The sequence below is a fragment of the Medicago sativa genome, chromosome 6 (genome assembly GCF_051527215.1).
Source record: "Medicago sativa cultivar Bolivia chromosome 6, Bolivia_mono, whole genome shotgun sequence".
Lineage (NCBI taxonomy): Eukaryota > Viridiplantae > Streptophyta > Magnoliopsida > Fabales > Fabaceae > Medicago > Medicago sativa.
Window position 1 is genome coordinate 62,780,079 of NC_140754.1, and position 72,089 is coordinate 62,852,167.

General features: G+C 33.6%; 1 protein-coding gene, 2 long non-coding RNA genes and 1 other non-coding gene across 6 annotated transcripts; 2 read left to right on the plus strand and 2 right to left on the minus strand.

Moving 5' to 3' along the window:
• Positions 1-12,117: 12,117 nt before the first annotated feature.
• Positions 12,118-35,849, minus strand: LOC146916185 (uncharacterized). 2 transcript variants are annotated; one of them, XR_015013766.1, is made up of 3 exons: positions 35,563-35,849; positions 14,033-14,095; positions 12,118-12,488 (listed from the first exon to the last, which is right to left on the minus strand). It is a non-coding gene; the product is annotated as an uncharacterized LOC146916185 (long non-coding RNA). The 2 variants fall into 2 exon arrangements; XR_015013767.1 differs by lacking the exon at positions 14,033-14,095 and adding an exon at positions 34,247-34,309.
• Positions 35,850-37,041: 1,192 nt separating this feature from the next.
• On the plus strand, positions 37,042-37,148 carry LOC146916186 (small nucleolar RNA R71). Its single transcript, XR_015017122.1, has one exon. It is a non-coding gene; the product is annotated as a small nucleolar RNA R71 (small nucleolar RNA).
• A 1,971-nt stretch (positions 37,149-39,119) lies between these two features.
• Positions 39,120-40,509, minus strand: LOC146916187 (uncharacterized). The gene is made up of 2 exons (XM_085721566.1): positions 40,343-40,509; positions 39,120-40,239 (listed from the first exon to the last, which is right to left on the minus strand). Exons 1-2 carry the CDS (start codon positions 40,507-40,509, stop codon positions 39,120-39,122), a joined length of 1,287 nt encoding a protein of 428 aa, XP_085577692.1.
• A 24,793-nt stretch (positions 40,510-65,302) lies between these two features.
• Positions 65,303-71,192, plus strand: LOC146916188 (uncharacterized). Of its 2 annotated transcripts, XR_015014920.1 has the most exons (8): positions 65,303-65,635; positions 66,883-67,225; positions 67,307-67,369; positions 67,881-67,963; positions 68,511-68,588; positions 68,929-68,970; positions 69,438-69,605; positions 70,563-71,192. It is a non-coding gene; the product is annotated as an uncharacterized LOC146916188 (long non-coding RNA). The 2 variants fall into 2 exon arrangements; XR_015014919.1 differs by lacking the exon at positions 68,511-68,588.
• The last annotated feature ends 897 nt before the right edge of the window (positions 71,193-72,089 follow it).

Genomic DNA, 72,089 nt, shown 5'->3' on the forward strand with positions numbered 1-72,089 from the left:
CGATTCCTAAGCATACATCTAAAGCATACATTCCCTAAACATTCATCTAAAGTAACCATGTGATATGTGTGCATGTGTCGGTGCTTGTGTCGGTGTACATCATTAGAGTCCATTGTCCTTTACATATGCCCTAGTTTACATTCTATGGTCTTGCAAGAAATTAAAAACATAAAGAAAATTACAAAATTCCTAGGATCTTTACATTCTAAGTCTTGACATAGTGCAAGAAATGGAACTAAGATTGAGGGATGAAATATGCTTATGGAATGTATGAAACATATGATGGGAATGTTAGTAACACAAGATATAGAGCAAGTAAAGGCTATCATAACAAAAGTAAGAAAGTATCACAAAAACAAGTAAAAACAAATCAAAAGAATGCCTGAAATCATCACAAAAATACCAAGTTCACATGACTTATAATCCTCACAATCCAACACATTTTCTAAGGCATAAATTTAGGTTTTGCAAAGAGGATTAAAAGTATGTATCACAATGAGCATTTTTGGGAGACAATTAGACATATTCTTCATTTATTTATTCACAAACAAAGCTTGTAAAACAAGTAAACACACACAATATATCCACATGCAGTAAAAACACTTCAAAACAGCAAGAGATTCATTACAAATTCACACTTCACAAATCAATATCATGTATTATGATTGGAGATCAAGAACATGCACTTTTCACAAATTTTTAATATGAAATATCACAAAATAGCAAGAAAAATCATCACATTATTTTTATTAGCTTTTAATATGCAAAATTACCACAAAAATATCACAAAATGAATAAGAAACATGCATGAATTTCTTTTAGAATTTTGAAGGATTTTTTAGGCTCAAAAACATGCAAAACTTTACAAATTTTTAAAAAAATAGTAAACAATTAGCAAGAAATACCACACATATTTTCCCTCAAGTTTTAACATATAACAATATCACAAAAATGTCAAGAACATGTAGAAAACTTTTAGGAATTTTTTTATCAAAGTTTTGAACACATAGGGGTGCAAACAGCAAGAAGCAGTGTTGAAATAGCAAAACCAAAGCAAGAAAACAAAATCCAGTATAAAGAAGCCCAGGCCCAAGGTCTTTGATGGATCTGGACTATCCAAACGCATCAGGAGCATTGGATTGATCCAGCTCCATCAAACCCTAGATCTAGTGGTTGAAAACGAAGCAGAGGTGAACCAGGACTGAACCGGTCTGGTTCAGAGGTCTATAAAATGGCTAAGGGACCGGTTCAGCCCACTTCTCACTTCTCTTTCTCTCTCTAAGCTCTCTCATAGTGAGAGAAGCTCTGCAACTCTCTTCTTCTCCGATCACCTTCTCCGATGAACACAACGACGGAGGTAAGGTGGCGCCGCCGTACCTGAACACTTTTTCTGAAAATTTTTACATCGTTGTGTTCGTCTTTGACTCCTCTTCATGATTCTGAAACTAATTTTTTGAAATAAGGCCTAGATATGAACAGGTCTACGCTTGAATCTTTCAGTTTCTATGTTTTCAAAACTTTTCGAAACTTCTTGAAATGAAACCCTAATCTAAACTATTTTCTTCACTGATTATGAATATGAGCTTGGATTTACAAAATAAACGGTGAATCTTCGTAGATTTACATTTTAGGGTTTCGGTTTCAAGCTTTTCGAATCTTTTCAAAGTTCTTTGAAAGAACAGGTCTGAGAACTTGTTAATCCACTTCGATTCACCGTTTATTTGTGGTTGTGAACCTTCGATGAGCTTTTGCAATGAAAACGAAGAAATTTTGATGATTACCTGAACTTTGAATTGGAGATTCGAACAAAAAGATCCTTGAAAGCTTCTGGTAAGTTTGGACCGAAAATAAATCGGTGTTCTTCTCTCTTTCTTCTTCACTGGTTCAGAACTTGCTTCGATTCTCTCTTCTTCTCACTTCTCTCACTGTGATCGTACGAATTCTTTGAATTTGTGCTTGTATTGCAGTTTTTCTAGTTCGATGATGAAGATTCAAACGTGAATCTCTGAGAACTGCGAAGAAATTGCTTCAATTTGGCTTAATTTTGATTCTGGTAAAGTTAGGGTTTCGTGAATGTTCTTTGTATTCTTGGAAATTTCTGGAAACAGTTAGGATTTTGATCCTTGGGAGAAGAGAGAGAATGGGAAATTGTGTTTGTTGAGTTGGCACTTTGTGAATGGAATTATCCCTGTGCATTGATGAGTTGGCCCTTTATATAGGCTGCCATGTGTACTTGATAGCCAATGGGCTGTTGACACCTGTCTGGACTTGTAACTAACTCGGCCTTGCTGAGTTTAGGATCTAAGGACCTTTCTGCAATTATTGAAAATACATGGACCAAAATGCATTAATGGAAAAGGGACTAAAAATGAAATTAAAATATTTTGAGGACTAAAATGTAAACTGTCAAAGGACTAAAAAAAACAACTTGAATCACTCAGAGGACTTGAAATGAAAAATGGGGCTAAAGTGCAAATAATAAAACTTTGAGGACTGAAATGCAAATAATAAGACTTTGAGGATTAAAATGCAATTAAAATAAAATTGGGTAAAAAATGTAAATTGTAAACAACGTAAAGTGAAACTAATAAAAAACACAAAAAGGACTACAATGAACCAACTACTAAATGAGGTACTTCAAAGTAACCTCTCTCTATTTTAATTTCATGTGAAATGACCAAAATGCCCCTAGGGACTAAACTGACTCAAAATGACTCAGATGCAATTTTTGGAATGGATTTTGACATAGAATTAAGACAAGACTTTATTCAAACCAATTGAAAAGACTCAGAGACAATTTTCAGGGATTAAAATGAGTTTTAACACTGGAAATGACTAAAATGCCCCTAGGGGCTAAACTGACTCAAAATGACTCAAATGTAATTTTTGAAATGGACTTTAACTTGAGATTGAAACAAGGACTTATACAAACCAATTGAAAAGACACAACCAATCTTCAAGGACTAAAATGAATTTGAGTGCAGGAAATGACTAAAATACCCTTCTTCATGACTTTTGCAAATAACTTTGAAATAAGATGTAGAGAAAGATGCAATTGATCAGGGACAAATTCAAATGACTTGAAGTGCAAGGAAAATATTTTTGGATGTCGTGAAATGCAAAAAACATAGACAAATACACAGTTGAAAAGATTTTTAAAGCTAAATTGGGAGATGAAGCAGAGTAAAATATCAGTGTAAAACAATAGCAAATTGGCAATCTTTCAAGAGTAATAGACACATATCAAAGATAAAAAAACATTTTGAGCAAGTATTTTTAGGTCCAAAATTAGGGTATAACACTAATATGCTATAAAACTACTGCAAAAACTAACACAAAGAAAGTGCAAACATTGTACCATTTAATCTATTAACTTTATTTTTTTTTTATCAAACAATAACTTCAGGTTGTGTTCTTTAATTACCTTCATATTTTTTTTAAATTCTTGTTAAAAGAGCAACTAAAAGAAACAAATTGAAAATGGTAAACATGCTTCAAAAGTCAAAGTAAAAAAGAAAAATAATGTTATAACCTAGTCCAATGTTTTTTGCAAATAAAAAGACAGAATAAATAACTTGAAGTAATATAATATACGAGAAACAGAGAGGCAGACAAAATCACACAAAAAGTGAAGTTTCTAAGGATAAAATCACACAAAAAGTAAACATAGGGATTTTCCAACCCCTAGGCAGTTCCGTCTCGTACACAAATTCATACATTGTGAATTGATAACTCATTTCTCTCTAAATGCGAATAGTTTGAGTGTAAGTTTTCTGTATGATTGAATTATAAACCTTTTTTCCTATGAGAAACTGTTATTTATACTAAAAAATACCTACACATAGATATTTGAAACTATAATTGTCACGGCCGGCCTAAAACACCTCTTCAATTTGAATTTTAAAAGCATGCCTTAGTAGTATCCGTTATTTGACCTTTATATGAAACCAACCTTTCTTCGACATCTTCAAACTTGTGGAACTATAGTCCTTGTAATGCCCAACCTTGCAAAGTCCAACATGTATCCTGAAGTCGAACATATTAACTTCTTCACAAAACAACAAACAATCCTTCAGGTATCCTGAAGTCGAACATACTAACTTCTTCTCAGAACATAAAGTTAAAACTCCTTTGACTGCATTTAATTTTAGCTTGTAAAAAATGCAGGCTAACAGTAACATATCTAACTATGATCATTATTATTATAAATAAATTTACATGGATAAAAAGAAGCAATTAACGAAAAAGAAACAAACAATCAATTCACAAAGAATTTGGAGAGAAGGAAAAGAATTTAAAAATCATGACGGGTCTTCTGCTCACTTCGAATTATGCAACCAAAGTTCTAACAATAATTAATACACCAAAATAACTATTTAATTTCAATTCATAGAAATAATTGTTTGAACCAATATTTAAGAACAAAAATTATACATGTAATTGAGGGGAGTGAAAATGACAGTTTATGGGAAATGAAAAAGGTGGGATAAGAAGTGGGAGACGGTTTTAGTGTAGCTATGGGTTTTTGTCCAATTTCTCAAAATTGTTAGACTGAATGTCGTGACCGGAGTTCAAACTCCAATTATTATGTAATATTGGAACATATGAGACCAATTTTCCATGTTGCTAAGGTTATTTTCGATGACATAAAATAATATTATGTTGTTGGTCACATGTTTGTTAAGGTTATTTTCCAAACAAAGAAGTGTATTTCTAGTTTTACTATAGGCTACGACATAAGGCACCAATCTATGTTGTTTAAAGCATGCAAAGGCTTCATGTATATAAAAAACATGAGAAATGCTAGCAACACACATTTTAACACATTGGTTAAAATTCACATGGGACCCACAAAATTTATATGGGACTCGCATGATTTGGTGGGACCCAGGTGTGTTGGAAAGTATGTATTAAAATCTGTGTTGTTATCATTCCTCGAAAAACATTACTTAGTACAATACTACACTTGATAAGTTGAAGATTATAAGACAAGGCCCCTAAATGTAGGTTCAGACGTAGTGCAAAATTTCTTATCTTTGTACTATTTGGGACTTGCTCCCTCCTTTCATAGTTATATTAATATTTTTCCATTCAAAAAAAAACAAGACGTAGTACAAAATCTTTCAAGGTTTGGTTGTGAAATAATATTAAAATCTTTTCAAAACTAATTTGACAAAGATAGTTATTCAAAATGAAAAAACAAAACTTTTAAAATGATTTGTGAATTTTATTTATCTTCAACATAGGTTAATCCCTCTTTTTTTTTTGCGTTTTTCTTGCAGCTCTCATTCTATCGTTATTCAGGGCTCTAAATCATATACAAATAATTTGAGCTAGCTCATGCTAGGGCGTTTGGAGTATTGAGACAAACTTAGATTCTCTGGTTGCATTTTCCTTGATTTTGAAGAATTGTTATTCTAAACACATTTTCTGGTTTAGTTTCTCACATTGATACGCTGCTGGCAATTGGAGGAAAAAAGAAAGAATCGATTTGCAGTTAATTTAACAAAATAATAAAAAAAATCCCATCAAAGAATTGATGATCTATGGACGAGTAATTGTGTTTTTAGTACTATTGTATGATCATTACTTACATAAGAACATATCAATTTCCAACCAAAGAATCACAATTGGATCGAAAATCGATGAACATGGATATAAAATCCATTAAACGAATAATTGCGACTTTCGTGCAAAAAACTACTTACAAATTATTATTTTTCCTTTATCAACCAACAAAATACATCTTAAAACGTCCTTTATTTGTTTATATAATATTGCTTTAATGGAGTTCCCTCCATTAAAACAATATTATATAAACAAATTCCTTAATAGGAAACTCTGAACCAGTGATTTCACCCTCCACATTATTCTGCTACATGAAAGACAGTTCTTGGTTTCTTCCACACCTTACACTCAAAGGAGAATAAGATCACTCAAGGTACTCATTTATCATTGCAACACAAATGGATCTATTTCGTTAGGTAGTAATAACCCAGTCAAGATTCTTCAGATCATTCGCCACTAAAAAGAGATTTTAGAGATGAGATATTTGAGATTTTTAACACTTACATATTTTTGACACTTACCTGTCTAACTTATACTTTAATGTTTCCTCATACAATTACAGTTTCTCACATTTTTGTGTTTGAGGGAACATTAAATTTTAAGACTTTCTAACCCTTCAATTAGATATTGAACGGTTTGTCGATTTCTCCTTCAGAAACAGTCAAAGATGCGACATAGGGATTTAGGTGAGATATCCTGCAGTACTGAACCACATTGTGTGACGGAACCAACAGCTACTTCAACATTGTGTGATCTCGTGAGCATATTGCTGATTCACCAGATGAGCTATATATAAACTTAACAGCAACAGGTAATTGAGGCTCTGATAAAAAAATAATCAAACAAACACACACAATAAGAAGCAATCAAGGAGCAAGTAACTGAGGGTATGAAGTATGATAAATGTAAAACAGTGATATGATATCGTAAAAGAAATTCATTTATTTTGTCCAAATTTAAAGTGATGCATATTAGTTACGATGTACTGATAGTGAAAATATTTTTATTGATAATACATGAAAAATTAAACTAAAAATAATTTATCCTGTAGAGTCAATTTAATTTAATTAAATGGTTACAACATTTGAGTATCTATCTTCCAAACTCACGTCCATAGATATACTATATGATTTAAACACACCTAACCTTTTTTAGACAAACTTACTATTTAGCTAAATGCTGACGGTAGCATATTTAACATGGCCAAAAAATCAACAATCAAAGATGATGGAAATTTTCAACAGCTGATTTACCTAAAAGAGAGTGTGAAAACTACTGGATAGTTAAACCACTAAGGAGTGGAACTCAAAATGCTGATATGCCAAACATCATATTTTATTATCTACAAATCATAGTCTCGCTAATTTGGACCATCCAGTAAGAAATATAGAGTGGGATTGATTGAAGTACCTCAAGTTCAGTAAGAGGCTAAATTGATTTACCTTCTCGAGTTGTTTTTCTTGTGCATCTGTCAGCATGTTCCTTATTAGCTGTTGTAAATCCATTTTTTTTTCTGCCAACAAAAGAAAAATCCAATGTTCAATTATATCTCATGGTCACAAGGATTTATCATTGGCATCTATAAATTGAGAACAAAAATCATAAAAAAGGGGAGAAACAGAACCGAAAAACACAGAAGAAGAGAAAATGTAGAGATTCATAGACTCGTCCCCTCCATTCTTACCATTTTCTATAAACAGAACCGCCATCAAAATCCGCAACGCCAAGCTCTAATTCAAACAAAACCCACACCTACAACTTTCAAATATTTGTCTCTATTGTAGAAACAACCAGCACTATCAACAAAACAAAAATGAAAATAAAATGAGTAAAAGAGAAGAGAATAAACCTCTCTTCAAATCACTTTATGACTAACTCTGGCCAACCTGTCTTCATCTCTCTCGCCATCCCCTTCATCCCTCTCACACAAACCGCATCCTTTCCCTCTCACACTTCCTATGTCTCACTCTTCTCCGTGACAATCATTTTCAACATCCACACCACTATGAATGCTGTCGTTTCCGTCTTTCACCTACAGTTTTGAAGCACCATACTATTGCTGCTTTCCCTCTCTAATTCTCCCTCATATTTTATCATCGTTTCCAGTCGATACCAAATTCAATCGCCTTCTCCTAAACATTAGTAGTTGTGTTTGAGAATAAGATGAAAAGAAACAATAGAGAAAAGAGAAGAAGAATGGAGAGGAAGTGTACAAGGACCAACAGAGGGAAATGTTGCTTCGTTTTTGTACATTACTCTTTTTTAAATCCCTAATATTTTGGTGTTTTACCATCTGTTACTATATTGTTTTTAACTAACCTTCTGAGTCACTATATAATCTTAAAGTTGATGACTACATCGAACCCTCGAACCCTCTTTTGATTTGGTGATCGCAAAATATCAAAATCGAAGACTACTCCAGATCCTCTTTTGATTTGGTCAGTGAAAAATCTTAAAGTCAATGACCATTCTAAATACTTAAAGGTGTTGATGAATCAGGATTGCATGAAGAGGCACCAAAAGTTGTATTAGACGGGGGGTGAGACCAAGCCTTGGTCAGACTTCTGAAATGATCCATTCTTAGTTTATGAGTTATTTTATACGCATGTCATCATATTCAACAAAACATCCAAAATAACATGAAAATTTGCAGAATAACAAGAAAAGCATTATAACAATACTATGATAATAATTAAATTTAATTAAACTTGAAACTCAACACTCTTGATTTAAGAACATAAGATTTATAGAAAAAGAAAGAAAGCTATTGAGTAACCATTATTGCTTTGTCTCTGACAGCACACGTGGAAGCTTCAATTGAGTTCGGTACTCATTTGGACTTCAAAATTGGTCTATCCAACAAATGTATTACAAGATCCTCTTGATCAGTAACTGATGATCCAGTGTTCCAAGTATAATTTACTGAATCGATGTTGTTGGGAATCCTCACTTTTGCATAAAGCTGAAAAACATCACCAATTTTCTATGCTTTTGTGTCCCATACTTCAATAGTTAATTTCCCAGCAGTTACATGATTGTAAGATTGAAGCCTGAATCTTACAACCATGTCACTCCTGGAAAATTATCCATGGACGTAAAGGACGCAAGAGCACAGAAAATTTGTGATGTTTTTCAACATTATGCAAAAGTTAGGATTCCCAGCGACATTGATTCACTAAATTATATCTGGAACATTGGATCTTTAGTTATGGAGCAAGGGGATCTTGTAATTCGTTGGATAGACCAAATTTAAATTCCAAAGGAGTACTGGACTTAACTAAAGCTTCTACATGTGCTGTAAAAGCCAGGGCAATAGTGGTTAGTCATTAGCTTTTTTGTTTTTCTATAAACCTTCTGTTATTAAATTACGAGTGTTGAGTTTTAGTTTTAATTTAATTATTATCGTACAATTGTTATTATGCTTGTTTTCTTTTTCAACAAATTTTCATGTTGGATTGGGTGTTTTGTTGAATATCATAACAGGCGTATAAAATAACAAATAAACTGGGTTGGACTTTTCTGTAAAGAAATTAAAGCTTAATCTTTGATGTCTTGTTAAGAAATTGAAACAATATGTCAACGATATAAGCTAATAGTTTGCCGACAAATTACAAATACCTAGATTACACAAACTTGGCCCGGTGACACTGAGAATTATTAAAAAGATAGGTATGCATAAACCAAATGCAGTTTAAGAGGATTTGTATAGTGTTCCAACAAAACACATCGATAAGATAAGATAAATACAAATATCAAATACATCAACTCTAGACCTATTTAACATAACATACCTCAATAAACTAAATTTGGAGAATCATGAAATGATGGGAATTATTGACCGCATCTTCAAGCCCTAAATATTCAGAGCCATAAAAGGATGTAGTCAAAGACCTGGATTTCCAAAATTTAAAAGTGAAACATTCATTACTTTATATTCTCTATAGCCATTATAGAAAAACCATGAAATTAATGCAATTATAATTTTATGCAAGTGCACATGTCTTTCTGCTACATGAGATTGTCTTTCTGCTTCATGAGATAGTTTTTTTAGAGCTAGTAATTTGTTCTCAAAATTTTCTTAAACTAATCACCTTTAATACTCCCTCCGTTTCAAAATGAGTGTCGTTTTAGGTGTTTACACACATATTAAGAAATGCAATGATTAAGAGAAAGAGAATGGTTATTTTACCAAATTATCCTTATTAACTATTGGTTAGTTTTAAAAGTAATACTTTGGAAGTATTGTGCAGAGTATTAATTGGAGGGTACAATTGAAAAGAAAAAGTTTATTGCATTGGAAACTGAAAGCGACACTCATTTTGAAACAATTTTTTTTGGCTAAAGCGACACTCATTTTGAAACGGAGGGAGTATTAAAGAACAATCGCAAAATAAATTTTTACAACAACTATATTAACTTCATTTGAGTCTCAAACATATCTATTTTAATATAAATTTTCCCAGATTTTAGCTCAATTTAAAGACAGGAAAAAGTACAACTGACATGATATTATTAACAATAAAACCGGAAAATTTTAACAGCTTTAAACACATTTGGCGCATACCTGATATACCACCCCCATATTGAATAAGTTTGTTTGTCAGAAGTCTTGAAAAACCTGCACGGCTGCACTAAAATGCAAAACTTAGACCAGCTAAAGGTTTACAAGCATAAGCATTGGTATTATTCCAATTCAACAACGCGTTGTCTTGTTTACATTAGGTTGATTCATGGATGTTTTCCTATAGAATCATAGTTCCTCATTTTCTTTCTTAATCATTTGCATAGAATCATCACTGGTAGACAAAGTTAGATGCTCAAAAGATTTTGAAAACATAAATTCAGCATAGTGAACTGACTTAAAAAAATGCATTCAGAATTCCTCCAGATTTGCAAATTATATCCACAACAAGAAATACATAGTAAAAGCAATTAGTTTTCATCAAAGTTCCATCTTTAAGGATGGCATGATTTATCTTTAAGGATGGGACACACACGCAAATCAGCTTACTAAAATCAAACATAAAACTATGCTATAGAAAGCTAAAAATGTCCATAACCATCATCTAATGAATGAATCCTTTTTTTCTTGCAAAAACACTATGAACCTAATGTCAGCAACCACATTTCAAACGTTGATTTATTCTTTTTTATGCATAGGGTTTAAGTCATATTGCTGACTATGCAAATAATTTTCATTTCGTTCACAGCTTAGGTGCAATTAGTGCACATTCTTTATTGTTTGCTTTAATCTATATATAGGGTGACAATAAATAAAATAAAAAACAATATTCAAGCAAAAAAAAATCAGATTTGCATTCACTCCAAAATATCTATTTTAAAATTGGGTTAATAAAATCAGAAATCAACAAAATCTTGAAATAAACAATTAAAAATCACAAAATAGGAATACAAAATTAAAATCAACAAGAAAATCAAGTTAAAAACATTAAACTGATTGAAGAAATTTGATAATCATACCTGATATTGAAGATTATGTGTAAATGGTACCAAACAAAGAGCGCTGAGTTGGAGTTTGGCTATGAAATTTGAAGCCCTTGTTTAAATGAATAAACAAAAAACGAAACAAAGATCAAAATGAATAACAATGAATGATTCATATTAGAAATTAGGAATACAAAACCTGAAATCAACCAACATAATAGACACAGTCCTTCTCTAAGAAAAAGAAAAAAAACATTTCCTATTCTTTGATTCATTCAAATATCTTCTTGCAAACATTCATCCATCATCCATTATTGTCCTCATCGTTACCGTTCATCATGGAAGAAATGAAAGTGTTAGATCATGGAATCTCAAGATCTTTCTCTCCCTCCTAACAACCATCATTACATTTAAACCTCGCGCACACACCAAGAAAGATAGTGAAAAACACGACAGTCATTGTTGCCACAACCAATAGTTGATACTTTCCTTTAACAAACCATTTATGCAAAACAACTCATATTTTATTTTGCAGAAATGGTTTGATAAAGTAAAGTATAAACTATTGGTTGTGGCAAAAATGACTGTCGTGTTTTTCGCTATCTTTCTTGGTGTGTGTGTTGGAGGTTTAAATGTAATGATGGTTGTTAGGAGGGAGAGAAAGATTGTGAGCTCCCATGATCTCATGCTTTCATTCCTTCCATGATGAAAGGTAACAATGAGGACAATGATGGATAATGAACGGATGTTCGCAAGATGATATTTGAATGAATGAAAGAATAAGAAATGATTTTTTTTTCTAAGAGAAGGTCGACTGTGTTTATTTTGTTGTTGTTGTTGTTGTTGTTGTTGTTTTCATTTCATTATACATATTGAAAATGTGTGTTTACTTAAGCATATTTTAATAAAACATGAATATTTCGAATATTAAAAATAAAAATATAAAACGAATGATTTGGTATGTACTATAAGTTTATTTAAAAACAAAATGGTGTTTTTCTTGCAATTATTTTGGATAAATTAACATGTTTGCCATTAATCTAAATACATCTAAAATAACAAATAAACTAGGTTGGACTTTTCTCTTAAGAAATTGAAGCTTAATCTTTGATATTTTGTTAAGAAATTGAAGCAAAATGACAATGAGGTAAACTAATAGTTTGCCCATAGATAAAATTGAGTTGACACACACAAATTACAAATACCCAAATTACACAAACTTGGCCTAGAGACACTGAGAACTATTAAAAAGACAGGCATACATAAACCAATTTTACTTTTTTTACTAAAGGTATGCATAAACCAAATGTTGTTCAAGAGGATTTGTGCAGTGTTCCTACAAAACACCTCTATAAGATAAGATAAAATCCAATATCAAATACATAAAATTTAGACGTTTGTAACATAACATACCTCAATAAACTAAAGTTGGAGAATCATGAAAAGAAGTCAATTAGTGACTGCATCTTCAAGTCCTAAATATTTAAAGCTATCAAAAGATGTTGTCAAAGAACAAGATTTCCAAAATTTAAAAATTAAAGGTATCACATATGTTATTCAAATGTAGTGGCTGTGCAACATTGAATACATATGTTTTTCTAATTTATGTTTGATCGATATGGAAAAGCACGTGGAATATAATATATGTTGGATCGATATGTGTTCTAATTTATGTTGGATCGATATGCACTGCCAAACACCTCCAAATAAGCCAACTTAAAGAGTCATAAAGCTTGAAGTACATCTGTGACAAACACCTCTAATTAAGCCAAATTGATTAAAGTCATAAAGCTTGGAAAGTAATGTGAGTTCACCATTTTTTCTTCCCAAAATGTAGTTCTTTAGTATGAAGTTACATTGGAAATAAACACCGAACTAACATATCAGTAGTCTTTAGCATTACAACTAAAGTAGCTTGTTCACACATATCAGATAGAAATATGTGGCAAATTAAAGTAGCTTGTTCACACATTAGACTAGCACATAAAAAAACATCATCTAACGCCTCTTATCATTCTAACCAAAACTCACAACCTTTCAAATTGCCATAGAAGAAAAACAACAGTTAAACAGAAAAATTTGATTCCATTTTGTAAAAATAATGATATTATGCATGAGAAATAAATGAATTCAAAGTGAACGTTTGCATAGTGTGGTGGTTAGAGGTTACTACATATTTGCTAATTAGAGTTTTTCTCATGTGGAATGATTAATGAATGGAGGATGGTGGTTGCATAAGTGGGAGGTTCCTACATATATTTATTAAAAGCCACACTTAAATATCAAAAACGTTAGTGGCTTAGTGGTATAGAGTGTGTAATGCAAACATATGTTATCTGGTTCAATTCCTTGCTGCAGAACTTTTTTTTTTCTTCATAAAAGTTAATTAGATCCACAAAAAAGAAACGAGATTAGGGTTAGGAAGACTATCTGACATTTAGTATAACTAGACCGCCGACTCGTGCGACGCACGGGTCTTATGTTTCAATATATGTTAAAATATATTTTATATTAAAAAGATGTTTTTGAGGAAAAAATATATTTTATATTAAAAAGATGTATAAGTAACGTTGTAGTACATATTCGTAGGTAACTTCTGAAGGTTTTATTTCTCACCAATAAACCATGCTATTTGTAAACAAAATAATAAATTTAAGAAAACATGACAAAAACGTTTGACACAAATAGAAAACCATTTCTATAAATTGATCAATGAAACCACGAAAACCATCTCAAATTTATGAAGAGATGGATGGACAATTTAAAAAAATTAGATAATCATCATGCAAATGTTCTTTTAAACGAACTTCATCTCATCTTATTATCTACAACACTACATGCATTAAACTACAATCAGACATTGACATTGACATTGAATATTAAACTATGTTAAGGATTAACGACAACATGGATGAAAATAAAAGATGTCATAGTATCCAAACAGCGGAAAGCATGACTTTTAATAGAAAAATTCTCAATGATGAATAAGAAAGTATTATGTAAACAAAGAGATACAAACCTGTTTTTACAAAGCTAAACTGAAACAATTTCTCAAATGTAGGAGATGCCATGTATGAGATATCTGCAAAAAAAAAAAAAAATAGGAAAAAGAGTAAGAAATAGTTAGAAGAAACCAAAGTAAATTGTAAGGAGTTGGTGAATCAAACTGAACTCAGGAAGAAGGAAAAGAAGAAATGTAGAGTATAAATGAACAACAATTGCGTTAGAAATAAAGACTACAATTTAACGGTTACAATTTTTGTCTCTAAAGCTCCCATAACATCATATGCACTAATGACTAATAATTCATAACATTAAAGACTAATATTGTGAGATATGCTAGATTAAAGTGAGAGGCAAAATTGGGATGACATGACAAAAAATGGAGGACAAACTTGAATCCCTAGTGCAAAAATTGGAAATTAGGGTTGTACGACTATCTCACACCATTTATATATAATATTAATAATAATAATAATCATATATATATATATATATATATATATATATATATATAAAGTATAATATATAAATATAAATATAAATTATTTTGATTAGCGACTTATTCTCTCATGAATTCAGTTGACAAAGTCAGCTCCCAATTTCGGTGGCTATGAAATCCTTGACAAGACAAGTGGTTGGTGTTGCTATTATGGCCATGGATGGGGTTGTGAAGGACTGATGACAAATGGTGGAAGATGAACAAGATATCAAGTTCTTGTTTGAAAGAATCGGAAAGATCGATGAAGTTGTGGAGATTTTTTTATTAAATTAAAAGTAAATAAGAAAGATGATGAGTTTGTAATGTTCAATTAAGTCACTATATAAAAAGTGCTTATATTCAACCAAGTGACAACACACCCACGTTGAATAAATATAGCTTCTTGTGTTGTAGAAAACCTTTGCTTGAGCTTTTACCTGACAACACCCTATTTTGGATAAAATCAATTATTCCAAATCTACTTGGAATGATTCCAAAGGACAAACCCCACATTAAGGAAACGAAAGCCACTTAAATATCAATTTTAAGTAATTAAAATCATAAACAGTATTGTATTGTTCCAATACAATGGTTAATACACCATATACCATGCAAAATTTTACGGTATCTCTCATGTATTACCTTGTCTCTCAAAATACCACGAAAAATATACATGTTTGGTTTAATTATTAAATAGACTCATTGTGCAACATGAATTGAATTGAATTCAGTAACCTATATCAACTCAAAAATTCATACAAGTTACGGTATAAAACAATATTCAATATTTTAATTAGATTCATACGTATATTTCTTTATTAAAAGCATATTGATATAAGCATACACAATCAAAATAGCAAGTTCTTACTGGTATCCTTTTGACTCAAGCTTCAAGCAAAGATCCTGCTGTCGAATTTGAACCACAAGAGAGATCAAATGGTTCCAACCATCGTTTCACAATTCTTGTTAGTGGAGAAAACCCTGGCGATTGCATTCCTTAAGTTAGTTAAATAAATCTTTAATATTGCAGTGAAAATTATGCATAGAATAATCTCCAAATAAAAATCAACATATAAATATAAGCACCAATTGAATGTAAATGAAAATAAACTAGAGAGATCAAATAAACTTATCTGTCCTTATTGTTGATGTACAACTTGGCCACCGACACAACTCTTACCGGAAGTGATAGAACAACTCATGAAAAATGGAACATGAGATAAAACATCTTTCTGCATAATGTATGCATGTGGTGTTTTCTATATGGGTGAGTATACCGCTGATCCTTAAGAATCGCATAGCCGGTTAGCCACATGCATAAAACCATTTTCCAGCTGAGATAAATAAGGCAGGTTTGACTGACTAACTAAGCAAACAAAGCATACTAATAGGCTACATAAATGAGAACGTGGCTATGAGTGGAATATAAGCGTGGTCAAAGATGTGTAAGTAGTTAGTGAAACATGAGAATAACACACATGTAAAATATTTTGGATAGACTAGATTTTATTAAACTATTGAATTATAGAAATGACTCTAAAAATACAACAAGTATTTCTAAGAAACATAGATGACAATTTTTTAGGTCGGTTTCAACCAAGTAAAAAATAAAGCATAGTTTATATATTCAATGTGTAAAACTAAAGGTAGAATAGAGATTAACACAACACGAAAGATATGAAGAATTTCGTAAAAAAAAAAAAAAAAAAAAAAAAAAATGAAGAATTTTTCAAACAACATGACATACGTAAGGTTTTTTCTATATTATCCTTTCATGATTGGGGGTAATTTATCTCTGTATAAATCACTTTTTCTTCACCTTTCTTCGTAAACGGTTCTGATATGTATACCACCCTATGTGACATATCACTCTTATACACACTCTAATAAAGAATAGACATCGTATATGATAAAAAGGTAAACTAAAAGGATGGATTTGGGAAAAAGAATGGAAAAGAAGATGTCTCACTCACTTCTAATCCAAGAAGGAATGTTAAATTAAATAAAGAAGAATCACCACAATAATAACGAAATTATTGATAAGATTCAGTAACAAGTTCCAATCCATGGATTCAATGAGGAGACAAATCTCACTCAACATACACAGTGTAATTTTTATCATTATCAAAATTCAACTTATCTTATAGAAAAACTTACAATTTATGGAGCTCTTACTACAAGTAACTCAATTACCCTATTAAATTAAAATAGCACCTAATTTTAAATATAGCAAAATAAATGGCAAATAGCCTTACAATTATATATTAAAAATAAAGTAATAAAACTAGTTAAATGCATGAAGATCTTTAATCCACCAGAATTTCAACGCTCTAAACGCCCCAAGTATGTAACTCTTTAGGATTTAAGTCGGGATTTTGACAACAATCACAACACACACAACCATTGACAAACCTTTTTATATCATGCATTTTTTGGTGTAAGAATGCCCAAATGACACTATATCATATGCAAATTTAGTGAAAGGGGAAAGATTACAGACTTCGCCACACATATATCATGTTAACCAAATCATGTCAAATTAAAAAATAAGGAAGGAACTCATAAAACACTTTTGTACTCTCAGAGTTTTATATTTAGTCCACAAGAATACCCCAACTAATCCCAAATCTCTATTATATATATTTGCACTATTTTATTTTGATAGTACACATGTCATCCTTATATTGAAAGGTGCATTTAATGTTTTGTGTAATTGGTACATATTATGTGATTTGTGCAAGACTTATGTAATTAACATGATTATGCAAGTTGACTAAAAGGCTTATAATGACAAAAAAATAAATGGAATATTTTATTCAAATTATTTTTGCTATTTAATGTGTTACTAATTTCATTACTAAATTAATGGCATAATTGATGTGACTTACTTGCTTCTTTTTTCCTATAAATATTGTTTGTCCGTCTCAAACATCTTCACATCATTTAGAATTCATACCAAAATTTTAAAATTATTCTCAAAATCTCTCTTTTATTTTATTGAAACACTTTTCTTCTTAACATATTTTTTTTCATCACTCTAATTTCAAAAATTGATTCAATTTATGATATTACTCCACTACATGTTGTATATATCCATGTATTTCGTTCAAATTCACATATTCATCCTATGATACCCTCGAGTTCTAACGGCTTATGACAAGATATGTACCAATAACATGTTGGTACATAATTCTTAATTATCATCCAATCAAATTGTAATCAACACATCATCATATTAAGTTGGCCAGTCTTGAGTTTTTTTTCCTATATACAGTCAATTTGTCTTTCATCATTTGTATATGCATCTTCCTTTCGTACAAATTGTTTATAATATCATTTATTTGAAATGCAAGTATTTCTACCTCCTGACCAATTCAATTTTATTGATTTCATTATTATCAAATTGATTTAGGCACCTTTTTTTTCCTTCCGAATTTTGATTCCCTTTTATAGGTTTAGCTGTCAGCTCTGTTAATTTTAGGGTTTTCATCCCCATATATATTTACACCTTTTGTAAAAGTTTGCTTCACGTTTTAATGAATTTCATTATTTTTCTATTAATTTGAAGCGACGTAATTGAAAGACGTTTTGAATCATATTTCTTCATTCCAAAACTATTTTTTTTGCCACTATTAATAATGAGAGATATGTTAAAGGCATGTCAATGTTTTGTTTTTCCAACGTTGAAGTTGTGCATATAAAAGAGAATTTTTCCTTAAAAAAAAAAAGAATTCTCAAGTATTTTTGGGTAACATATTAGTTGATAGTTCTCAAGATATTATATTTTTATCTTACATTTTTGTGGTGCAAACTATTCATGTATGTTGTAGAACAAGACCGACCCCTGCGAAAATGTAGAAAATTTATTTTAGTTATTTTTTTTCAATGAATTTTATCTAAACCTAACTATTTTCTTTATTATTTTCATTTGCTTCTATTCAAAAGAACTGATTTAATTTATTAAGTTTTTTCGTTTCTATTGTCAATCACTCATTTTCACTAAACATGGGCGTTGATATATATTATTTCACATAAATTATTTTAACATCAAATCTCATCCATTCATTTCATTTGATAAATTAGTTCACATGCATCAAATACTCTTTATCATCTAATCAAGCATTCCATTTTTATCTCCCCATATTTATTTATTTCTGCCATCAACACATACTCAAACTTCTTTGTTAATTTTTTTACAAATTGCATGATAAAACACATACTTTTGGTTGTTTGAGTCACTCATCAACATCGATAATATTTATTTGCCTTTATTTCATGCTCATATTTTTTTATTTATTTTAAAATTATATTAAAAAAAAGACAACAATCTCGGCTAAACTATCAATATCTCTATCCTAATCCTTATCTACATCTACAATCTACATCTACATCTACAATATAAACAAGCGAAATCATTTTCATTCAAAAGTACATGTGGCATGTTATAGTCTCATTCTAATTAATGTCAGGCTAATTAATGCTAGAAAAATTCAAATTTCCATTACATGGTATATGCTTAGCACCTGGTATTTCAGTCTCAACACATACTTCCATATACTGCCTCTATTTTAAGAAATCATTCGATTTATTATTATGATCAAAATGGTATCTAGAAATTTAATTGCCTGATATCAAATCAAACAAGAAACTGCCCATAAAAAAATCAAACAAGAAACTATCAACTGCCAATTAATGAAATTAAATTCAAATTATTCAACACTTATAACAGTCCTAAAAAAGAATGTTGACAATTGGTCTAATTCAAGACTATCGTTGAATTGTTTCTCACCTATTAAAATCAAATTAAAACCAAAATAAAATAGTGAAAGGTAATGATTCTTTTTGTCACAAAAAGGAAATAAAATAGCTCAGATCTTTATCTCCCATCCTATTCTCATCACTATTACTATTTTTCAAAAATGGTTTTGAGAACGGTAAGAAGATCAAGAACACCTTTAGTTCCTACAATTTCATCAAATTTTTTTGTTGATTGCATCAGACCGTTCCCCTTCATCATGGTTTGTGACCATGGTTTAGGATTTTATTGCTAATAGTTGGATTTTTAGTTGTGCAGGAGAAAATAAGAGGGAGAATGTTAGTTATCAAATAATTTGTTGAGAAATTGATTTTGAAGCTGAAGAAAGGCATAAACAAAAGGGATCTTGAATCTTCTCTCATGATTTATATTTTGTTCCAATTCTCTCATGATTTATATTTTGTTCCAAATAATTGTCTACTATATATCATTTTTGAAAATGCTTCATTTGAGACATTATTTTCATCATATAACGATATGATCTTATTCATTAAATTTCTTTTGCTATTAATGTAACATATTTATTTTCCCATATATTTGTTTGCGGATGACCATATTGCTACTCAATGTTCCTCAAATTTACAAAGAACTTATCGGATTTATAACTAAAGTATATCTCAGTTTAATCGACTTTAATTCCTTCCAGTTTGGTTGTGTTTCTTCTAATTGGGAGGAAACTCAACATTATTGAAATTTCTTTTATCGGTTTTGTTTACAATGTGTTCATTATTTTGCAGAGATCTTTATAATATTGAGAACAAAGTAGTTTCCTATCTATATATTCAGTTCAAGGTCGCGCATCCTATATTAACTATCAGGGCCAAACTTTAGTTTTTTTGGTAATTTGTCATTTACTCATTTTATACCACGAATCATATGTAATAAGTGTGTATTTTAGTCTTTTTAAGGCTTTTGTTTATTTTTCTTCTTTGTGTTGTTTGGATTAGTGTTACATTATAAGAATTTTGAATTAGGGTTTCATTTTTCTTTGTTGCAGCTTCTCTTCTGGATTCCTAAGTTTCTTTTTTTGACATATTCTAGATTCTTACGTTGCAAAAGTTTTTCTGAATTTTATTACTATGATTATTTCTGAATTTTGCTAAAAAAAAATCTAAATTTTTATTGCAACTTTATTTCTGAATTATGTGTTCTCACGGAATTGCATATATTTTATTTTCAGTATTAAATAAATACAAACATTTGAAGAAAAAAAATTCCTCTTTTATTTTTTTTGAGGGAATTCCTCTTTTATTTAAATGCAGTTTTGGTCGAACCAAACCGTACACCATCGATTCAGTTTGGTTCGTTTTCACTTTTAAAAAATGATAAAACCCAAACCTCATTTGACTTTGAAGGGCATGTAAATGGTAATTTAAAAAAATCATTATAACAATCAATATTTTGAATAAAACACGTTTACTCAATAATATAAGTATTGTACTACCTCTCATACAAACAAAGTTGTAAAGAGTGTATATACACATTAATCAAAATATATCTATTTTAAAAGGGGCACTAGCCAACAAATGTGTATTTTTTTTTATGTTAATTTTAAACCGAACCTCCACTAGATATAGAACTAGAAAATTAGGTGTAGAACATATACAGTGGCTAGACCTATGGGTTTTTAGATGCAATATTGCACATGTTAAAGCAACTGAAAGTAATAACTTCTTATTGAAAACAACTATTATTTATTAAAAAACTACACATTTAATATAAAATGCACAACAATTATTTATTACTAAGACCCATTTAATATTTTTTGAAGTGTTGAGTTTGAGAGATTTTTATTTTTTTAGTTAAATGGGGTTCAATTATGAACCAGCTGCATCACTTTATAAATACATAAATAAAAGGAAACAAGAACAAAAGGAGTTGGGGGATGGACCAAAACCTTCTCAATAAAGCTAAGCAAAAAGCTGAGGGGCAAACACCAAACCAAGAAAAAAGTAAATAACAAGAAAATAAAAAGTAAAGAAAACCAAAAGAAAAATAAAAGGAACGAACTAAGAGAAAGTCCTTGAGTTATTCTGGTAACATATATACTCCTAGAGTTTGAAAGATTAAATCTTATTAAGTATTAATTATAAGAGCAAGTGACATGTACAGAGAGACTCATTTAAGCAACCAAAAGGAGAGGTCCATTGTGGATGCTCTAACAATCGATTAACTTATTGATGAAAATTTTTGGTCGAAAATAATATATCAATTTTTAAATATTATTGTTATTATTATTATATTATTATTAATAATAATAAATATTGATTTTTAATGTTTATTAGATATACTAATTAAATGTATCAATTAAGTTTGGTAGCTAATTTTATATTTGATATTTTTTCGAGTTATCATGAAATTGGTATAAAGCTTACATCACCGCTTAGCAGTGACTAATCTTAGTTGGAAAACCTGTGGGATACATAAGACGAGTTCTCTCATCTCAGTCGAATATTTTGCATACACATGAGGCAGAAATTGAACTGCTATCCACATACTTACGAGGCTCTAATCTATTATCAATTTGACCATTTTTTCCTAGGGTCATAGCTTACATGTTAATTCCAGGTGTTCGTACAACCGGTTCATCCTTCAATATTCCATTGAAAATCAATGAAGCATTGATACATGGATTTGAAAAGAAAATACGAGACCTTAAAATTGATATGAAGGCAGCAGAGAGAATCAAACACGAGACCTTAAAAGTAGTCCCAGACCAAAACAAGTGGGTTAGATCAAACTTATTCATTGTGTTCCCTTATTGACTTTGTTTATCCAAATAATTTGGAAAATATATAGATCTCCAAAAAAATCAAGAGCGAGTGATACTTTCTCAAACTTTGGACCCATTTGAGCACTTTAACAATATTATTCTATCGTTGTTTCCAGAAAACGAGAAGGAAAATATTAGCTTTGATTTGGTTTGTCAATCTGACCAAAATAAAAAGCTACAAAGCAAATGGTATTCAATTGAGTTCTTGAATGATATTAACAGTTGCATATTTCAAACCACAAATTAAGATTTAAAGTTGGATGTCCAATAATATTGATGAGGAACATATACCAAGGTATTGTGTTTCAAAATGAGAAACCCCACATATTCATCCAAAACCTTAAGACAATATGTATATTACTCATCTCATTTATATGTTCATAAATATCAAATCTTGCTGGCAATATAGAATTTTTACTCACACATGACAAATTAGCATTTCTCCCTTAAACGTGAGACTCTCTATGTGTATGATATGATGAAATAGTCAAATAAGGCCAAAGGCACAACATGGTAAAAAAGGTGGTTTGGTGGTGGTTTCATAGAGATGTGTTTTTTTTTCTCATTTATTTTATGAGAAGAGAGAAATTAAATTAGAAAAATTATTCGAACTAGAAAGAAATGACAAGGAAAACGAGTGAGTTGTGGGTAGTTTTATGAGTTTGTTGAAGGAGTTGGATATTACTGAGTAATTATTCTACCAAAAATATTAGACTCATTAAAAATGTCACATCAATTTAAAATGTACAATAAGCATGTATTTTTCAACTCAGCATAACACATAAACGTTTTTCCTTTGTCATATCCCACTAAAGACTAAAAGTGAAGGAACTTAAAATAATAGATGTTAAATAAAAAAAGTTATCGCCTTGACAAATAAAAATTGCATGAAAGCGAACGACTTCCAAAATATAATATTTAACATAAAAAAATTAAACAAATGACATTCAAAAGCTAACAAAACAAATCATCATAATTTCGGGACTGCAAGTGTAACCTACATTGGTTTGTATCTTTGCATTAGGCTAAAAGAAACTAGACAAATGATATCGACACCACAATTTCTCCCAAATTATTTAGGCACACGTTTGTGAGTCATCTCACTTATATCTTATTCAATATCTACTATTCCTTTCATTGTAGAACTTTAACTCTTATTTTACACGATAACATATCTCCCTCAAGTGTGACATTCTCTGTGTCCGTAATTACGTGACATAGCCAAATAAGGTCAAACCGATGTACAACATGATCAAAAAGGTAGATTAATGGTAATTTACTAAAAGTGTGTTTTTGTTCCTTTATTTCATGAGAAGAGATCAAAGAAATTAGAAGATGAAAAATAAATTTGAGATTGAGAGAACTGATACCGGTTAAAAAAAAATAAGAATCGTGTATTTTGTCCATGAGGTCATAAAGAACGAAGTAAGTTGCAAGTGATTTTATGAAATTGTTGAAGGAGTTGAAGATTTTTGTGTAATTAATTTACCAAAAAGTTAGATTGCGTTAAAAAAATAATTTACCAAAAAGTTAGATTCGGGTAAAAAAACGCAACAACATATAAAGAATTTACTAAGCACATATTTTGTTAACTCAACATAACACTTAAGTGTTTATCTATGGTTAAATTCCACCAAAGATCAAAGGATAAGGAATTTAATATCTTAGAGATTGATTAAAAAATATTGCATGAAAGTGAACAACACCCAAAAACATAAATTTGATTTAAAAATTAAATAATTGGCATCCCAAAACTAAAGAAACCGTTTATCGTAATGTTGAGAGTTCTAAGGGTGTCTACAGTAGGTTGGACTATCACATTAGGCTAAGTGAAACCACACAATTGTGATTGACATCACATCATTATCCAAAACCTTAAGGCATTAGGTGTATTGGTCATCTTACTTATATGTTTCTCAATGTCTACTTTGGCATCCAATAATGTGGAACTTTAAGTCACAATTTACACATGAACATATATCTCTAAAGTGTGAGACTCAATGCGTCTGTAATTTGTTGATAGTCAAATAAGGTTAGGCGAATGCACAACATGGTAAAAAAAAACTGGATTAATGGTGTTTTTGCGGAGGGAAGTTTGTGTTCCCATCTTTCATGAAACGAGAGAAATAAATTTAGCAACAATAAAATTAAATTAGAATATGAAAAGAAATTTGAACATGAAAGAAATGATAAGGGAAAAAAATAATGTGTGTTTTGTCCATGGAAGTATCGGAAATATAGCGAGTTACTGACAATTTTATGGGTCAGTTAAAAAGTGTTGGAAATTTAAGAGTAAATATTTCACCAAAAAATAGACTCGGTTAAAAAAACGCCACATCTTTATAAAATGTTTAATAATCATGTACTTTTTCAATTCAGCATAACACATTTGTATTTTTCCATTCGCATGTTCGTTCATCCAAAGACCAAATATGGAGGTATTTGATATAATATTGATTGGATAAAAAAATTGTATGAAAGCAAATGACATCCAAAAACTTATACTTGATATAAAAAGTTAAACAAATGAAATTCAAAAACTAAAAAAAAAAAAAAAAATTAATGTTTAGAGTTCTGAGGGAGTCTACAATGGGTTGGACCATCACATTTGACTATGAGAAACTCCACAAGTGATATTGACAGCACATCTTCGCGTAAAATCTTAAGACATTAGGTATATTGTTCTTCTCGCTTATACGTTACTCAATGTATATTATTGCACATAAGTTTAACTCACTATAATGTTTAGAGTTCTGAGGGAGTCTACAATGGGTTGGACCATCACATTTGACTATGAGAAACTCCACAAGTGAGATTGACATCAAATCTTTGCGTAAAATCTTAAGACATTAGGTATATTGTTCTTCTTGCTTATATGTTACTCAATGTATATTATTGCACACAAGTTTAACTCACATATGAAACATAAACATCTCTCCCTTAAGTGTGAGACTATTATGTATGTGATCTGGTGAGATATCACATAAGGTCAGAGACACGACATGGTTAAAAAAAGTGGGTTGGCGGCAGTTTCATAGAGGGGTGTTTGTTTCTTTCTTTCATGAGAAGAGATAAAGTAAATTATAAAAGAAAACAAGATTAAAAATGAATTTGAACTTGATAGAAATGAAAAGAGAAAAAAAAATAAGGAGTGTGCGTTTTATTCGTGAGAGCATAGGAAACATAATGAATTGCTGGTGATTTTATGGATTTGTTGAAGAAGTTGAATATTACTGGGCAATTATGCTACCAAAATATTAGATTTTTTGAAAATATGTACATCTATTTAAAATGTCTAACGAATATGTATTTTGTCAACTCATCATACATATACATTTTTCCATTGCAAGATCCCATGAAATACCATAAGTGAAGGAATTTGAAATGACAAAGGTTATTTTTTTTTGTGCATGAAAGCTAATCACATTCAAAAACTAAAATTTAAGATGAAAAATTAAACAAATGACACTCAAAAAATAACGAAACAAATCACCACATTAGGCTAGGATCCTACAATGGATTGTATTATCACATTAAGCTAAGATCAATGACAGAAGTGAGATTCACATCCTATCTTCTTTCAAAGTCTTAAGGCATTATGTATATGAGTCATTTCACTTATATGTTTCTCACATCTCCTCTTGCATACAATACGGAATTTTAACTCACACTTGAGACATTAACATCTCTCTATTAAGTGTTAGGATCTTTGTGTCTGTAGTCCACCACCAAGAACAACTCTCGATCCCCCACTTTGAAACCAAGACATTTCCTCAAAATTTCATTCATCGATGAACGTGAAAGATATTTCACCCTTGAACACGTAATTCCTCAGATCCTGAGAATCTTTCCACATTTGCAAGCGATGATCAAATCTCTCCAGCTTCCTACGATCTGCAGCATTCCAGAATCCAACGAAGGTGTTCTTAGGATGACGAAGAAATTTGCAGAGACTGACCGGAACCATATCGGCGCGAGAGAGGTGGAAGATAAGACAGCTGCCACGGATGCATAACTGTAGCGTGTCGGCGGGTGGATCAAGGTTGCCGGGAGTCCATTGAACGCCAAGGCCGACAACGAGATTACGGTTACGGTTGCGGAGATTACGGTTGCGGAGGTATTGAAGATGATGATTGAGCATAGTTTGGAAACCAGCGAGATCACTTCGAAACTAAGACATTTTCTCACAAGCTTGATATATATACATTCGCTAAACTTCAGTAGTCTAAATAACCCGGGAATACTATGAGAAACCTGGCAAGTAACCAAACAGTAAATAAATAGCTTAAAAGTAGACAAACATATTGTTCCAAATCCTAAACTTCACAACAAGACAATACAAAAACATTTCAACAAAAAAATCACATTTGAAGAGAACACTGATACAATTAAGCTTAAAAACCTTATAAGCAAACAATCCAAACAACATTCAACAAAAATGTATGAATCCCTTTTCTATTTCAAGTAGGAGCTGCACAATTATAAACCATTGACAAATCACTGAAAAAACCTGAACCATTGGCAATAAGTTCTCCATACTAATATAACTTTATAGTGACATGAGACTATTTGTCGGTGATGTTAATCTAAATATTACCCATAACTATCATCTTTTTCTTTAGCAGCTGATGGGTGACATCATAAGCACACTTAGTATGAAGGAACTTAAGTAATTATATAACTTTATAACTAAGTTATTATCCATGCATCTGGTCAGATTTTAGATTTTATTATAATTTGTAACTGATAATCATTAACAATCATTAACACCATAAATCACATAAGAAAAAAAAACGCATAAATTCCAGAAATACACATAGGCATTGGGCATTAATTCAAATCAAAATTTGTTTTGCTACCGTCCTTAGACTCAAATTAAGCTTAATTTCATTGGAGATCAAGCAAATTTAACATGAACAGAAGGTTGAACTGACTAAAGGTTAGAGTTAAATAAAATATTTACCTTCAGAAAGCGAAGTCGTAGAGAAGTGCGAAGGACGGCGAAACCCTACGGTGAAACCCAATTTCACAGAACCGATAAATTAAAAAAATAAAGAAATTAACAAAAAAAATCACTGAAATCAACAAAAAAGCTCACGTTTGGGTACTGATCCAATGTTTCAGATATGATTCATTGAATCGACAACGACATCGATTCAGTAAATCATACTTGGAAAGTTGAATCTTCGGTTACGTAGTAAGGGGATATCGTAATGCATTCGTTGGCTAGACCAAATTTAAAGTCCAGAGGAGTATTGCAGCTTCTAAGTCACTAGTTTTCTTTCTTTTTATATAAACCTTCTATTCTTAAATTAAATTAAGAGTGTTAAGTTTCAGTTTCAATTAAACTATTATCTTACTATTGTTACTATGCTTGTTTTCTTTTTCTACAATTTTTCATGTTGGATTGAATGTTTTGTTGAATATGATAACAAGCGTATAAAATAACAAATAAACTAGGCTGGACTTTTCTCTTAAGAAATTGAAGCTTAATCATTGATATTTTGTTAAGAAATTGAAGCAAAATGACAATGAGGTAAACTAATAGTTTGCCCAAGATAAAATTGAGTTGATAGAGACAAATTACAAATACCCAAATTACACAAACTTGGCCTGCTGACACTGAAAACTATTAAAAAGATAGGCATACATAAACCAATTTTTATTTTTTTAGGCTAAAGTTCACTTTTCGCCTCCTAAGTTTTAAAACGTTGCGATTTTGACCACCATATTAAAAAAATTAAAACAAACAACTAGTTATGGAAATTAAACAATTATACATGGAAAGCAAACAATTAGACATCCTAAACATTAGTGGTACATTAGATTGAAATGTCATAGAAATGTCACCAACTGTACCTGGTTTAATTCTCTCTTCGTTTTTTTCTTCATAATTTTTTTCAGAAGTAAAAATTATTTTGATTAGCGACTTATTCTCTCATACAACCAATTAACAAAGTTAGCTCCCAATATCGGTGGCTATGAACTCCTTGACACGACAAATGGTTGGTGTGGTTGGTGTTGCTGCTATGGCCATGGATGGGACTAATGACTAATGGTGGAAGAAGATTAAGATATCAAGTTTTTATTTGAAAGAATTGGAAGGTCGATGAAGTTCTCGAGCATTTTTTTAATAAATTAACAAAAAAACCATTGGTTGGAGAATCGGAAGTTCAAGGGTGTGGTGTAGGAGGCGTGGAGGAGGCATGGGAGGAATGGGTGGATGGGTCTTGTTTTAAAAGGGAAGTTGAGAGGGCTTAAGGGGGATATTAGAGAATGGAATAAGATGGAATATGGTAATGTGGAGAGGAGAATAACTTTGTTAAGGGAGGAAATTGAGGATCTTGACCAGAAATGTGAAGAAGGCCTTCTTACAAATCAAGAAGTAGAGGTGTGAAAGTCTAAATTCGACGAGCTTTGGAGGCTTTGGAAAAGTAAAGAATCTTTGATTTTTCAAAGATCTCGATCCAAATGGCTCAAAGAGGGGGATGCAAATTCCAAGTTCTTCCATTGTTGTGTGAAGAGTAGAATGCATAGTAATGAGATTAAGGCGCTCAAGGTGGACAATCAATGGGTGTTTGGTGTTGATGAAATTCGAAAAGTGGTGGTGGATTATTTCAAGAAGCATGTGGAGGATTCCGAGTGGGAAAGACCGAAGTTGGATGGGGTTAATTTTGCTTCTATCTCCGATATTGATAATGCTTTTCTTGTTTCCCCGTTCTCTTTGGAGGAGATTGAGTTGGTGGTGAAGCAAAGCGATGGACATAAGAGTCCCGGCCCGGATGGTTTTAATTTTGCTTTCTTCAAAGATTTTTGGTATCTTATGAAAAACGAAGTGAGGATTTTCTTTGATCAATTCCATGGTAATGAAGTTCTCCAAAGATGCCTTTTATCTTATTTTGTCACTCTTATCCCTAAGGTAAAAGGCCCTTCCTCTCTTAAATATTTTAGACCTATTTCGTTGTTGGGTAGTTTGTATAAGATTCTTGCTAAGGTGTTGGCCGGAAGGCTAGCTAAGGTGATGAGTTCGGTGATATCTAAATCCCAATCGGCTTTCTTAAAAGGGAGACATTTGGTGGATGGGGTGATGATTGTTAATGAGGTGGTGGAGGTAGCTAGGCTAAGGAATCGTCAATGTTTAATTCTAAAGGTGGATTTTGAGAAAGCTTATGATTCGGTGGATTGGAATTTTTTGGAGTATATGCTTAAGAGGGTGGGCTTTGTGGGGAAGTGGATTGCTTGGATGAAGGCGTGTGTTTTTGGGGGTAGTATGTCTATCCTTGTAAATGGTTGTCCAACCGAAGAGATTGATATAAAGAGAGGCCTTAAGCAAGGAGATCCGTTAGCCACGTTCCTTTTTCTTTTGGTGGCGGAGGGATTTAGTGGCCTTATGGATAATGCGGTGAATCGTAATCTCTTCAAGGGGTTTGAAGTTAAGAAACGCGGCAATGTTGTTTCTCATCTCCAATATGCGGATGATACCTTGTGTATAGGTGAAGCTTCTATTGAGAATTTGTGGACCCTTAAGGCGTTGTTAAGAGGGTTTAAATTGGTGTTGGGGTTAAAAATAAATTTTCACAAAAGTTGTCTTATGGGGGTTAATGTGCCGATGGATTTTTTGGAGATGGCTTCAATGTTTCTTAATTGTAGGGTGGGATCGGTCCCTTTTATGTATTTGGGGTTACCGGTTGGAGCAAATCCTACGAAGTTGTCCACGTGGGAACCGGTTTTGGAGCGAAGAAGTGCTAAACTTGGCTCTTGGAGAAATAGGTATGTTAGTTTAGGAGGTCGTATTGTCCTCTTAAACTCGGTTATTAATGCTATACCAATTTTCTATCTTTCTTTCCTTAAGATGCCAGCTAAGGTTATTAAAAAGGTGGAAGCTATTCAAAGGAGGTTTCTTTGGGGCGGTGTGGGGGGACAAAAGAAGATTGCTTGGGTCAAATGGAGGAAGGTTTGCCAACCAAGATGTCACGGGGGGCTAGGGGTGAGAGACATAAAGTTGGTTAATCTTAGTCTTTTAGCTAAATGGAGGTGGCGCCTTCTTGATGATGAACCGGCTTTGTGGAAGGATGTCCTTGAAGTCATATGGGCCCTCGGTGAATGTTAGAAGTAGAAGGGAGGGAGAGGTGTGGGGGTCTTGCACTTCGCGTTGGTGGAAAGATCTTATGGGGATGGAGGGGTTGGGGGAGGTCTGGTGGTTTAATAGGGAGTTGGAGAGGAAGGTGGGGGATGGTAGGAAGACGTCATTTTGGAAGGATGTGTGGGTGACAAATGTGCCTTTGATGGAGGTTTTTCCTCGTCTTTACTCCTTAGCGCTTACACAAGAAGAATTGGTGGGAGATTTGTGGTCCATGGAAGATGGGGGTGTGAGGTGGAGGTTTGTGTGGCGGAAGGAGTTGTTTGAGTGGGAGAGGGAGCTTCTTGTTTATCTTTTGTCTCGGTTGGAGGGAAGGGTTATGGGGGTTAGTGCAGACTCATGGGTTTGGAAACCGGATAGAGAGGGTGGTTTTTCCGTTAAGTCGTGTTATAATTTACTTCTCAACCTATTTTATGTCGAGGTGCCTTTGAATGAGGTGGAAAAAGTCATTTTCCGGGAAATTTGGAGATCCAAAGCGCCGGCTAAGGTTTTAGCCTTCTCTTGGACGATGTTGCTTGATAGGATCCCGACTAAAATCAATTTAGCTAAGAGAAGGCTTGTGGGGGTGGAGGATTCTAAAAGGTGTGTGTTTTGTGAGGATTGTGATGAATCGGTGACACATCTCTTCCTTCATTGTGAATGGGTTTCGAGGGTTTGGAGGGAGGTGATGAGGTGGTTGGATTTGAATTTCATCACTCCTCCTAATCTTTTCATATATGCTCTTTTTTGGACTAGAGGAGTGGGAACAAAGAAGCTTAGAAAGGCAGTGTAGTTAATTTGGCCTGCGGTGGTTTGGGGGGTTTGGAAGTCTATGAATGATAGGATTTTCATTGATAGACGGGTGGAGGTAGTGGAGTTGGTGTATCAAATAAAAGTGATGGCTTGGCAATGGAGTTTGGCAAGATTGAATATTGAGACTTGCCTTTATTACGAATGGTGTTGGAATCCGCGTCTTTGTTTGGCTCGTTGATTCGGTGGAGGGTGCTGGAGTGTCTAGGGTGGTTTGTCAGTGGTTGGGTGTGCAGGGAGGCTGCTGGTGTTTTGTTCCTTGCGGCTTTGGTGGTTTCGGGCAGATTTGTGGAGACGGTGCTGCTGAGTGCCTGCTGGTTTTCCTGCTGGTGTTTGTGTGCAGGCCGGTCTTGCTTCTGAGGAGGCTTCTTGAGGAATTGTTGGGCTGTTTATATGGGGGTGAGGTCGGCATTCTGTTGTCCTGGTGGCAGCTCTAAGCTGGGCTGTTTTTTTTTTTTTTGGCTTTGCTTTGCTTCTTGTTTGTAGAAAGTAAGCTGTTTAGGGGGTTTTTTATCGAGTGGTTGTTGGGGGAGTGGCTGCTGTTATAAGGCCTTCCCTTTGTACTCTTTTTCCGCCTTTGCGGGTGTGCGCTCCTTGTGCAAACTCTGCTTTATAATATATTGATGTTTCAAAAAAAAAAACAATAATTAAGAAAAATTATGAGGTTGTAATGTTCAATAAAGTCAGTATATCAAAAGTGCTTATAGTGAACCAAGTGACAACACACCCACATTGAATAAATATAGCTTCTTTTGTTGTAGAAAACCTTTGCTTGAGCTTTTACCTGACAACACCCTTATTTTGGATAAAATCAATTATTCCAAATCTACTTAGAATGATTCCAAATAACAAACCCCACATTAAGAAAACGAAATCCACTTAAATATTAAATTTATAAAATTAAAGTCATAAACAGTATTTTATTGTTCCAATACAATGGTTAATATACATGTTTACAAAGTATCTCTCATATGCCATACAAAATCTTATGGTATCTCTCATGTATTACATTGTCTAACAAAATGCCACGAAAAATATGTTTGGTTTAATTATTAAATATACTAATCGTGCAACATGAACTGAATTGAATTCAGTAACATATATCAACTCAAAAATTGGTACAAGTTACTGTATTTTGCAAGAAAAACACCATTTTGTTTATCCAAAATAATTGCAAGAAAAACACCATTTTTTCTTTAAATAAACTTATAGTAAATACCAAATCATTTGTTTGATATTTTTATTTTTAATATTTGAAATGTTCATATGTTTTATTAAAAAATGCTTAAGTAAACACACATTTTTAGTATGTAATAATAAAATGAAAACAACAACAACAAAATAAACACCGTTCTTCTCTTAGGAAAAAAAAAACCAAACATTTCTTGTGCTTCGATTCATTCAAATATCTTATTGCGAACATCGATCCTTCATCCATCATTGTCCTCATCGTTACCGTTCATCATAGAAGGAATAAAAGCGTGAGATATCTCATGATCTTTCTCTCCCTCCTAACAACCATCAGTACATTTAAACCTTGGACACACACCAAGAAAGATAGCGAAAAACACGACAGTCATTGTTGCCACAAGCAATAGTTGATACTTTCCTTTATCAAACCATTTATGCAAAATAAAATATGAGTTGTGAGTCATAAAGAATTATAACCTGTAGATTATATATGTCTATTTTTACGATAATAATTACTTCAATTGTCAGTTGAAGACACTAAAACATGGAGTTGTGTGAGAGGGGCATGAGACGATTTTGGACTATTATAAGATTGTTATGACAAAAGTTTATCAATGGACATAGTGAAATTATAGAAACCAACATACCTCACGGCGGATGTTCTCTGTTGAACGCACTAAATGCTTATTTTTCTCATTGTACGAAACAACGGCCAAAATCTAACAAAACGAATAAACATTATAGAGAATTATATGTGCATACTCGATAAATTAAACAATTTTAAATGTGACCACCGGACAAAACATAATAATAGCTAATTTTTCTCTTGATTAGAACTGTTGTTGTTCTATTATTATGTTTTGTCCGGTGGTCACATTTAAAATTGTTTAATTTATCCAATATAACACATATAGCATTACAACTAAAGTAGCTTGTTCACACATATCAGACAAAAATATGTGGCAAATTAAAATTAAAGTAGCTTGTTTACACATTAGACCAGCACGTACAAAAACATCATCTAATGCCTCTTATCATTATAACCAAAACTCACAACCTTTCAAATTGCCATAGAAGAAAAACAACAGTTAAAAAGAAAGAGTTGATGCCATTTTTGTAATAATTATGATATTATGCATGAGAAATAAATGAATTCAACGTGAACGGCTGCATAGTGAGGCGGTTATTAGATATTTGCCAATTAGAATTTTGGTCACAATTGCATAGTGGGGTAGTTAGTGGTTACTACATATTTGCTAATTAAAGTTTTGATCATGTGGAATAATTAATGACTGGAGGATAGTTGTTGCATAAGTGGGCGGTTCCTACATATATTTATTAAAAGCAACACTTAAATAAAAAAAATGTTAGTTGCTTAGTGGTATATAGTGTGTAAAGCAGGAATATGTTATATGTTCAATTCCTTGCAGAACCATTTTTTTCTTCATAAATGTTAATAAGATCCACCAAAAAAGCGGGATTAGGGTTAGGAAGACTATCTAACATTTAGTATGACTAGACCGCCGACCCGTGCGACAAACGGGTCTTATGTTTCATTATATGTTAAAATATATTTTATATTAAAAAGATGTTATTGACGGAAAAATATATTTTTATATTAAAAAGATGTATAAATAACGTTGTAGTACATATTCATAGGTAACTTTTGAAGGATTTATTTCTCACCAATAATCCATGCTATTTGTAAACAAAATAATAAATTTAACTTCTGAAGGATTCATTTCTCACCAATAAACTATGTAAGTGAACTTCATGTCATCTTATTAAAAGAATCAGATAATCATCATGCAAATGTTCTTTGTAAGTGAACTTCATGTCATCTTATTATCTACAACACTACATGCATTAAACTACAATTAGACATTGACATTGATACTGAACATTAAACTATGTTAAGGATTAACGACAACGGGGATGAAAATAAAAGATGTCATAGTATCCAAACAGCGGAAAGCATGACTTTTAATAGAAAAATACTCAATGATGAATCGGAAAGTATTATGTAAACAAAGAGATACTAACCCATTTTTAAAAAGATAAACTGAAACGATTTCTCAAATGTAGGAGATGCCATATATAAGATATCTACAAAAAAATTAAAAATAGGAAATAGTTAGAAGAAACCAAAGTAAATTATCAGAAGTTGGTGAATAAAACTGAACTCGGGAAGCAGGAAAAGAAGAATTGTAGAGTATAAATGAACGACAATTTCCTTAGAAATAAAGACTACAATGTAACAGTTACAATTTTTGTCTCTAAAGCTCCCATAACATCATATGCACTAATGACAAATAATCCATGATATTAAAAACTAATATTGTGAGATATGCTAGATTAAAGTGAGAGGCAAAATTGGGATGACATGACAAAAAATGGAGGACAAACTTGAATCCCTAGTGCAAAAATTGGAAATTAGGGTTGTACGACTATCTTACACCATTTATATATAATATTAATAATAATAATAATCATATATATATATATATATATATATATATATATATATAAGTATAATATATAAACATAAATATAAATTATTTTGATTAGCGACTTATTCTCTCATGAATTCAGTTGACAAAGTCAGCTCCCAATTTCGGTGGCTATGAAATCCTTGACAAGACAAGTGGTTGGTGTTGCTATTATGGCCATGGATGGGGTTGTGAAGGACTGATGACAAATGGTGGAAGATGAACAAGATATCAAGTTCTTGTTTGAAAGAATCGGAAAGATCGATGAAGTTGTGGAGATTTTTTTATTAAATTAAAAATAAATAAGAAAGATGATGAATTTGTGATGTTCAATTAAGTCACTATATAAAAAGTGTTTATATTCAACCAAGTGACAACACACCCACATTGAATAAATATAGCTTCTTGTGTTGTAGAAAACCTTTGCTTGAGCTTTTACCTGACAACACCCTATTTTGGATAAAATCAATTATTCCAAATCTACTTTGAATGATTCCAAAGGACAAACCCCACATTAAGGAAACGAAAGCCACTTAAATATCAATTTTAAGTAATTAAAATCATAAACAGTATTGTATTGTTCCAATACAATGGTTAATACACCATATACCATGCAAAATTTTACGGTATCTCTCATGTATTACCTTGTCTCTCAAAATACCACGAAAAATATACATGTTTGGTTTAATTATTAAATAGACTCATTGTGCAACATGAATTGAATTGAATTCAGTAACCTATATCAACTCAAAAATTCATACAAGTTACAGTATAAAACAATATTCAATATTTTAATTAGATTCATACATATGTTTCTTTATTAAAAGCATATTGATATAAGCAAACACAATTAAAATAGCAAATTTTTACCAGGTATCCTTTTGACTTCAAGCAAAGATCCTGCTGTCGAATTTGAACCACAAGAAAGATCAAATGGTTCCAACCATCGGTTCCCAATTCATGGAAGTGGAGCAAACCCTAGCAATTGCATTCATTAAATTAGTTAAATAAATTAATAATATTGTACTGAAAATTATGCATATAATAATCTCCAAATAATAATCAACATATAAATATAAGAATCAATTGAATGTAAATGAGAATAGACAAGAGAGATGAAATAAACTTATCTGTCATTATTGATGTACAACTTGGTCGCCAACACAACTCTCATGAAAAATGGAAGAGGGTAGGAAACCCAGGAAACTATTTTATAAGGAGATGAAATATTTTTCTGCATGATGTATGTACCGCTGATCCTTAAGAATCGCATAGCCACATGCATCAAACGATTTGTCAGTTGAGAAAAGTAAGGCAAAGGTTTGACCGACTCACTAAGCAAATAAAATAGGCTAAAAAAATGAGAACGTGGCTATGAGTGGAATATAAGCATATGGTCAAATATGTGTAAGTAGTAGTTAGTGAAACATGAGAATAACACACATGTAAAATATTTTGGATAGACTAGATTTTATTAAACTTTTGAAATATAAAAATGAATCTAAAAATACAACAAGTATCTCTAAGAAACATAGATGACATTTTTTTTAGGTCGGTTTCAAACAAATAAAAAATTAAGCATAGTTTATATTCAATGTAAAACTAAAAGTAGCGTAGTAACACAGCACAAAAGATTTGAAGAATTGTTGGGCTACTTGAGAGATTTGAGTTTCTAGTAATTTTTGGTGAGTAGAAATGGAGTCTACTTTAGATGTAAGCTTGACAACAGAGCCATTCAAGTATCCAATTTGATTTTTAAGTTCTTGAAATTGCTTGGATTGATCCATAACACATTTTTTAAGTAAAATTTCCAAGCTGGATTTTTGAGGGACTCCTTGGTTGTTTGCATAACCAGGAGGTGTTGTTTGTTGTCCAAAGGGATTTTGAGGTGTTTTGTTATAAAAAAAAATTTGGTTAGGCCTCATCCCTTGATTATATTTATCATAGTTTAATTGCTCGGGACTTCCAACAATACTACCTAGTTGGCATTCAACACCAATATGACCAAGTATTTCACAAAATTCACATGATGGTGAAACAGGAGTAGGTGTGACAACACTTACACTTAATTTATCAAATTTTTGAAAAAGTGTGTCCACCTTAGCAGATAGATGATCAAGGGTAGAAATTTCATACATACCTGCCTCTTTTTTAGAGGTTGAAGGAGCAACATTAGTGATGTCCCTTTCGTAGGTCCACTGATAGTAGTTTTGTGCCATGTCCTCGAACAAAGCATATGCTCCTGTGTATGTTTTATTCATCAAAGCTCCACCTGCAGCTGCATTAACATAAATTTTTGTGGTACACAAAAGACTATTATAAAAAGTGTGAATAATAAGCCACTTCTCTAAACCATGATGGGGACAAAGTCTAAGCATTTCTTTGAAACGCTCCCAAGCATCGTAAAGAGATTCCCCATCTTTTTGAGTGAATTGTGTGATTTGATTCCTTAATTGAACAGTTTTAGAATAGGGAAAGAATCAGGCAAGAATAGCTTGCCTCATTTGTTGCCATGAAGTAATAGAACCAACTTCCAATGAATGAAACCAAGCACTAGCTCTATCCCTTAAGGAAAAAGGAAAGAGGCGCAACCTTACGACCTCTTGTTTTGCATTCAAGGTTCCACTGAGTCTTAAAAAAGTTGAAATATGAAAATTCGGATCCTCAGTGGGTGATCCGAAAAATTGATTTTGCTGCACTAGGGGAATAAGTGTAGGTTTTATTTCAAAATTGTTACCAACTGTTGGGTACACAATAATAGCGTATGGCTCATCTGAAGATGGGATTGCATACTCTCTGAGAGTGCGCTTCTCAGCCATATCGTTATTATTTTATGTTTCCAAGAAGTTACCGATAAAAAGAAAGAAATAGAAAAAGAAAAAAATAATATAAAATAAAGAAAAAGTTTTTTTTTTCAGTCTAATCGTTAAAAAAAAATTAATCAAATTGCAATAACTCCCCGGCAACGGCGCCAAAAACATGATGGGATAAACCGCAAGTGCACGGTTTACCGATGTAGTAATAAAAAGATATCGTTCCGACAGGGAGTTATGAATTCAATTAACCTTCAATAAGGATTAGAAACGAGTTTCAGTTTAAAGTTTGGATTTTTAATTAAAAGAAAAGAATAAAAATAAAAGAGCCTTGGGATTATAGGTTCATCTAAATAACAAAGTCCTTCACAAACAAACCCTTAAACTTATAACTTTACATGAGACCTAATTTCTAAAGACATGTTTCTCTTTGGCCTATCACATCTCCTTTCGGTCTCAGTGAGTGTGTTCCTCCAACAACCACGCCTATTCACATGGGTGATTGCCTTTGGAATCCTTGAAGCTCGAAACTTTATGTGTCTCAAGGTTTGCTAGACTATTCTCATTCGCAATCCTTGTCTAAATTCACTTGTTCGAATATCAAAACTCCGCTTTTGTTTTATGAATTGATATTTGGGATAATCCAATTTCGCTTCTACAATTTGATAATGGTTAATTCATGGTAAAAAGGTAAATTTAGATTAGAAATTAGGGTTACATAAAATTAAGGTTTAAGGCTTGGTTTGATTAGGATTATGTCATTTAGACTTATTCAACAATCCCAAGACAAGAGAAGTCTACTCACTAACGTTCATTGTAGACATAGAAGAAGAGAAGAAGAAGAAGAACATAAAAGTAAATAACAATAAAATAAAAATGAACTTTTATTCCAAGAACAAAGATGATTTGTTGTGATAGCTAGCTACTCTATTTATAGTCTTATGTCGACTTAAAACTTAAGCAACTAATAACTAGAATGTTCCACAAGAAACTAATAGGTAGCTTGTCTTTAAAGCAGAAGCAGCAAAAGGACCAAAGGGGGCGCGCCTCTTGTCATATTATTGTACAAGATCTTCAAATTCTTTGCACAGGATATTTTTGTATGAGATATTCATATTTTTGACATGAATCCTTGCACAATATATTTTTACATGAGATCTTTTATATTTTTGGCACGAATCAGCTCCAATTCTCCTTTCTTTTGCTCCAAGACTCAATCTTTAGAATATTTGTTCCTGAAATATAATAACTTGCAATTGTAGTAAAAGAGTTCTAAAAAGGAAATAAACTTAAATAAAATAAACTAAAATATAATTAAAAAAGACTTACATATTATATTAAAACTAACTAATTATTGACTCATCAATGTGAGCTAACTGAAATGTAACCATAAAATTTATTCATGCATTGCATTCTATCATGAGATAGATGCCCAAGTCTAAGATGCCACAAAATTCCAGAAGGCACTAAACTACTCTCTTTATTATGTAAAGCAAAAATACTTGAAATTTTGGCTATTCTTTGTGTTTCCTTCTTAGCCTTCAAGTAATAAAGTCCATCCACTTCTTCAGCCAAACCAATCATCTTCATATCCTTCTTGTCATGTATAATACACTAATTAGCCTCAAAATTCAGAATGCAATCTTGTTCTTTGCATAACTTTGAGATAGATATGAGATTCACAGCAAATTGTGGCAAGTATAACGCATTATGAATGTGTAAAGAATCAGACAACTTCACATTTCCTTTGTAACATGCCTCCACAATACTCTTATTAGGTAAAGTTACACTAATAGGTTTAATTTCATAGTAACTAATGAACCAACTCAAATCATGACAAGTGTGATGTGTAACACCTGTATCAACTATCCATCTAGTGTCATCAAAATTGCAACTAGCATTACTGGTAAAGAGTTTACCTCCAACATTTACAGTTGAGCTGCTGGCCTTCATCACATTTGTAGAGCCTTTAGCTTCAATGTTGCTTTTCTCCAACAATGCAATCAAATTCTGATACTGATCTTTGGTCAGCATCATTCCACTTTCATCATTTTTCCTAGTGGAAGCATTTCCCTTGATCTCAGTTTCTTCACTTTCAACAAAATTAGCATTAGTGAAAGAATTTCCTCCTCCTCTTCCCCAAATAGGAGGATAGCCATGTTTCTTATAACATGTTTCCACAATGTTATTGGTTTTATTGCAAAAGCTACAAAATCTGAGATTTCCTCTTCCTCTTCCATGAAATAAATTTCCTCTACCCCTTCCAAATTGTCTCTGGCCATCCACAACATTAACAAAACCAGAAGCTGTATCATCTATAGGAGTAGCTACCACATTGTACTGCATCTTTCTTTCTTGCTGCAGTACCATAGAGAAAACCCTATTTATTTGAGGTAAAGGATCCATCAACAACACTTGTGATGTTACACCTTGATAATCATCATTCAATCCCATTAAAAACTTGATGATTCTATCTTCTGCTCTAAAAGCTTTGTTATTTCTCATAGCCAAACATGCACATTGAATTGGACAGGTACATTGAGGCATAAGCCTGTACGGGTCCAATTCTTCCCACAAACCTCTCAAATCAGTGAAAAATTTAGTAACTTTCTTACTTCCTTGTTTCAGATTAGCAATTTCTTCTTGTAATTGAGTAACCCTAATTCTATCTCCCCTCATGAATCTATCTTTAAGATCATTCCACATATCAACAACATTTTCTATAAACACTACACTTAGAGCAATTGAAGGCGAAATAGAATTGATTATCCAAGTATGAACAAGCTGCATATAGTAAATAATCTTCTTCTGGTATAGGTACGAATCCATCCACGAACTTGAATTTGTTCTTCATAGCAAGAGCTCTTCGCATCTTCATGGACCACGCATGATAATTCTCACCGGTTAGTTGAGGCGTAACCGTAACTGTTGAAGAATTCTCTGAAGGATGAACATAGTAAGGATCAAGTGTTTGATCTTGATTTTTATTATTGTTTCTCACCATTGTTTAACCAAAGATTCAATCGAAAAATGAAGGTCACATGATCGAAGAAAATCAAGAAAGAAAAACTCTGAAAAGAACAGAGTAATCAAAACACAATGAAACGTGAATTGATAGAATCACAGAAGAAGAATAAAGGAGAGAGACGAACAAAACAACGTTCTATCTTCATTGTGCGGAAGCAGAGCAAGATTCACTTTCTCTGATACCATCTAAGATTGAAACCGCCATGGAAATCACCATGGATAAAGCTTGAAGCTCTAAGAAAGAAGAAAGAGAATGTATTGATTAAATTGAGAAAATGGTTACATGAGAAGCTTATATAGAAGCTGAAATCTCTAACTAACTACATGCAACACAAATGAAATGTAAATGAAAGTGAAATTACAAATGCACTTAATGTAACTTGCGCGCTAAGTAACTCCTTTATTCTCCTGATTATGTGAGTGCATGTCTTTTTCTTCAATGCTTTCCTCTGATAAACTTATCTTATCTCATAGAAAAACATACAATTTAAGGCGCTCTTACTACAAGTAACTCAATGACCCTATTAAATTAAAATCGAACCTAATTTAAAATAAAGCAAAATAAATGGAAAATAGCCTTACAATTACTTATTAAAAATAAAGTAATAAAACTAGTTAAAATTATGAAGAGCTTTAATCCACCATTTCAACCCTAGACGTTACTCTTCAAACGCCCCAAGTATGTAACCCTTTCAGATTTGGACCAAGCCTCGTTAATTTATTTAAGCCACTAGGATTTCAAAATTCAGCTACCCATATCAATTCAAAACCGATGAACATTGGCATTTCTGTACTGAATGAGAACGAAATGACCATTTATTTAACTATATAATGCATGTGCTTCCCCAAGGGTACTGTGCAGAAATGATAGTAGTCTCTCCATGAAGGGGATTTTCCATTGTAGAAGTTTGAGACTAATTGGGTCTACTTAGTTTGTTCAATGTACACTGTTATATCGGTTGCTTCCGATATGGAGAGATCGCGTCATAAGTAAGAGTTCCAAATTTTTGCTAAGGTTTGGAAAAAACGGCCCCCTCCAAAGTAAACCAGCTTTTTGCTACCCGTGTTTTTGGCAAATAAGCGCTAGTTTGAGTTCAAGTATGCTCCATTTAGCTATTGTTCCATTTAGTCCATTTAGTGTATGGATATGAGACATGTGGCAAACACAACATCCAAGGGCTGATATTAAAAATCAATAAAACAACTCTTTGTTTAATAATTAAAAACAGAAACACGTTGTTGTCATTTCCTAGTCTTACACAACCGTGAATCTTCTGGAATTCCTCTGTCCCTCGCCGTTTCTCCACCCATCGTCGCTGTTTCTGCACCCATCACCGTCGCAATTCAAACCTTTCATCTTAATCTGTATCAAAATTGCATGATTAACACCACTGTCTTTCATTGATATTGGTTTGCTTTTGTTTCCCTTAAATTTGGCTGGAACGTGACTGTAACTCAATTTCTCTCCAGGATGTCAATAGCAAAGGGAAATTCTCAATTAAGATCATAGAAACCATAATGAATAATCAAAAATCAAAATTTCAGATCTAAACAACAATACTCATCAAAATAAAACGATGTGATAGGTGGATATGGCGGCGATCGGTGGCAACAAGGTGGAGGACGACGACTGTCATGAGAGAAGAATAGTTGTGTGGAGAGGAAGTGGGAGCATGGAAGAAAGGATGAGTGTATCAGATTTGTTAATAGTATTTTTTAATAAATAAATAAATACTTGTTTTTTAATTTTAAATATGAGCCCTTGAATGTTATTTTGCCACTTGTCTTGCATCTATAACCCTAAATGGAGTTGTGGCCAAATGGAGCATACCTGAACTCAAACATATTGTGCAATTGTTTCTCAGAAAATATTTGAGTGTTCATCATGTTCTTGAGTGAAAAAATGTAAAAGATGAAGATAATTGTCTTGTTCGACATAATCAAAAAGGTTTTCAAACATCATGTTCTTGAGTGTAAAAAAAATGATTTGCATTTCATAAATGAAAGTTGGTACACCAAATCAAACATACATTGTCTCGTTACTCTTTTCTGGCTGTAACTTGGATATTTCAATCATAAAGAATTTTGTATTTGATTTGTGACCCCTATTTCCTATGAAAAAACTTCTATATATACAATAAGAAGTAACTGACACTATCGGTCCTAAACTATAAGTCTTTGACAAATCCAACATGCTTTCAACGTGCTTTCACGCCTCTTCGCAAAGGATTTGAATTTTCTCTGTCGAAACTGAATGATTTTGAATATGTCAAGACTCATTACAATATGTCGAATGTATCTCCAGACTGACACTAAAAATAAAGTTTTTGCTTCAACTATAATGTTTTCCTGTCGAAAAACCAACATTAAAAATTCAAGCTAATAAATTGCCCTAAAAAATGTCATTTTTGACTGAATTTTGGATGAAAGTGAAGAGTTACATTTTTAAAAACTTTTCCATGTTTCCAAGAAAAAATATCATGACGTCACCATCACCATGACATCTCTTCAAACCGTCTCCAAAGACAATAGTCCAATCTAATATGATGTTTAATTTTCTGGACTTCTTTCTAATTGTCTCCCCGTCTGAGATATTGTTTCTAAGTGATACTCCCTCCGTTTCAAAATATAAGCAAAATTCACTTTTTAGGTTCATTCATTTAATGATGTATGTGGTCCATATTATGAACCATGTACATCATTAAATGAATGAACCTAAAAAGTGAATTTTGCTTATATTTTGAAACGGAGGGAGTAATATAAAAATACAAACAATTAGCTCAGTCAAATATGTAGTCTCAATATTGGCTCAGACTCGATTATATATTTACAAGTACTAGCACATTCAAATACATTATTCAAGGATTGCCTCCTGAATTTACAAGCATTTCAAATAGTGTGTCGATTCTACAAGCTATAAGCAGTTTTGTAAATATATGCTAATAAAAACAACATTCACTAATTATTTGTGTTAGGAATTTCGTCAGAACACAAGGGAAAAAGTAGTTAAGGAGCAAGTTTTTTTACGAGTCAATTTCGACTCAGTTCGTCAACTCTTCTGGTTTGTACCCGTAACTTGATTCGAGAAATACATAAAAGAGCAAGTTTTTTTACTCTTTTGCACCACAATGCTTCTTCACCGTACATCCAGTTCAAAATGAACTATAACTAACTATATTGTCTTTTCCCTTCAATCCATCATCCTTTCCTTCAATCCATCACCGTATCATCTTGAATACATCATACATCATCATTTCCATTTCTTCTTCATCCAGATTGTATGTTTGTTTTCTTTTCCTTGAAACTTAACAGTCACTTGCTCACTTATGATCAAGTATTTTGTCAGACATCTACGATTTGTCTTTAAGTATTTTGTCTAGGTTGTTTAACATTATTTTCATAAATTATTCTCAATTGAGAGAATGATATTAGTTAGATCAGTAGAAGGCTTCGTCAAATGGATACATATAGATTCAAGTCAAAATGCATACTCAAAGTCTTTCCCATGATAATTTCCCTTTTATTACCATATCTTCTCATATATTTAAACTTTATTTATAAAATTACCACAAAATAACTTGAGAATAATTTGAAATCGAGCAACACGTAGGTATTATTGTAGTAGTATTAATAATAGCGACAATCATAATAGGAACAAAAACAGAACAACACAACAGTTTTTCGTACTGCTTCTAAACTTGTCATGATTCTTTTTGTGTCTTTGAGTTTCAATCACAATATCTCACCCATTCCCACAATATTACGCATTATCAAGTTTTACGAAATTCATTTTATTTGTTGTTTCATTTTTAACATGCATGTTTGTGACATTAATCCTAAATAATACTTTAATCTTAGTAGTTCTTTGATTGGTAGACTTAAGGGCAACTCTCTGTTACTATATAAGAAACTTATTACAACAAGTAGAAACTTATTACAACAAGTAATTCCTTTTGTGTATTCCTATACCATCCAACTACTAACGACTTGATTAAAAGTGGCGACCGTAGTATTTTGCTATTAAAAGGGTAAAATAGTAAAATTTTCACGTAAGCCCTCCTAATCTTTTACTTTCCCACCCCTCAAAACTTGATTAAAAGGCTAGCATTATATGGATGTTATAAGTGCATGCCTTTAATTCGGAATTATTTCCAAATAAATAGAATCATATGGATGTTACAAGCATATGGGCGGATTTACCGCCCGTCAAGCCTGGGAACACGGTCGGGTTCAACCCATACTTTCTTTGTATCGCTACAAGAAATTTGACTTATAGTGACGGCCATAATCCGTTACTATAGAGCAAATTTCCTTAACTAAATCCTTATGTCAATGTCAAATGGTTGTCACTGCATGTTTTCCACTTTTACCTACGGACAAAATGTAGGTATCTCGGAGACCATTTTAAAAACATTATGGATTTCTACCTACGGTTGCGGATGTCATTAAAATTTAACAGTGTTTTATTTTATTTTTTATATTTTCTTTTCTACTATATATTCTAAAAATGAATAATTCATAAAATTATCACTAAAATTAGTTTAATCAATATAATAAAATATTATAATCAATATCATTGAAATATGAAATTGATTACTATAATCAATTTTTATAATACATTCTTGAAGTGACTTAACTAGAATAATTCTCACTAACTATATACAAACTATTATACCATTAATCCAAACCAGTACTCAATACTCACAGAAATACTAAATACTAACATAAATCAAAATCTATATATACTCCATTGCTCATTTAGTTTATGGAAACAAAATTTGAATCACTATTCATAATAGCTTATTAGATAAAATGACATAATATCAAATTACAACTTACAATCACTTCATACCTAAAAAAACATACAATCACTTCTACAACAGGGCATAATAAATCAGATTTTAACTTCTGATGAATCGAGTATGTATGAAGGGGTCAGTCAAGCGGTTCGGGTTCTCGGTCGGTTCCCGTTCGCTTGCCCCCCCCCCCCCCCCCCCCCTCCCTAATAGTCCATTAGTGGGTAGGGTGGTCAACTTAGAGGGTGCCTCCTCTTCAGACGTGTCTTCGACAACCTGGCGTTTGTTCGGTCTCCACTTATTGTTGGAGGCGGGAGTGCTTGGTCGCTGGGGTTTCCTTTTCCTCAACCAATTCGGTTGTGTCAGCCCGGTTGGTCCAACATTTATGAGCAGACTGGCTGGACAAATATGGATGGAAGGTAAGATAGATTTGAGTTCAAGTGGCATAAGACCTTCGATCGACCATGGGGCGTATTCTACTCTTACCGAATTCATTCTATTGAAGCGTAACGTAAAACTTCTCATGTTGCATTTCTTTGGTTTGGAAGTTCCATAATGTTGTCTGTGGATTTCTAACAAAGGAAAGCCCCCCCTTTCTTTATGCCATTTGATTAATGAAAATTCCGTGCTGCTCGCCACTCCCCGAGGCCAAGGACGGGGTCGAACCTGCAGTCCGATACATTTCCATTATGTTACCCAGCCAAACCCGCCACCTCATGTGCCAAAGTCAAACGGATTTTCTTCCTTCCCCGCCCCCTTTCTACATATGAGGTGGCGGGCGAAGCACTCTATATGACCGGCGGCGGGTTACCAGAGAAGAGGGGACAACTTCTTTCTACCTTTGCCTTGCTCCATTTTCCTTTTCTGATTTAAAGTAGCAAGCCACTCCACTACTGGTACAGAGGCCAGAAGGTTGCTTCCTCCATATGTTCAGGCAAAGAACATCTAGAAGCTAGCTTTTGTCTTGTAAGATACCATACCTAAGAATAATATAATTAAATTTTGCTTACCAAAGCATAGTGGTATTACTAAAAAAAAGTAAATAAGCAACCATTCCGTTCCAAGTGACATGGCTTTTCACTATTCCTAATTCCTTTCTTGAGAAGCCCATCCAGCCCAGCGGATCCATTGTTTATGCGGCAGTGCGACGTTGCTGAAAAATGGAAGCCCTTAGGTATAGGTTGGAGAAAACTCCAAACAAAAAAGGCCTTATTCTTCCTTATATTAAATATAAGTTTTAGAAAGGGGCATCTCTACCCCCTAAATTACAAGCTAGCGCGCAATGGCTTTTCAGCAGTTGTTGTTTTTTTGCAGGCTCGAAAATATCTCTTTTGCCTCTCCTCCCTGTCTCCATTCTGGTTGATTCGCTTCTTCCTTCGCGCAAGCTCTTGGTTTGCCCCTTTTGTGTTGCATTTTTTTGTGATCCCCCGCTTCAGGTTGCATTTTTCGGATAGCCGGAATCCGACATTGATTTCCAATTTATTTAAATGTCAGCTCCATGTTTTGGGCGGCCCATCTGGTTAGTTCAGCTATCACTGCTGGAAGCCCTTGCGGTTATTCGGCTACGTACTCCCCGTTTGCGTATCTCACACTCCCAAAGCAAAAAAATTTTCTTCATATTTCTTTCGGTCGGTTTCGTGCAGATAGATGTTTGCGGGGGGAGATTGGTGCTCCTGAGGTATGCCTTTCTGGTGGGTTGTTATATTTTCTGTCTATTCCATCCAGTGCCCGCACTGCGTCAGAAAATATTTGTCTTCGATCTCTCTTCGCAACGCAATAAAGAAGTCTAACAGTTTATCTCGGCAACTGTCTTTTAAGTCATTGATCTCATATCTATAAGCAGGGGGGTCTGCGTTCACTATTAAGCCTACGCCCGTCCATTCCTTTCAAGCTTTATCCCGCCCTTAGACTCGTTACGCTTAACGCCCACTTACTTAAAGACTCGTTGGCTCCGAGCTCTATTCGGTCGGAACCTGGTTTGAGAACCTTCTCTCATAGATTCCTTTCACCAAGTCATCGCCAGCAATCAGCTCTTATCCCTTGGTGTGGTGTCAAAGGGCGAGTTCCTTTCTTGTCTTGCCCAAAAACTTGCTTTATTCTCATTGGAGAAAGACTCTCTCGTGGAAAGGTTTTACACATAGGGCCAGCTGCTTTCTTTATCTCGCTTGTCGTTAGTCCGTCTAGCGCCTTTCTTTCAGTCGGGGTCCATCCCGGGGCTTAGACCGCTTGGGTTCTATTTTTCTCGAAGGCAGTCAATGTGTCAGCCATTCCTCTCCTATTAGACTTGTAAATCAATTGCTCTTTTTCCTTCTCTCCCCCTAATTTATTTGACAGGGGCGGATAATACCACTCTATCAATAACAAGAATACAGTAGCAATTCAGTTTCAAATGGTTTGAGCTTGGAAGCAACCTACTATCTATCGATAGGCTAAAACAGGCTGCTATTGGCTGCTTTGCCTATCTATTCTATTATGGCCGGCTTGGAGACATCGGAGGAAGACCGTCATTTCTATTCGGGTACGATCATAGCTTCATTCATTCATTGAACCTTGGGGATAACATTTGCATTGAGGTCAATCACCACACCACCTCTATCCTATCATACGACATTACATGACGCGAGAGTGCATGGTCAACACACACCTACCCAAAGCGCCTACGTTCCGCTTGCAGCCAATACAGGCACAACCTAACTTGCACGAGATTCAACAACCGAAACTACAGGTAGTCCCGAGGGGACGACATCCTCCCATAATAGTTAGCAGTACTGAACAAGCGAGTCATCGGTCGGAGGAAAGAAAACGTCTTTCAAAAAAAGAAAGAAAAAGAGGACATCGCTCTAATCCTTGAGAACTTCCTTGATGATTTAGCAATTGAGAGACGGTTGCGACAAGTAAGAAAGTGGGCCACCCGGGAACTGGAAGATAAAAAGAGTTCCTTTTGGCTTATATAAAAAAATATTATTTTTTTAAATAATTAAACTCTAACTGGGAAGACCCTTAATCACTTCTAGTGGACTATGCATAGGACTACCCACGTAGCGGTGAAAAGACAGAAAGTATTCCTATTGATTCTAAGGGAGAACGAAGGACGGAGTGGAGGATGGAGGCGGATCGGTTGGAACGCGGGCTAGCCAGCCGGGAGGTTCGAATCCTCCCCGATTCCTATTTACTCGATCCATTGTTCGTGCAATCTTAAGGTTCATAGTCATTTAGCTCTTATTACAGTGGTTGACAATGGCTTATGAAAGTGGTACCCCTTTCTTTACTTTAAACAGTGGTTTAAACAGGTTGAATGATACAAGCAGGAAGCAAACAACAGGAAGAACCAAAGCGGGTGTAGATGCTCGTGAAGGAACGGGAGCTGAAGCAATAGGAATTGGTCAACGAGTAGGAAGACTTGGAAATTATTTTGAAAAAGGTGGTTAAGGCACACAGATAGGATACTTTCAACACTCTTGAGGTTTTGGGTTTTCGTCGTCTTGATTAAATTTTATTCTTTCTTATTCTGGTACCTCGATTCCATATTGAGAAATGTCTATTAAATTCCACAGGATTAGCGTATATTATGAAGAAAATTCATAAGAACAACACCATCAACACAGCTCAGATTAGTTTATAGTTTTTTTGTTTTGCAGGTCTTCAAAAATAATATTTAGTCTGTAACACCCATACCAGACGTATCTAGAAAGTCTAGCACGTGTGTTAATATTAGTACTGGATACATTAAAATTTACAACATAAATTACATACGAATGAATATTATACAACAAATTGCGTTCCTACATAAATAACATAAACATCTCAACCATATATATATAATTTCTTCCTTAAAAATCCAAAGCATCATGCAGTGACACGAACGCACCCTTGCTGAAATATCCATCCAACTTCAAGCTTGCATATCATCCCGCTTATCTGAAACAAATAAGGATTGGGATGAGACATAATGTCTCAGTGAGTTCCCCTAATCCTAGGCTATAGGCAACCTCAAGGGGAAACCTACGGTCACCACGTGTCTACATTACAACCTGACGGTTGATTATACGTGTGTGGGGTCTTGCATACTTAGACGGTAGTGCATACTAGAGCCGTCATAATCATATCTCACTTGTTATAGGCTTCTCATCCTATACGTGTCATGGCGGTCGAAAGGGAACCTAGAACCGCATTACCAAGAATAAGATCTACGTATCAAGGCCTAACATATCATAATCATGGCACGATTCTAAACCGGACAATTAGGGGAAACCTAAGATCGTCATCGGTATCATGTTCTTTACTTGTTCTATACATAACTTGAACTTGTCTTATAGCATCACACGCTCTTATACTTAACTTAATCATACGTGCTTTCATTCGTGAACATAATCATAATCATACATAAACGTATCTAAGTTCATTCAATTATGTTAGCGTTGAACAAACAATTATAATCTGGATTCATTTTACGGATAGTCCCGGGTGGAGTAACCCCGAGATCAATCCCATACATGACCGATGTACGTACATCGGACTCCCTCGGTGTCGTGCGGGTCCCTTGCGGCTTAAACCGTTCCTCTTAGGTCAAGAACCTCCCGTATCCCCCTGGCGTGGATAACAATAAACACGAACACCTACATCTTGTTTACTCGGTGATATGCGGGTCCCTTACGGCTTGAATCGTTCTCATCATGAGAACCCCTTGTATCCCCCTGATGTGGATAGCAAGAGACATGCCACCTACATATCATTAGTCATGGTCTTGTCGTGCATATAAGTTAAACTTAATCATACATACATGTTTACCTCGGAACCTTGATCGATCCGATTAGCAGTAAATACATACTTGTTCATGCTTGCACATACTTATTCATAGTGGAGAGATTAACTAATCAATCCATGGCTTAACATACTTTCTAAACACTCTAAACATATGCGAAGAGCTTATAATTCGCATCTTGTCATTCTAAGAATTCATACTAACTAGCTAGTTCTCGACGACTATGTCGAGGCTCTAGTTTTCCCTTGCTTAATGATTAATTTACTACCCGTTCCATGACGTGATTTCTCTCGTATGCCATGCCTTACTAACATACTTAATATTTGCTTCACAACATATGAATCATGCTTTCTTTGATCATCATTTAGGACCTTGGTTTGAGGGGTTTAATTTATAAAAGACTGCTTGAAGAAAACTTGAGCCGGGACATGCCAACATCACGCGAAACGAACAAACAGAGCACTGTGCCCTGTTCACTCGCCTCGCGAGTAAGCTTGCTCGCCGTGGCGAGTAGTTGCTCGCAGTTGCGAGTTGGGGGCAAGTGGTACCCCCATTCGACCTTCTAACTCGCCGTGGCGAGTAATAGCTCGCCATGGCGAGTAATGACAGTCCAGAACACTTAAAAATGGTATTTTTGACCCAAAAACCTCAAACCAAGTGTCTCTAAGTATTTTGGAACATAATTGATCATACGAAACTTGTAAAACATGCATATGGCAAGTATTAGCATGTATAACATGCATAGCATAAAAAGGGGCAATTAACCATATACATAAAACCCTAGAATTTCATAGTTCTCATAATATACTAACATGACATAACATAATCCCAAAGGGTGGGAAATCTATCTATGGAACTCACCTAAAACAAGTTCTTGAAACATCACTATGAGCCAAGCCCAAACATGCCAAAACCCTAGCTTTGTCCCTCTTTGCTTCCTTTGCTCAAACCATTACTTTCTTGATGTCTCTCTTGCAATCTAAGACTCCTTGTCAAGCTCAAAGCCATGCTCCAAACATCACCCTCACTCAATCACCAATCAAACCCTAGGTTTCCAATCACTTCTTCAAGAGAAGAAATAGAAGAAATCAAACATAAATCATACCTCCTTAATCTTAAATGATCATAAAGGAACAAGTTTAGAAGCTTACCATGAGAGGATGAAGTTCCATGGAAGATTGGTGAAGAGGAAAAGAGATGGGTTTATCTTCATGAGAGGTGTAAAAGGAAAATCAATCCATAACCAAGCTTCTACTTGTACAAGAGACCATGAGAGAGCCCTTTTTATTTCACTAGCCATGGAGGAAAGAAGATTTGAATGATTTGGTGGAGAAGGAAGGAGATGTGCGTGAGAGAGAAGAAGAGAGAAGGGAGAGAAATGTTTTCCCAACTTAGAAAGAGAAAGAAATGAGAGAAATGAGATATTTTTGGGATAAAACCACATAAATATCCTTCCCCACTTGAAATTACCATATTGCCCTTGCCTTAAGCGTGTTTAATACAACACTGATACTTTATCGGTATTATACTGACATGTCATAAAATATTAACCATTAACTTTCTCTCCATGAATTAAATTCATCTGACACAGTCGACTGGTAATATCTCGATACTGTCAGGCGGGATATTACATAGTCAATGTTGTAATTATTTGTAGTTTATTATTTGAGATGATTCTCTGTCATATTTTACAACGCTTGCAACATGTATCATAAACGACATATTCATCCGCTAGCTATTCAACGAAGAAGATAAAAGGCTAAGCAAACTTTGTTGACATTCTAACAATAAAATTCATTGTCCATTAAACGTAAGAGCAAACAAACTCAACCCTTTCGATAGTATTTAGTGGCCCTCCCAACTTCAGATGGTTGGATTTCAAGGGGAGTAAACTCAACTTTCTAAATTTACTCCCCACGAAATCCAACCATCTAAAGTTAGCCCCACTAAAGACCACGGAAAGGGTGGAGTTTTTTTGGTTGTATGAAAAAGGGACAATGAAGTTTAATGTGAGAAGGTCTATGCAATCTGCATAGCCTTTTATCTTCAGGACTTAAAAGCTGCCAAATAAATCAGTCAGGCTAAAGCCAGGTTGAAATAACAATTATAGGATAAAAAATAAAGGAATTGGTTGGCGAAGAATCCATTTTTCTTTTGTTGAAGGAAGATAAGATTACATGGTTTGTGGGTGTAGCACGTAATGAGAAAGAAGATATTCTAAACAGATAACAAAGACATGTAACTTTATAGGGTTAGAATATAGTTATGGGGCTAGCCACAAGGCTTCTTCGTGCGATCCACATGAATCTATATCTTTTTAAATTAACTTCTTATTCAGATTTAGTGGGTTCACAAGAATGTAGTTTTGCTTTATAAATGACTTCTTCCGGTTTGAGTGAACAAAAAGTGATGCACCATTCACACATACATTCTTATCTCTTTCACACAAATTCAGAAACAACAAAAGAAAATTAAAACTTGTTATGAATTTATTGGAAGTTCACAAAGTAAACTGACTTATACAAGTCTTTCTAACTTATAGATAACAAGTATGAACTTAGAGTGATAACAATAGCCAATACTATATATATGACAATTGAATACCCTAAATTACCACATAAAGAGTTAGAACAGTGAGAAAGAAAGTGTTAATTAACTCACACAATCAGAAACATTGCAGCTAGATTCATACGGATGATTCTTTATTAAAAGCATATTGATATAAGCAAACACAATCAAAATAGCAAATAGTTACCCAGTATCCTTTTGACTCAAGCTTCAAGAAAAGATCCTGCTGTCAAATTTGAACCACAAGAGAGATCAACCGGGTTCCAACCATTGTTTCCCAATTCATGGCAGTGCAGCAAACCCTAGCAATTGCAGCCATCAAATTAGTTAAACTAGACTTTTCACCCGTGCTATCGCACGGGTCTGATATAGATGAAGATTATTTTTGAACAAATGATTTTTTTAAATTGCTAGTTGCGACTAACATGTATGACATTTATATTATATTCGCAATAAGACAATCGAATATAATGACATGAAACAAAATAAATTTATCACAACCTTACACTAATATAAGATTTTATCTTACAAAAGTAGTCTAAGTTATAAGTTTTTGCTGGATGGGGTAATAGGAACGTGATCACTACTTGATATTTTTTAGACAACTTGATCACAACTTAATCATATTAATGTCCTCCACATGTTTGATTGTTTCCTCTGTGATCCAATTCAGTTCACTCTCTATACATCCAATAGCTTATTTTGTTGTTTCAAAAAAAAAAAAAAAACCAATAGCTTGTCGCAAAAGTGTGTCTAGGAAGCGTATTAATGCATTGTTCAATATCAGTGATTTATGATTTTTAAGATTGAATTAGTAATGTGACATAAACACACTTCAGTGGAATACAATTGTATTTTACTCTTTATTCTCTTTCAATTTTACTAAAAGTGTGCCAATTGATTAGGAACATACCTAATATGCAAAACCTGTAGTTTTTGAAAACTTGGAAATAAATTGATACTTCACTTGCTGTTAAAAAATAAATAATTTGATACATCAGACAACAATAGAACCCTTATAAGAGTGTGAAAGCCACTGATCCAAGATGACATCACTTCACTATAAAAAATCACGTGGGAGTGCTCTTGGCTTAAAACAATATGACTTTTTTAGGAGAATTGATGGTTGTTCTTTATATAGTTAGTAAAATTAATGTATTAGAATATTTCAGCATAACTATAACTATAGTTTACATAAGTATTCAACACCAATAAGTTGGTCACGGACTTACACCATTACAATGTGGGAAAAAGAGTGTTATAACACCAAAGCCACTAAAAAATTCATCAAGACACATTATTTGCCTCAATTGAAAGAAACTTGATCACTTATACTCAGCAAACTATACAGAGGCAACTTCTGCCACAGAGAAGCATGAGTTGCACAGTTATAAGGCACCTCTCACAAAATACAACAGTCTAAATGAATTCGGCAAGCTGAAAAACAGTGATATGGATAGTCTGCTAGCTACGTCTCTCTTGATTGATACATCAACTCCCCACTGAAGATACAATACAGCAACTAAAATCCTGAAACAGTATGCATATATCAACACTGCAAAAACTACAACACACCACTCAGACAGAGCAACTCCAACTCGAAGACAGGCTAAATCAAAGGTAAAATGACCAAACTATCATGACTTGACTTCCCCTTTTTTGTATAAGAAAACATGTCAAAAACAATAAGATTAAAGAAAACATGTAGAGCATCTCATCAAATATAGCTTTAGTTGACCACATTATGCCAGGTTTTGGTTGTGATATGTCAGGGTAAAAACAACATACTCTATTATCATATATTTTTTCTCTATCGAGACATGAAAAACTCAGGGCATGTGAAAAAGTAAAATACATCAAAACAACTTCCAAAATTCCTACAGGAACCAAAAAAACATGATAATAAGCCTCCAAATTATTCATCAATGTATATCTAAAGACTAAAGAAAGCAAAATATAATCAAGCATCATTCTCATATTACGACAATGACTTCAACATAAAGAGATGCAAAACTGGAGTAGCAAAGCTAAAAAAAATACATAATTGTGCCATAACATCTGAAACCAAATTGAAGAAAACAAAACCGACCTTAACAATTCTGCGAACCTGCTAATGGGCAACCACAAAACTCCAAGCAGAAAAATCACTAAGGCCACAAAACCAGTTGCTTGTCCCACTTAATATCAAGAGTAGAGTTTTATATTCTTAGGTTACCTCTAGAAGACAGTAGTGAAGTTTACAATCTTTCATGTCACAATGAAGCCTGCTTAATCAAAGGTTTATCCCAACAAACCGGGTGAAATGGAAATTGTGTAGGAGTTTATTCAATGGATAGAAACATAACAACATAAGACCAACTAAAGCTTCATTCCAATGAGATAGAAAAAATAAATAAAAAATTAACATAATTACATAAACAATAAAACTTATATACAACTGCATTATGTAGAATAACTTCCTTTTTTATAACTATGCACGAAATCTTATGATAAGATCCACCGCAGGTATTAACACAAAAACTAATCCAATTGAATTTAGTAATAGTTGATAGCAATCATACCAAATATCAAATCCGTTGAATCATCATAGTGTTTTAGGAGCTTGGAGCACTAAACATATGTACAATTAAATAAGAGTAATTTCAATGGAAAGAACTTCAGTACCTGGTTCCCTACAGTACTCACCTACCGGTTGTTGTAGCACTGCCACAATGTTCCCATCTCCCAAATACATATCCGTTGCCAAGAATCTAAAAAAATCACTACATAACTAGTGTCCAATTCTTTACAACTAATTCAATAACTAAGAAGCATCTTAAAAAAAAATCAAGAAATAAGAAGAAAATTAATGAAACTAAATATGACTTAGTCATGGACATAGCAAATTAACATCAAATTAATGTCATATCATAGTAAATTCACATTAGATTTTTTATCAGTACAAAATCTGTGAAGGAAGAGACTTCTAGTCTAAGTGGTGTAGTCGCATAAATAGAGAACAAAAGAGAGATAATTTAGAACAAAAGAAAAAATGAAAACAGCCAAACTTGTTGTGGGATAAAGAAAATCAAAGGCTCCCCAATTTAAAGAGTTGGAATTGAAAAATTGAAGAAACATTATGCTAAAAGAAATCCATGTAAAATCAATAGCAGTGGCCAAACCTACCTTCTCTACTGAGACGGAAAGGAATTTCAGTTCCACCATTAATCTCAACAAAAACAACCAGCTGTGATACAATGAAAAATAACGTCAACCAAAAATTAAAAAAGATGTGATTTCAGATCTACCAAAAAAACATATACACCGCATTTCATTAAAGGGAAAAAAGAGGGAAATCATAAGCCAATTGGGTTGGCTATGGTGAGGGCAACATATCGTGTAGAGAGAGAGATAGAGAAAGAACTGACTGTGGCGGTAGCAACTGAGGTTATGAGTTTGCTGTGATGATCTGCAGCCAGAGACGGTGGCGATGGAGTTGACGGCAAGGGTGGTGCAGGAACCGAGAGCATTGGCGAAGGGAAGTGATGAGAGGAGAAAGACAACAATGAAAATGGAAAAGACACAGATGTGGCAAAGGAGCGATTTAGCTTTGCATGAGAATAGGTAGGAAACGATTTTGATATCTGTTTATCTGTTTACGAAAATTAGGAGCGATTTGTTATTTCTTTATTTTTTATAGATAAATAGATTAACGATTTAGTTAGGGCAAAACAGTAATTGTAGCCATTAGGGTTTTGGAAAAATTAGGGCTTCAAAATTGGCTTGGGACAACTTTTATATATAGAATAGATGAGAATAGGTAGGAAACGATTTTGATATCTGTTTATCTGTTTAGGAAAATCAGGAGCGATTGGTATGAGAGAAGGTAGGAAAATAGGAGATTTTGTTAAGCAAAGGAGCGATTTTGCTATGCATAAGAATAGGCAGGAAACAATTTTTATATCTGTTTATCTGTTTACGAAAATTAGGAGCGATTTGTTATTTCTTTATTTTTTATAGATAAATAGATTAACGATTTAGTTAGGGTAAAACAGTAATTGTAGCCATTAGGGTTTTGGAAAAATTAGGGCTTCAAAATTGGCTTGGGACAACTTTTATATATAGAATAGATAGATGAGAATAGGTAGGAAACGATTTTGATATCTGTTTATCTGTTTAGGAAAATCAGGAGCGATTGGTATGAGAGAAGGTAGGAAAATAGGAGATTTTGTTAAGCAAAGGAGCGATTTTGCTATGCATAAGAATAGGCAGGAAACAATTTTTATATCTGTTTATCTGTTTACGAAAATTAGGAGCGATTTGTTATTTCTTTATTTTATATAGATAAATAGATTAAGGATTTAGTTAGGGTAAAACAGTAATTGTAGCCATTAGGGTTTTGGAAAAATTAGGGCTTCAAAATTGGCTTGGGACAACTTTTATATATAGAATAGATAAATCCTTAATATTTAAGCACCGCTGATCCTTAAGAATCGCGTAGCCAGTTAGCCACATGGATAAAACCATTTTTTCAGCTGAGAAAAATAAGGCAGGGTTTGACTGACTAACTAAACAAACAAAGCACAAAAATAGGCTACAAAAATGAGAACGTGGCTATGAGAGGAATATAAGCTTTGGTCAAATATGTTTAAGTAGTAGTTAGCGAAACATGAAAATAACAGATGTGTAAAATATTTTGGATGGACAAGATTCTATTAAACTTTTATATTTCAAAACTTTAAGATTCGATTAAACTTTTAAAATATAAAACCAAAAAAGAAAGATGACAATTTTAGTGCCGTTTCAATCAAACAAAAAATTAAGTATAGTTTCCTCTCAAAAAAAAAAAAAATTAAGTATAATGTATTCAATGTAAAACTAAAAGTAGCATAGACATTAATCCAATATATGAAGAATGATAGGTAAAATTTATGTAATTAGAAATTATTAGTTTAGAGCACGAAAATTACCTGCCGGAAGTGTTTATCATTTTAAAACGAAATAAACTTTTCAATCATGCAAGACCAATGAAACTAATAAGGAACCACCAAGATATAATTTTTCTTTCATTTTCTTCATCTTCTACCTTCTATTTCTTGCTATTGATATTCATATGAATTTCATACCATATTCATCAACCTTCAAGAAAAAAAATAAAAGAATATAACCCAAAAAAATCCAACACAACCACCACCATCACCTCCACTGCGACCACCACCACATCCTTGGAAAAAAATCTAACACAATCACCACCACCACCACCATAACCCACAAAAAATACCCAACACCTAACGGGTTGCATGGAGAACATCACCTCTTTGAATTCTTCAACTTGAAACAAAGCATTTAGAAAGTCACTATCTTCACCAATTACTTGACTTTATCGAATTAATGACTGGTGTACGAATACTTTCCTTTTCTTCAAAAAACTTTTTAAAGGTGCCTTTTTCTATCGAGCGCTTTCCCACAACATCCGTGAAGCGTACAGCTTCATCATTTTTCAAGAGAAAGAATTGATTTACCTTTTTTCTAGAGGTTGTCATTGCATAAGAGAATTTTGTATTAAGGTCTCCATCCCATTATCAATGAGTTTTAGCTCTTTGCCACCAGTATATATCATCCTGAATAAGAAGGTGATTGAGCTTCTTTCTCAGAGTTTCAAACTGAACCTTATCTTGCATTACAGCATTACCACGACTTCTACCCAGTTGCTTTCGATATTCTTCAATATCTAACCTTAGTTCATTACAACAAGTTTTACTCCAATGCGACAACTCTTCTGCAGATGCTCTTAGTTTCTGCACATGCGGAAAGAGAAGAATGAAGGAGAAAAAGGGTTTAAATATCTTTTCATAAGAGAGAGAGAGAGAGAGAGAGAAACTTCTGAGTTTTTTCCTGAAAAAATCAGCCACATGGCTACACTCAAAATTGACGGTTGCGTGCTGTAACAACCCGGTTTTCAAAACAGGAGTGCATTTTTTTTCTTTTTAAAACAGCTCAAAGTCTTGCACTAAAGGATTCACAACCGTCTTTAATTTAAAATCAGAGTAAGTAAAACGTTTTGAAAGCATTACCAACAATACAATCTGAATCAAATGTCACATTTTATAAAACAATATTAGGCAATGAGTGTAACACCCTATTTCTATTAAAGCGATAAAACACGCGAATATAACCAATATCCAGGAAATAGACGCTACGTCTCAACAACAATCCAAAATCATCATGCATATATAAAATATCTCAGCAGCACAACGGATACAATCATATATCTCTAATATATACATGTCATGGTCAAAATACATCATCAAATAAAATCCTCCAAGTCCCGACAATGGGCAAATCTCAACGATAAAATAAAAACAGAATCCAACAATAAAATGAAGACACGACCACCTAATCAGGCGGTCAAAACCACTGGAGGTTAGTTTTACATCAATCACAATTAATAAATAATAATTGACATAAATGAAATCAATTCAACTTTCAATGGTTTGCATGAACAAAAAATTTTCATATGCATTCATACAATCCCTTCCAAGTATCACAAGCAACATTCCTCAAACAATTATTACCAAGAAACATCATTCACATATCACAACAAGATCTTATCTCTATATGCAATGCGCCTATACTTGACACATATAGGCATGTGGTACCATACAACAACATTAGTTGCCAACCGCACATCTATGTAAGAGTACACCTCCTCTTACAAACAACTATGTAAAAGTACACCTCCTTTTACATTTCAACAAACGATTCATATGATATTGTAACAGCCCGATTTTCGCTAGATTTATTTTATTATTTATTTTATGTGTGTTATGTGTGCTCTTATATGATTATTTGCCTCTGTGTATATTTTTGGTTGGGAATTGTAGAATTCGGTGTTAGAAGGGTATTTTAGTCATTTTGGACTTGGAGGCATTTTGGTCATTTTGAGAGTAGGGGTAATTTTGTAATTTTGGTTGAGGATTATTTTTTAGTGCGTAGTGAGAGTTATTATTTTACTAAGTGCTAGGGGGGTTGTAGTAATTATTTTATTTACTGCTAAGTGACTGTTAGTGTTGTATTTTACCGTTAAGTGAGTAATAACATTTTTGGGGTTAGAATAGAAATGGGTTAGGCCCATTAAGGTGTTGTGAATTAAGCCCAATTAAGGGGAGCCTATATAAACTAATGTTAGTAGGGAGATAGAGTTTTACCACATTTTTCAATTGAGAAGAGAAGAGATAGAGGCTAGAGAGAAGAACAAGAACAAGGGTTAGAGCTAGAATAGGGGATTCATCATCTAGGAGCTAAATTGAAGCTTGAGTTAGAGAATCATGGTGCTAGAGGTAAGAGAGTTAGATTTCAACCATAATTCATAATTTTTCCTTTTTACCCATTTTGTGAAATTGATGAATTGAATCTAAATGTTGTAAATTCGTGCATGATTGTTGCTGTTATGTTTGAGAACATGATTTGTACGGTAATTGTATGTTAGTATGTGAATTAACATGTTGAAATGCATAATTGTTGGTAAATTGTGTTCTTGAGCAAATTTGATGAAAAATGAAGTTGTGGTGATGATTTGTGCATGAATTTGTGTTCATTAGTTGTTGTTGATGATTGTTGAACTGTTGGAATCAAATTATTGTGACTAGAATTGTTGTTGATGGATTTGTGAGGAGATTTGTGGTTGTGTTGGTGTTTTGAGAAAATTTCATGATTTTAATGAAATGAGTCAAATTGTTGTTTCTAATGCATGATTCATGTTTGTTTAGATGCATTATAACTATTTTGACCCATAAACACTTTCTGGAACTTGGTTTGGGAGTTGGGGATTTGAAAAATGGGATTTTGGGTGAAAATGGTGTGAAACCCGTAACTACTGAAGAAATTCGCTAGAACTGCGCTAATAGCGAAACTGTCTGGAGTTGTTTCGCTAATAGCGAAATTGCCAAGAAACAGTTTTTTTTCTGTTTCGCATTCTTACGTCTTTTTCTCCTGTTTCTGTTTTGATCTGGTCTTTGGTGTAAACATGAAAATTGTAGATAATATTTTTAGCTTTCTAAAGGCTTTGGTTTGACTTGAATGTGATTTTTGGTTTTCAAGTTATGAGGAAAATATTCTTGAAAAGTTTTACCAAAAAACCCGCATAACTAAGTCTAAGTCGACCCAAACCTTGTGGAATGTTTTTAATCTTTGAAACTTGATTTTATGAGTTCAATTAAGGTATTCAAACTATGATGTGATGGATTTAACTTGTATTTCTTTGAAAATGGAGATTCTTGTGAAAAATGAATAGTTGAGACGAACTTCGTGATTTTCATGAATCCATCGTATTTGGCCGATGAAATGCTTATGTAACCTCTACTGCACATATAAGTGACTTGTGAGAATACATGGCATATGCAATTGAGCTTGTCGAATTGGTTTTGGTTCATAACCTCTAGTATTTCTAAGTTATGACTTTTGGAGACGAACTTGGTAGAAAATGACTTTAAGAGTTGATTGTCTTGTGTATCCTTTGTGGATAGATGTTATCCTTTATGTGAAGATGATTGGTGGTGTATTTATGTGACAACTACATGTTCCGTGATTTTGGATGTTATGGTGATTGTATATATGTTAAGTGGTGGTGAATTGTTGTTGATTGCATATATACAAGTATTGGTGATGTTGAGGTGAATTGTTTGTGTGAACATATGCATTGAGTCGAGTCATATGTTCATGCATTCATGACTGATGGTGGCGGATTTTATATCAAATTGAGGTGATTACGATGTTTTTCTTGCATCGAAGGTGACGAGCTTGACGTGATTTGGTACCACATGCATCTAGAAGAGTCTAGAACATTGCATGCATTTATTTAATTGATGAGTCATGTCATAATTGAATATGTGACTTGGTGAATTTGTGTAATGGTGAAAATTGGTGAATGTTGTGATTATGTGGATTGGTGTATATGTACATTGGTGGATTTTATTGATGGTTGTGAGTAATTGAATCATGCTCTGATTGCATGTCTTACTTGTTTGTGCTTATACACTTGGTGAACCTATTTGATGATAATTAATTTAATAATAATGATGAGGTGAGAATTGTATATGTATATACATAAGATGTGGTGATTTCTTTGATAATGATGATTGCTTGCTTATAACTTTAAAATGATGAATTGTACTTGTTGAGTTAAGTATGCTAAGTGAAGAATAAGGTGAGTAATCCTTCATTGATTGATAATCGATGAATTTATGTCGATGATTTGTTTAGAGATTGGATATACTTGTTATGTCATGTTAATAATGTGATAGCTTGAAATGTAAGTGATGGGGGATAATAATCATGTGATGCTAGTGTTCTAGGAGGGATGGTTATGTATATGTGATATGTATGAATCCGTGAATGCTATGTCTTCATATATGGATTATGATGTCAGTGGTTTACCACCTACCTTTCCGTATGGACGGGTAGCTGGAGTGCAGGATGCATAGATTGTTTTGCTTGATGTCGCCGAGGAGTGGAGTTCCTCTTTTATGTGCAAGTGTCTAGATTAGGGCTCTGATCTAGGGTAGTACTTGCATGATGGATTTTATTTGTCTATGTATTTTGGAGTTGAGATGTTATTTGTATTTGAGGTTTGGAGAATATAATTTTATTATATTGAGATTTGAAGATGTTTATGGATTATATGTATGTTCCGCTGCTATGTTATGTAACATGATCTTTATGTATGTATGTTTTATTTGAAGACGTAGCATCTATTTCTAGAATATATTCGTATGTTCGTGCGTTTTACCGCTTAATAGAAGTAGGGTGTTACAAGTTGGTATCAGAGCCATGGTCGGTCTTGTCTGGACTAGTATTCGTTGAATTTCCTGTTGTATGCGACATGTACGGAAGTACTGTCGGTACTTGTTTTGTTGTTTCGTTCTTTTAGGTGGGTTTGAGCGTAGTGGGGGAGTAGCAGGTTGCTTCAGGTGTGTTAGTCTGGCAAGGGAGGGTATCTTTGGCTGCGGAAGCTCAGTTGGTTGTGGTTTGTGTTAAGGTCCTCGTTGATTTTGAGTTGGATCTTGTGTGTCTTCCGTTGAAGCATATGGACGTGATTTTTGGTATGGATTGGATGTTGACTTTTGGTGTTAACATTAATTGTTTGACCAAGAGTGTAACGTTTTCTAAGCCAGTAGCTGAGGAAGGTGGGAAGTTCTTGACCGCGGAGCAAGTGAAGAAGTCTTTGGACGGTGAAGCTAGTGTGTTCATGATGTTTGCTTCCTTGAAGGAAAGTAGTGAGAAAGGAGTTGGTGATTTGCTGGTAGTGCAAGAGTTCCCAGAAGTTTTTCTGGACGACATTACCGAATTACCGCCGGAGAAAGAAGTTGATTTTGCAATTGATTTGGTGCCAGGAACGAGTCCTATTTCGATTGTGCCTTATCGTATGTCTGCATTAGAGTTGGGTGAGTTGAAGAAGCAGTTGGAAGAGTTGCTCGAGAAGCAGTTTATCAGGCCGAGTGTTTCTCTGTGGGGTGCTCCAGTGTTGTTAGTTAAGAAGAAGGATGGAAGCATGAGGTTGTGTGTGGATTATCGGCAGTTGAACAAGGTGACAATCAAGAATCGGTATCCGCTTCCGAGGATTGATGATTTGATGGATCAGTTGGTTGGTGCGGAAGTGTTTAGCAAGAATGATTTGAGATTAGGATATCATCAGATTAGAGTAAAGGAAGAAGATATATCCAAAACTGCGTTCAGAAAGAGGTATGGACACTATGAGTATTCTGTGATGCCATTTGGAGTGTCTAATGCGCCAGGTGTCTTCATGGAATATATGAATAGAATATTTCATCCTTTTCTGGACCGTTTTGTGGTGGTGTTTATAGATGATATTTTGGTGTATTTGAAGTCTGAAGAAGAGCATGCCGAGCATTTGAGGATTGTGTTGGTGGTCTTGAAAGAGAAGAGGTTGTTTGCTAAGTTGTCGAAGTGTGAGTTTTGGTTGCGGGTGTAACGCCCGTCGTAATTATATAATTATTTAATGAGTTTAGCATATATATATTATGTGATTTATATGATTTAAGAATTTAAGTAGTTTACATGATTTATAGATAAATTATGTGATTTTCAAGATTGATGTGAAGTATACGATTTTGTGAAGTTATTATGTTGGTGTGACTTATTTTATTACTAAATAAAATAAGATATGAAAAATAAAATAAAAATATTAGAAGTTGGGCTGTGATGTGAAAAGAGTAAGTTTAGAGGTGAGAAGAGTAATACGAAAAGATAAATAGGGCAAACATAAATTAGAAACGTTTTTACGTTAAAACGCTTTTGGAGAAAAAGGGAGAAAAGTCATAAAAGAGGAAAACAAGAGAGGAGAGCTGCGATTTCTGCAATAACCAGGTAAGGGTGAGCCTAACTTTCAATATTATTAAGGGTATAATTCTATAGAATGAATTTAACATGATTAGGTTGAGATTTTGTGAGAATTGGGAATTTAGGTTTATGATCGATTTTGATGATTGAACCATGAAAAGATGTTAGAATGATGCAAAACCTGTGTACAGACCTTAGATATTACCTAGGGTGATAATTAGATGCTAATTGAACAAAAGAACCATGAGGATAGATGAAAAGTTGTGATTTTTAGGTTTCTGGCAGTACTGACAGGCATCGCTCGCAACTACGAGCAGCAACACTCGCAACTGCGAGCTATGAACCCACCGCTCGCCACTGCGAGCAACATTACTCGCAACTGCGAGCAACAGTACTCGCCACTGCGAGCTAGACCATTGAGCTCGCCACTGCGAGTAGATCACTCGCCATTGCGAGTTAAGGTGTTAGTTGCCCAATTTGTTCCCCATGCGATCCTTTCGCACGTATAGTCATGAGTTGATCTTAGAAGTGAGAATGAGGGTTGTTTAGGATGTTTCAGAAGTTCCAGAAGTTTGTTTAGGTGACAGAAACTATTAATGATGAAGCATGAGTAATATTATGATGTTTTATGATGTATATGTTGATGAAATTCATTCCTCCAATGATGTTAATACATCCAAGCACTGTTATATATTGTAATCTTGTTGTTATTCGATGTTGTTGACCATTTAATGTCTTGAAGTTGCATGAGTCGGTCTAAGTTGTAAAGAATTAAGAAGTTGTTTATGTTTATGGAATTACAAGAGATGTCATGATGTTGTTTAATTTGTAGGAAGATTGAGTCCATTGCATACTCATTAAAGATGGGGGCTTGAGGCCCGGCAGCTTAATGCTCAAACGACGTTGGGGGCTTGAGGCCCGGCAGCTTTATGCTCACATGTTGAGGAGCCTAATTACGCTTGTAACACCCCGTTCTCCCAACAACGTAATATTAATAAATAAAATCAGAGTAATCACACAACGGAGTGTCACACTACTTTTCAAAATTTCATAAATAGGAAATATCTATTTATTTAAAATCAACGTTTAGAATATCTTAATAAACTGCAGCGGAATAGTTCTTTAAAAATATACTTTCAACCAACACTACAAGAAAATTAGCATTTTGCAACACCTCAACTGCGACCCTTGCCTTCTAACTGCCTCAAAGTGCAACTTTGCAACAGTTGTTGCGATAGTTTGGTCAACAGTCGCAGGTTTTCTTTGTAAAATTTATTTTAAGGCGCATTGTAGGTTATTCAATTCCCGCTTTCTCTCTCCTACTTTCCCAAATTTTTCATTTTACAACTCTCATCTCCCGCTTTCTCCCCTAAATTTTTTCATCTCACACTCAAAATTTCTCCAATCAGTCTAAACCTAACCCTAAATTTTTCTTCTCACACTCAATCCTCTCAATCGCAATTGAGTCCGTCTCCGCCGTCATCTCAATCGCTTCTGTCTCCGCCGAGTTCAGTTTCCGTCGTCATTCTACTCCATCGATCTCCACCGCTTTACTCCTCTGACGTCTCCTCCATCACGGATCTGAACTTTCAACGAACCCCTCACTTCCTCTCCTCCGGCATCGAGGATCTTCTACTCAGGTTCATCTCTCTCTCTCTCTCTCTCTCTCTCTCTCTCTCTCTCTCTCTCTCGTCCACACTTGCTGATAAGGTTCATTTCACCTTTATGCTACGATTAAGAACCTCTAAACATGTTTATCGTTTTTCAATTCCAATTGGGTTGAAACAAACAAGGGAACTTTTGTTGGTCGAAATCAGGTTGTATTTGAAGGGTGAGCAGAGACTTTACTACCATTGCTACTTGTTTTTGGTGTGAAACATGGTGGAGTAAAGTGGCCTGAATTCAATTGATATTTGAGGTTGGTCTTGATATAACTAGTTTAGTGTTTAATGGAAATGGAAAATAAACTACGCTTCCGTATTTAGCAATCTTATTAGGGTGTGTCTAGTAAATAACTTGTGGGTATAAACACAAAACTTAACTGCACTTTTTATGTTATTATTTTTTTATCCATAAAAAATAATCTCAAACTATGAACAAGTAATTGTAAAACCTAATTTTCAGCATTAATGTTTGTGTGTTTTTATATATTTTGTTGTTATGAAAAGTTGAAATGGTGATGAATGTCATATTGCATTCACTATTTCAACTTCTTTTTTTCCTGCTATTAACCTATTTCAATAACAATCTTAAATTATTTATTATTTTAGTTTTAGCTTTGCCATATCCCACTAAGGATTTTGTTATGAATTAAAGAAACACACACATTTTAGTTTATAAAAGAAGAAAATGAAATGGTTAAATTGTTGATTTATGACGAAAACCATAGAAGCATGAAATGAAATGAAAATGAAATGCACTACGATCACTCGGGTTAATTATGTAAGCTAGATGAGTAGTTTCATGAGATTGGATTAGTTAAACTTTTGTAGTGAATGATCCTTATGTGATGAATGCATGGGCCTAAACATACGAAGATAACAAGCATGTTAAGTTTCTTGCTAATCGTTCAGCCATGTACACTCTTTCTTTCTAAAAGGTTTGCTCTCTTGTTTGAAAACCTCAAGGGTGAAGATTGGTAATATTGAAAATGGAACAGAATCCTTAAGGTCCTCTAATGAATGTGTTTAATTTTGCTATGATATGTCTATCATTACCTATTAGTGTTGTTTTTAGCTTGTGTGTCTTGTGTTGATGTAGTACCCCAATATGGCTCTCCATTGAATGTGTTTTATTTTTGTTGTTTTATGTTGGTGTAGTAATTTAATTTTATAGTTATATCCGAGTTGTTAGATTGAAGAGTTTGTGATTGGATGTTACTAAATAGGTTGAGGAATCTGATAAGGGCGTGAAGAGCACTAGCTATCGTGCGAAATGCTTCTGCACTTAAGCCAGCCCCTGCTGCATCTCCCCTTGAGAGTTAACATACCTCGCATGCATTTGAATGGAACCCCTTTGTTACACATCCTTGCTATTGTTCTAACTGCTAATTTGGAATGTGGATTAACAATTCTGATTGCTGAACAAATATACTCTGGTGATTGTGAATAGAGATGGCACATGGAACTCTCGCATATTTGGCTTCAGGAAGTATGGATAGGAACATACTTCAACATGACATGAGAGTTTCAAGTCACCCTATTGGCAAGCCTGTTAGCCATAAGTTTGAGGTAAAAAAATAATTTTCTGAATACACATTAAACTAGCACTAATTCCTGTTTGATGGCAATTTTTATCCTTCAACTTGATAGGTATGTGGATAGGAATGGTCTTGTGATGACAGATAACTTGCTTCTGGTAGTAATGATAATCAGGTATGCCAACTCACACAAAATTACTTTTTGTTTAGTTATATAATATATTCCTCTTTGAATTTGCCCCTTTTTTCTTTCAAAACATGAGTTTTTTTTTCCTATCTGTGAATGAAATGAATATATGATGTGTGAAACGGGCATGGGATATCGATAAATTGGTTGTTCTCAGGGTCACAGATTGAGTGAGTGGCCAATGATATCTTGATTATCAATGTTTTGAATAGCTTGAATGAATCTTTTTATAGCCAACTGAGATGTACAGTATATGATTTTGATTGATTTAATTGTACTTAATTATTTGTCTGGAATGCCGTGAACTCATTAATAACGAAGTTTTAATGATTGATGAGTTTTAGTTAATGTTTTATTATTTGTTGACATGTGCTATAGTGATAGATAGCTGCATCATATCAATGTCAATTCATATTATGTAACTTTTATTTGTTTTAGTTTAGCTGCTTAGTAGAATTTGGCATTTCTTAGATAGTAGCTTAACTAGTCTTTGGTGCAGGGTGCTTAGTTGGTACATCCACCTATCCATTTGTTTTCATCCCATGTATAATCTCTATTCTGTATACAAGGCTGTGCTGTAGGGTAAGGACTCTTTTCTATAGTGTTTCATAGTAAACTATGGTAAAAAATTATATCTATTATGAGATTACTATATTTTTTATTCTCTGTTTGGGATCAAACTTTTTAGCGAAATCATGGATGTAGAAACACTCAAAGTTTCATTATGGTAGAGGGACTTAACAAAGGTGCTGTCTAGGAATCATGCATGTAATAGAAGCACTCTGAGTGTATGTTAAAAACTGTTGTGAAACACTCATATTTTCCAATTGTGCAATCCAAATTTGATCTCAATTTACAAAATAAAAAGTTCTTGAGCTAATTCGGAACAAAGCATCAGTTTGGTTACAAAAGATGTTTGGTTTAGAAGTTGAAATATGAATGCGCTGAAGCAGTTCGGTTCAATTTGGAATTAACAAAGTTCAGTTCAGTTTGGTTTTTCTAAAATATTTTTCAATTTTTTGCAGTTCAGTTTATACTATGAACTGAACCATGAACAAACCTAGCCAAAAATGTTGAGAACAGTTGATGACATTCAAATACATATTTAAGTCTGTCTACATAGTTGCAGATCATAGGGGTAAATATGGATGGCATCACAAAGTTTCGAATTTCTTGCGCCTAACAATAAAAAACATGCTTGCATAAGGTAACTACTTTTACTCCACTTCTTTCTCTTGCTCTCAGACTTCTTCCCTCTTCTTTTCATCACATAATGGGAAAACCAGTCTGAACTCTTTCTTCCGCTGTCATAAGAGATACCTGCTTCTCTGCTTTGTCCAATAGATGTCTTTCGAATGCACGATCCATTTCCTTGCCTCCTCGGTTCGATGCATGTCTCTGCAGGTTTAGAGATTGATTTTAAAGAATGACAGCCTGATGGTACCTTTGTCTTTGGGTTGTCCAACTTGATGTGCTTCTAAATTTGTTTTTACCACATGATGCTTAATATTGGCTTCTTTCTGTTTGTCTGTTTGTGTTTATCGCAGATGTTTATCATGAACATAAAGAGGTTTTTGAGCGTGAAGCAGGTCAGTGTATTACATCATGCCTTTGCTTTATTTTTATTATGTTTAATTGTTGTATAAGTATTCACACCTTTACTTTTATGTTTTGTGACTCACAAAACATTGTGATATGAGTTACTTTATTAACACGATGGAATATGCTGGTTAATTTATAACTTAGCCATGTATTTTAATGACATAATTCTATTCCACTTGTGTTGGTATTATGGTCGGGATGTGAAATGAAATATTTTGCCGTACCATCAGTGTTATAATAAGAAAGTTATTTTTTGGACCATCACATTAAGCTTTAAACTTAAGGGAAGTTGGTCCTGGGCATTAGTTAATCTCAATATTTTTCTTGTCTCATCTTCCATGAATAATGATATCAACGTATAGATTTACAAGGACTGAAAAGCAAGGAATGCTACATGTTTTTGTAGGAGCACCAATTACTAATGCTTATGCGTTTAACAATCTCTCTCTTTCAGATGGATATGAGAAATTGGTCAGGGCAAGAGAAGAAGGAATATCTGGGAACACGGATGATTTTGATATGTTTGCCGATGATGACGGACAAGCTGCCAGTAAGCCATCTACAGATGAAAATAATGCAGTTAGTGAACCATCATCAGATGCCATTAATTCTTCTACATAGGGTAAAAACATTGCCTCTATAACTTTGGCATCTGATTAGTTGCATCATTATACAAGACATTTGTGTAATTTCTCCACTTTCTGATTTTGGTTAATTTTTTGCTATTTCACTTTTTTTTTCAACTCTTTAGTTTATGTTCTTACTAAGATGCCAAAGCACTTGAATTTGGTACCCGCGAATTGGGTTGTGGTTATCTTCCTAGTGCAGCGAATTATGTTACTGGATTCTTTTTGAAGTTCAATGCCTATTACCTATTGAATCTCTTGGATTGTTTGATGAAAATGGATTAAATCTTTTACTCCTATCATTTTTTTTTCTTCAGATTTTGATTTGAGTCTCTGTTTTGAGGTGAGCATAATGAAAATTGAATTTTGATGTTGTTTGCTTTGGGCCCTGTTTGGCTAAACAGGTGTTTATAACATAAATGCTCCTTCTATGCTTATGTATAAATGCGCATTATATGCATAAATGTGTCAGTCGTCAAATCTGCACTTACACAATTCATCCTTGATTTGGCCTGATCATAATGAACTTTCTGTGGTTTACTTAATATTAGTTGTCAATACTTTGTATATTATATAGTGTATAGTAATGCAGAAATCTGTTGAGCTGAATTATGTTCTTCAATGGAATAAGTTAACCTTTATTAATAAACTCGTGCAATTAACCAGTTCTATGAAACCGTTCATTGTTCTTCAGATTAAAAGCTTCAGCTTTTGGGAGTATTGTTTATTGATAGAACATTTGTTTGTAATATTTTTTAGAAACTAAGGAATCATGGAGTTATCTTAAGGATAGTTTATTGATAGATACATTTGTTTATTGATAGATACATTTGTCTGCATTTGATGTCTAATTACAGGATTTGTTTTGGCATTGATGTTTGATGTGTGAAACATCAGTTTTAAAGCAAATTCAGTTTCGCTAAATTTCTGATGTTGATGCTATCTGTATGCAGCTTCTACTTCACTCAATTCAGTTCAGAACATTTAAAATGCCTAAGGAGAGAAAAGATAGGTCTTTGTCACATGAGTGTAGCAGAACATCACCTTATCCGAGCAGCTCAAGTCGCGTCAGAAGATCTACATCTAAAAGTCCTTTAGGAGGCATGTCACATTCAGATGGCACTAGGTTAGGTTTGCATGTGAGTGTGTGTGTGTGGCTGCTATCTAATGCTTAAGCTGTGAATAATGTCATTGGTCAAGAAGATTGTGATGACCAAATAGATAGCTTTCTTCTCAAGAGGCAGGTAATGACATAAGGATTTTGGTTATTTATTGGTTCCCTAGTTTTACATAGGCTGAGTGCTGTGAATTTGTCAAATCAAGGTATAAAAACTTGATAAAAATAGTGTTACATTGATTTCTGTTTGCTGCATTCAAATATCAACCAATATTTCTATAGCTGAAGTTGTTAAATCTAACACTTCTCCTCACCCAAGTGCCTTCTGGGATTGAAGCATGGATGATGTAGAGGCTCAGCCTACCTTGTGTTAAAACTTAAACTTTTATTTAGTTGAATGGGAAAACAATTATTAAGGATGTTAGTTAAGGCACATTTTATGTGATGGTCTTGCTATTTTTAGTTATATATTTTTGTATTTTATGTATTTATTAATATATTTATTTAAATTGGCAACAAAAACTGCCCCATTCATTATTTATTTTTTTTTAAAAATCTTAACATTTGCGACTGTTTTGAAGGGTCGCAAGCCTTTATTTTTTTTTAAAAAAACTTAACATCTGCGACTGTTTTGAAGGGTCGCAAGCCTTTATTTTTTTTTTAAAAAAAAACTTAACATCTGCGACTGTTTTGAAGGGTCGCAAGCCCTTTTAAATTAAATTAAAGCACTCCTTTGCGACGGTTGGCAACTGTCGCAGCACCTGTTGCGGCAGTTGGAGTGGCTGTTCTAGGAAGGGTCGCAAATGACTGTTGCGACCCCAACAAATGTGACTGTTGGGGAACAGTCGCAAATGTACATTTGCGACCCTTCTAACAGTCGCAATCAGCGTTTTTAAACGTCGCAAAATGCAGTTTTTCTTGTAGTGCAAATCCTACGTCAACGATATTATTGGCACAAGGCCTCAACGTAATAGACATTATCCTCAACAATAATAAATCCAGCAACGAGGTCTTTTCAAAATATGATACATAAAAGAAATGAAGAAGACATTCGCGACGATCCCCATCCTAATATGTATCAGAGCCCTAGACACTTGAGCCAATCAACCTACAAGCCATCATTACCTGCACATTACCCAACAAATTGGATGGTTAAAGCATCCCAGGGCATAAGCCCCCAACAAATGAATGATAAACATTCCAGGGCATAAGCCCCCAACGGTTGAATGATAAACATTCCAGGGCATGAGCTCCCAACAGATGTGAGTATGCAATTGGACTCAACTTGTGTATATCAACATACAACTTCAACAACGACTACAACAACAACATATGTGCCTAAAACATTTATGACACACTCCCC

Coding starts and splice junctions, on each gene's coding strand:
- LOC146916187 (XM_085721566.1), bottom strand. CDS start 40,509: ATGGTGAGAAACAATAATAAAAATCAAGATCAAACACTTGATCCTTAC. Junction 40,240..40,342: donor GCTATGAAGAACAAATTCAA/GTTCGTGGATGG, acceptor AATTGCTCTAAG/TGTAGTGTTTATAGAAAATG.